The 71813-nt window shown below is 40.1% G+C and overlaps 3 protein-coding genes and 1 long non-coding RNA gene across 4 annotated transcripts; all 4 read right to left on the reverse strand.

Moving 5' to 3' along the window:
- Positions 1–7033: 7033 nt before the first annotated feature.
- Positions 7034–14815, reverse strand: VGLL1 (vestigial like family member 1). Its single transcript, XM_053955779.1, has 6 exons — positions 14708–14815; positions 12130–12193; positions 11069–11274; positions 10038–10454; positions 7895–7954; positions 7034–7277 (listed from the first exon to the last, which is right to left on the reverse strand). The coding sequence occupies exons 3-6, from the start codon at positions 11253–11255 to the stop codon at positions 7237–7239; spliced, it is 705 nt and encodes a 234-aa protein (XP_053811754.1). The 5' UTR covers positions 11256–11274; positions 12130–12193; positions 14708–14815; the 3' UTR covers positions 7034–7236.
- A 1699-nt stretch (positions 14816–16514) lies between these two features.
- Positions 16515–31017, reverse strand: HTATSF1 (HIV-1 Tat specific factor 1). Its single transcript, XM_053955876.1, has 9 exons — positions 30717–31017; positions 26985–27189; positions 26629–26676; positions 25334–25488; positions 24156–24319; positions 22475–22574; positions 21874–21963; positions 21260–21397; positions 16515–20891 (listed from the first exon to the last, which is right to left on the reverse strand). Exons 1-9 carry the CDS (start codon positions 30885–30887, stop codon positions 20607–20609), a joined length of 1356 nt encoding a protein of 451 aa, XP_053811851.1. The 5' UTR covers positions 30888–31017; the 3' UTR covers positions 16515–20606.
- A 2520-nt stretch (positions 31018–33537) lies between these two features.
- BRS3 (bombesin receptor subtype 3) lies at positions 33538–41274 on the reverse strand. Its single transcript, XM_053955758.1, has 3 exons — positions 40776–41274; positions 37771–38122; positions 33538–37175 (listed from the first exon to the last, which is right to left on the reverse strand). Exons 1-3 carry the CDS (start codon positions 41204–41206, stop codon positions 36768–36770), a joined length of 1191 nt encoding a protein of 396 aa, XP_053811733.1. The 5' UTR covers positions 41207–41274; the 3' UTR covers positions 33538–36767.
- Positions 41275–49608: 8334 nt separating this feature from the next.
- LOC128795193 (uncharacterized) lies at positions 49609–53976 on the reverse strand. Its single transcript, XR_008433430.1, has 4 exons — positions 53807–53976; positions 53116–53217; positions 51587–51745; positions 49609–50858 (listed from the first exon to the last, which is right to left on the reverse strand). It is a non-coding gene; the product is annotated as an uncharacterized LOC128795193 (long non-coding RNA).
- Between the last annotated feature and the right edge of the window lie 17837 nt (positions 53977–71813).

Consider the following 71813-nt stretch of genomic DNA (forward strand, 5'->3'; position numbering starts at 1 on the left):
GTTGCAGAAAAAATACATATATAACAGGATGAGATCAAGCAACCTTCCTGACTAAGCCATACTGACACAGCTGGACTTCCCAAGTTAGGAGGAGATGCTCATCCTCTGACTTTGCTGCCCACACACCAGCAGCACCCAAGCACAACACAGAATCCCAGCAACCCCTGGAGTGTCACTGCAGAATAAATGATCGCAGACAGCACAATCACCAATACTATTACTTTTTCCAAAGAGATCAGCTAGGAATACATTAAATATTTTGAAGAGAGATTTAGGGAGGTCCAAGCTCTGAAAACAAACAAAAAATAATGGATCACATTTATCCCTGAATATTCAGTTACACAGCAGCACTGAGCATTCAGATAAAATGCAAGACCAGACTAATTTCCTAAATGAGCAATAACAGTATCTTCTTTCATGGCATAAAGACTACACGTTCTCAGTATTTTTCCTGTACGCTAGATGAATGAAATAGAGCTACTTGATTTTAGAGCCACCAAGGAATTAGACTGAAGTGAGTGAAGCCATTGCTTCCAAAGGGCTCTAAGAGAAGTCCAGAAACAATCCAGATCTGAATGCAGGCTAGCAAGAAGGGCTCTTAGTTTTACATCCAACCACATTTGGTCAGTGAAAACCCAAAAACTGGTTGTTACCTGCAAACCTACTTCTGAATAATCATAAATCACCAAAGGAGCTGTCAGCCGAACACACATCAAGAGCGAATGTAACAGCTTTAAAAAATCCTGCAAATGCTTAGAATGGTTTGTCTCATTTAATTGCTTAAATCAAGTCAAAATCCAGTTTAATGACACCCTTACAGAATATGTCACAAATGATGCATCAACAGAAATATGTTTTACACAAAGAAGTAAAACTGGTTCTCTGGCAGATGCTCATTTACATATGCATTGATTTAATTATAGATTTCTCTCCCTCCTTTCAAGATTGCTAAAAAAGAGGAACACAATCCCAGAACTGCACAAACTGAGCCAGAGAGACTAGGGACAATAATTTCTTCCTTTGATCATGCCTACAGAGATGTGCAACATTCCTGCTCTTATTGACTTAAAGTCAGAGGCATGGGCAGGACTGCCACAGCTGCAGCTCCTGATGCTCTGCTGCATCTGAGGGAGCCTCTGTCTGCCTTCATAAGCATAAAAAGCAGAATCAGACCAGGAAATCCTGGGCTTTTCAGTTTGTCTTAAAGCAGATTTTTGTGCCTGCTGCAGCTGTGTGTATGAGAGACCAGGGGGTGGATTTGCACAGGGGTGTAAATCTGGCTCTTGTGCTCCCCCAGTTTGTAAACCCACAGAAAGCATTTTGCCAAGGCAAGGAGGAGCAATAGAGAAGGCTTTTATTTCCCTGAAACCCCTCCCTTCCCAGCCTTCCTCATAGACACAGGCAGCCGTTCTCATTAGTCACCGTTACACGGTTGTTTTGTGCCCTGCAGCCTGTCAGTGTGGGAAAACTGCCTGGAATCCGAGCAGGCTGGCAGCCTGTTGCAGCATCAGCACCCTGTAGGATGATCCAAGAGTTGCTTCCCAAACTGTCATTTCTCAACAGTAGTTTCAGGCTGTTTTCCTGTGAAGCAAGGAAAAAAAAAAAAAAAAAAAGCAAACCCCAAACAACTGCGACTGCTTTTTGGGATACCTCTACACAGTCTGTGGGCAGACAATAGGTTTCTGTGCAGGCAGGGGGTTCTTGTTTGTGCCTGTGCCAGGAAGATGATGCCCAGGATGCCTTGCAGGGATGAGACACATCCCTGATTTGCTGTCTGCCCATGTCTGTGAGCTCCACTGTGACTTTGCCTCCTGATCTTCCCCATTGTCCCACCATCCCACTCGTATTCCTATGAGACAAGCTCCACAACAGCGTGTTTTGAAAGGCAGACCTAGAAGCCTCCTCTTCAGACCCAGCTCATCCTCCAGCCCTGTCCTGACTCATGCCCTATCAGCAGCTCAGCCCTGGCCAGGGCGGCGGGGGGAAGGAGTCCCACAGACCAACTCTGTTCAATGCACCACCTTAGAAGTGATACATGTGGATTTAATGCCTTAAATCCATCTAATAAAGCGAATTCTCTGTAATCATTTTTTTGCAGGAAACAGTGGTGCAAGCTATGATCTTGGTCCTACAGATTTGAACAAACCCAGAAAAACACTCCCAATTGTCCAGGGCAGGTGCTGGGCAACCATTTCATGCTCTGTTTGCAAATGTAGGTGTCAGCAAGAGGGTGCTTAAATCCTGCATGGAACAGAGTGGAAACAGGCCCCGCCTCTCCTTCCCCGTCTCTTTTACTCAGAATAAAACACTCACCTTTGTGCTATACAGCAAACTCGGTTGTTGGGCATCCACAAGTGGCACAATCCTTAATGCTGTTTTTCTAGTATAGTCCCTTTGTCATTTGCATGCAAAATAATGCCTGATTGTTCTTGCACACTTACAGTCAGCAGTCATTAGTGCAACCTTGGAAAGGAGGGGAAAAAAGAGTGTTTTCATGCTAATATTTTCTTAAAATGTGGCACAAATCCAGCACCAACAAACAACGTGGGGTGGAACTGTGATAGTATCACATGCCTCAAATATCTATGTTATGTGACAGCTTAACTAAAGCCAGATAGTTTTCCTTAGAATCTACTTAGTCTACCTTGGAAAGAAAAAACAAGCAACTTTATGCATCCAAAAGTCCGGCTGGAAGACTTTCCTTATTGCCCATCACTTTTAATTAGCTGATGTGTTTTCCCCTGGAGTGGGTTGAGCACAGCACCCAGACTGCACACGTTGTTTCTTGGCTGGGGAGCTGCACATGGCAACTTCTCTTATATATCATTTATCCTACACATGCTTGAGACTTGATGATGTTTGGGCAGTTCACATGGAGCCCGTGGAGCATGGGTGCTTCTGCACTGCTTACGAGGCTCAAGGTGACAGTGTCCAACAGACAGCTGGTTCAGGATTATTTTAGGCTGTGCTCAGTCACCAGAGATGCCCTTTGGGTGTTCAGTACCTTCAGTTTCCTTCCATCCACTCAATTTGTTTTTCTGTTTGGCAGCGGGATCTATCTAAAGTGACATCTCACTCTGGGAAAACATGGTATTGGGAGCTAATTGATTGCTTTATAATTCTGAGCATAGAAAGTTTTTATTTTTGTGTGGGAAAGAGCTGTTATTTTATCCCCATCTTAGGTAGAAAGGTCATAAGCAGGAGCTGTAACACTGCTGCATTCCAAAATGAAACACTTCTTGATAATATTTTTACAAGCCTATGCTGATTCTAGCATTAACCTTTTAGAGAAAGACAGATGGGGAAAACACAAATGTCCCTGGTCAGACACAAATCCAGAGCTTGCAACTTCTGGGCTGGGGCAATGGAAGGAGATGGGAGTGAGGATGAAGGTTAGGGAACCAGCCACTTTTCTCAGGGCTTTGCTGCACCCAACTTAACCCCCACCTAGAAACCAGGCTGGGGGACAACATGAATCAGCAGTGAATTCCTGGCATTGGGCTCAGCCAGGTTCACAGTGGCTCACAGGGGACCCTAGGCACTCCTGCTGGACCCTGTTTTGGGGAACACCGCATATGAGTTGGCTCACATTGGCTCAGCCAGCTCCATTATGGCTCCAGGCACCTGAAAGCATCCTCTGTGCTGTCCTGGAGAGCACAGCTGCTGCCTGCCCAGCACTCAGCTAGTTTTGTACCTCCTCAGTAAATAAGTTGTGATCTGTAGCATATGACCACAGTGCAGCTGCTTGTGCAGCAATATTGTCAGACCTGTAACATACAGCCCTCTGGCCTGTGATACTGAAACCCCTCCCAGATACCAAGGCACCAAAACTACCTGTTTGCACCAGTTTTCTGCCGAAATCCTCCAAGTGTAATGATATATGTTAGCTCACAGGAGTACCAAACCAAACTCTCAGTGGGTCAGCAGCTAAGTGGAATAGAGCCCTGAGTCCAAAACATGCAATGTTTTAAACCAGGTACTGCAGGAAAACAGAACACAGAACAAAGTGGCGCAATCACACTTTTACCCTGGACCAGGATTGCTGTGCTTGGTAAAGCCTGCCAGAAAAGGGGATTAAAAACCACAAGACTGAAAAAAATTCCAGCAATGAGTGAGTGTTTACCAAAGGCTACATGCCACATGGGTACATGAGGTGTCACTTGCTTACCTGAGATGAGACAAATTAATTGATACCTGAACAGAAATGAAAGCAAATGAAAGCTTGTGTTCCCTTTGAAAGGGATGAAAGGGATGAGCATTCTTTTTTATAACACTTTAGGTTTTTCTTTCACAGCAAAAAGAATCTCTCTTGTTTGTCACAGCAGTCTGGGGCTATTTTTAACACTGCTAATGAGTGACTAAAGCAGGGTGGAGTAGCTAAGCCAGCTTGCTGCTCCCAGCCACCCACAAGGCTTTTCTAACCATCAGAGGTGGACCTGGACCAGAACCAGCTCATGTGAGGAGTCAAAGCAAGGTGCCTGCAAAGTGTCTGTGTCCTGGGACAGACATGGTGGAAAAAATGCACACCCATTCCTGCAGCTGAGTAAAAAAAGTCCTAGACTCCACACAGGGCAGGTATGTCCAGTGCTTGACATCAATCTCTGAGACTAATGCATCTCAGAAACACATTAATCTCTGACCAGAGCTCATAAAGTATGTAGTTGGCATCTCATCTGCCCATCAGAAAAGCCATCTGTGCAAACAAGTTACTCCTGGACTAGAGGACACCCAATTAAATGCAAGTAGTGGTTTCTCACAGGGTCAGTAAATTAATAGAAAATAATAAAATCATTATGGGTTGGAAAGACCTCCCAGATCATCAAATCCAACCATTAACCCAGCACTGTGTTCACCATTAAACCACAGCCCCAAGAGCCCCATCCACACACTTTTTGAACACTTACAGGTATGTAACACCTGGCCCCAGTCTACCCTTTGGAATGGTCTCTGCAGAGGTCCATTGGCATTCAGGGGATCAGAAGCTGTTGAAAGGGGAACATCCAGCATTCCTTCTCCCATCACCTCCAAGATTGCTGGATTCAGAGGAGGGACCAAAGATAACTGGAAAGTACCAGATGGCAGTTGCTGGATGCAGCATCCCAGTTGCCAAGTCCTTGCCAGCAAGGAGAGTACACGCTGAATGGGAGTGAAGACAGTCACTGGAGCATGACAGCAGCAGGGCAGCACAGGAACACAGCAACATCCTGGGTTGGAAAGCAAGAAACACTCCACTCCAGACAAACAATATTCTAAAGAAACCAATATGTATATCTGTATTGTTTTAATCTATGCATATGTAAAGAAAAGCCTACCTGATGTAGAAAACTGCTGTGAAATGTTCAATACTCTCTTATATTAAATCATTAAAGGCAAATTGTAGTGATGGGTTAATTATGTTTATTGCAGAAGAGCAGTGAGATGCCATAAACCTGGGCACACTCTGGTGCATGGTGCTGTGGTGGTGTAAGACAAAATGCCAAAGTAGCACAGCCTCTGTGCCACAGCCCTCTATTCCATCCTCATTCCTCTAAAAGCCACGTTCTTGCAATAAGGGACACACATTTAAAAACAAGGTTTTTTTTTTTTTTTCCCCACCCACACTGCCTAACACCACTTGTCTGATTCACCAGAACCAAGGGTTTTATAAGTCATCTTGAATATTCCCAGCCTCCCAAGGGAAGCATTACATTTAAGAGCATTTAAATAGACTGTCTTTTCAGACCTTGCAGAGAAATTATATAAGCATTTTCCTTTGGAAGGGATGGAAGAGGAAGGAAAAAAAAATTCAATAATTTTAAGCGATAGAATTATAATTCACTAGAGTTGTAGCACATACTAAGACAGATGTACACAATACAGGTTGGAAATCTTTGCTTTGGCCTGTTGATGAAGTCAGATTATATTACCATTTAGCCTTAAAAATCAGGTAATTAGTGACTTGGGATAACAAGACAAAACTACTTGGAGAGCTATTTGTAAACTTAGAAGAAAGGGATTTTTGTAGAAATATTAAAAAGGAGTGGGTTTTTTTTTCAGTGCTCATCTATAGCAAGACAGGACATTGGTGTATCTTTTATTAGTTTAGCTAAAACAGCTCCCCCTGTGATCTCAGATTGATGTAGAACATGTAACTACTGGAGCAAACTTGTAAAATTAAAAAAAAATAATTCCTTTAAAAATTTCAGTTTGTAAATTAGTACCATAAACACCTGATGTTGCTAAACTCATATTATTTATAAAATTACACAAGGTGTTATAACTGGAGCTGTGGCAGCAGAGATATCTGATGTAAGTCATAACCATTTATACCAGCTCAGGATTTGTTCTATAAAAATCACAATCTCTGCCATCTCAAAGGTCAAATTGCCTTCAGCAACTACATAGAGCTGTCAGGAAAAGCTAATCATGCTGTATTATATTAATTCATAACCAATGGAGAAGGAAAAAAATAAACCCACAGAGCTTATTTACAAAAAGAATCTCTTACCTCTGCAGAGAGGCTGGGAAAAAAAGAGCACTCCTACCTGCAGACTTTGCTGAATGGTATTTTAATTGCACCCAATGAGAATCAACGTTTCCTCTCAGAGCTACTGTGAATTCACTGCTTTCTAGAGGATGATGATACATTAGTGAGAGGGCAAAACAGAGCCTTCAGACATAAGTATATTATATACCTTCTGAAGAGTATCCCTAGGAATTGCAAGAATGGTCATAAATTGCAGCACTTTCAAATCATAAATAATATGCTTTGCTGGCCTGTGGTTGTAGTCTCTTGCCAGTGGCCTAAGACTGTTTTAAACAATATGGAGATATCAAATCAAGCTAAGAAGTTGAAGCATTGAATTTATGCTAACTTACTGGTTTATGCACTTACAGGTTATCAGCTGCACTGATAAGAATTGTACTTCTTATCAGGAGGTGGTAAATTAATAAACACAGAAAGCTTAAAAAGGGCAGGAGTAATTTCAAGAGGGCTACATGAAAAGCCTTAAATAGACAATATATCGCCACAACAAACATACTGCCAGGTTAATACCACAAACATAAGAAATTGTTTACTGTATAGAAAAGGATTGTTTTGTCATTCCCCAAACAGTAACTAGTACATGTATTCTTCCAGCTGAGAGAAAAAACACAGGACAGCTGCAGTTCATTTCTTCTTGATTCACAGTCGTAAATAATAAAAGTTCACAGAAATAATTTTCTCTTTCAGAACAAAGTAGAAACATTCAGTTGCTAGAAGTACAAATCTCGTCTTCTGTCATGAATCTGAATACCTGAAAGACACAGCAGCATCAGGACAGTCAAACAGCACAGTCCTTGCAATCTCTTAAGATGTTGTGCAAACGAAATTGCACCTTTGGGTTTGGTGCAAAAGAATCCTTACTAGAATAACCTCTTCAAAGTATCCCCAAAGCATTGCACATCAAAGAACCAACAACGGGGTATGACCAGTATCAAGAGACTAATAAAAATAAGGAAGTCTAAATGCTTTGGGAATAATTTCTTAGAACAACCCAGCAGTATAGTGGGTTTGCTGGTGCAAACTGCAGCAATGCTACCACATGCGTGCTTGAGGTACAAAGCAAAGGCTGTTCTATCTTTCTGGGATCTGAAACTTGGACAGTGAGTGCAAAACAGGCATTGTGAAATGGCAGCCTGAAGGTATAAGCACAAAAGCTAAGGTAGATGGGGTAAAAAAAACCCATGTCATTTTAATATAGTGTAGTGGTTTTTTTCTTCTTTGTTAATGTAGTTATGGGAAGTGGTGGTTCTGTCTGGGGAAAAAATGAGCTTTTGAAATACAAAAGCAAACAAGGAAAATCTTTAATACTACATGCATAAGCAAGGCTGCTGTTTGATTTGTTCTAAATCTGCTGGTTTCTTTACTCACCTGCAGTGGCATGGCTTACACTGGGATTTTCTGAACCTTGGTAAGAGCTTGCTTTCCTCTCTTAAAAAAAAAAAATCAAAAATACTGGGGATGAGCAGAGATTCAGCACAGAGCTAAAAGTAGACATTAGTTAGTAAAGAAACCTTGTGCTTTTGCAGCCCAGCCTATAGCACAGGTGCTGAGGAGCTCTGTCTGGCACAGCAATATACACTTCCATAAATATAAATATCAGCTGTTCTTAAACATGGCACAGATCAAGAAGAAGTATATTTAACAAATAGAGCCAGGAAACAAGGACTCCAACAGCGGAACTAAATGTACACATCCTAGGGATTTGCCAAAGACTCCCTGTGAACATGGATCAGCCATTTCTTATTGATCCTTGTTGGGTTGTTTGATAATCACAAGGATGGTGTACATGTGTGGTGCTCTAGAGGCTCCCAAATATTCAGAAAGACCCTGTATACATCCTGAAAGAAATAGCTTTAATTGGTAATGGCTGGGGAATACTGGACTGTTTAATTTCCTTTTCATTTTTTTCCCCACTCATTTTTTTTCTAAATTTTGGGGGAAAAAAAGTCCACTGCTGTTAGCAGTACTTCCCTGTTATCAACACAAGACTAATCTAATGAAATAGCTCTTTTTCTGAAGGAGTCTGTTCCTGGGGTTCCCAAGTCTTGATAGGTTCACATTGCCCCCTTGGGGGAAGAGGGCACCTTACCTTGTTCTTAAATGAGATCCCAGTTCAGACAGTGTCTTTAAAGAAATTAAACTCTCATCCATTACCTACACAAAGTCGAGGGTGCCTATGCAATACATACAGAAAACCTCTGCTCATCTACCATGAGCAGAACATTTGCATTCCAGCTGAAGATACAGACACTCTCCCTTTAACATGAAAAGACACAGACAGGCATTAGACATTCTAGCAGTAATGAGTTAGCAAAACACGTACAGTCAGGGTCCTCATAACAACATAGATCTGTTGTATCCTCAAAAGAGGAACTGTAGATAAACTCCTGCTTGTCTCTGCAGGCAGTCTTTAGCCCACATTCTGGCAAATTCCTGCAGATGCAGTTTCAAAACTTGGTAAACAGGAGGTATTTCACAGCTGCTTATTTTTCAAAACCTAAGCCTCAGGATTGCTTCTTCACATGCCCAATGTTTTTTGTTTAGAAGTACCAGGAAGAACGCACTGTATTTTTCCAGAAGACTCCCTAAACAATTTCACAACCCTTTTCCTTGTAGACCAGTGTCAAGCTGCCTGACTGGGGAATGCCCAGGAACAGCATGCAGGTGTACCGGAATGGGCATCAGCGCTTTGGCCAGGAAGCCTGACCCCAGAGACCTTATCAAAGGCAGAATTACTCACAAGAGAACAATTTTATCCAGTAGATCTAGATGCTGTGGGGACATAAATGAACTTCAGGCATCTTTCTGCTGTGCACTGGTAGTACCTAGGATTGGGATTCCTAGTAATTGAGGATAATAAGCAACAATCATCACCGTGTGAATTGCTTTAGCTCTGGGAAATCTGCAAGGAGCAGACATAGCCTTCAGGAGGCAGGGCAGCAGCACCTCATGGCAGGGAGCTCTTAGCCAGGAGACAAGGCAAGGTTGGTCCACTGGACCCTGTACCCTCACCATTCCAGCTACAGACAGACTGGGAGGGAGAAAAAACCCTGGCCATGCTGGTAAGGGCTGCAGTTTCCCACCCTGTACTCAGAACATAATTAACAGCCTGCACAGTAAGAGAGGCTGCTCAGGGATCTTTCCTGGCCACCCCTTTCTGGTCCCAATGAGGGAGCATCTGGTATACACCACACCTCATACCCATGCGTATTAGAGATTAAGATAGCACTATGAATAATGCTTATAGCCCCTTTAAATGTCTTCCCAATGTAAGCCAGAAGGCGAAATATTGTGTGAGTAGGCACAATTTTTTGCACATTTTTTGATTAACCCATCCTATATGACTAATTGATTCCAAGTACCACAGTACATATCAGGGTTACGTACTGTAAAAGATTTCTGTGAGTTTGCCAGAAGTTGGATCCGGCTTGAAAAGCTTAGGAACAGATGGCATTATTCTGTCACTTTGCATCAGATGTCACCAAAGAATAAAGTGATAGTATTTTCTTACCTCCGCCAGAAGCTGAACTTTGACTCATATTTTGTAACCTCGCAGATCCAGTCATACAAGAAGAACTTGAGTGTTGCTTCATGGTGCATTCTTGCATGGATGTTAAGCATCTTTCCTGTTGCAGAAGGCCAAGAAGAGAACTGTATTTCCTGTCAGAGATCAGCTCATCGGCAGCATGCAGGTCAGGGAGGGTGTGAGGATACACTGAACCGGTGACACTGGGAGTCCCAGCTGGAGGGAAGGGCCATAAGTCTGCAGGCTGAGCTGGACGACTCCGCAGAGATGATGGCTGGCACTGGCCTACCACACCAGCAGCAGAAAAATTCAGAGCAGAATTTGCCATGCTTGTTGAAGAAGATGATGGATATGGTTTGTAACAATGCGAAGAGAAATTCCACTGATGCGGAGACATGCTGTCTACTTAAAAAGAGAAAAAAACATCTGAAGTCTCATCAATTCTGACTTTTTTCCCAAGGCAAATTCCAGTGGACTTCTAAGGGAATGCTACCAGATTGCATATTCATTTTTACAGAAATACAAAATCACTTTAGTGCTATTTATCTTAAAAATCAACCACAAATTCATAATAAAAGCAGATTAAACCATCACCAGTCTTTCTACTAAGTATTTATACTGTAGTATGTGTACTACACAACCACTAACTTAGGCAGGTTTTTGACACCTGCAAGCTTAGACAAATATGTTTTTGTGAAGATGATAACTTCAGTCATAATGCACTTATTGCATGCAGCAATGATGGGGACACTTGGCTGGAAAATGATGACCTGGTCCTGCCAACAGGTCCATGGAAAGCTTAGGAATCACTCCAGCAATCAAAGGGATTTACCCAGGAATTCCCAGCTATATAGCCTAGGTCTTTACAAGTATGATTCTCTTGCTTTCTATTTGCAAACAATTTCAAATTTAAGCTCAAGGGATCTTAAATTCCTTAGTAAAAGCCAGTCATCCTCATCCAACACCAGGCTCACATGTGGAAAGGAGCTCACAGTTTTTCAGGACAACAGTCTCACCCTTGTGTTTTGTGCTCAGATCTTGGGGGTTCTTGGCATTGCTGAGAGCTCTAGAAAAATGTTCATCTACCATGCTGTTAATGTCCCCTTGGAAATATGTGAACACCACACTCTGAGATCCCCATTCTGTTTTCACAGGATCTTTGCTTTTACTCAGCTTTGGGGAAAGCTTTTTTGTTTCTTCCATTTTCACAGACGAACAGTCTCTGCAAAACAAAAAAGAAAAAAAAAAGAAAAAAAAAAAGAAAAAAAAGGAAAAAAAAGAAAAAAAAAAGAAAAAAAAGAAAAAAAGAAAAATATGAAAAAAAGAAAAAAAAAGAAAAAAGAAAAAAAAAAAAAAAGAAAAAAGAAAAAAGAAAAAAGAAAAAAAAAAAAAAAAGAAAAAAAAAAGAAAAAAAGAAAAAAAAAAAAGAAAAAAAGAAAAAAAGAAAAAAGAAAAAAAAGAAAGAAAAAAAAAACCACCAAAAACCAAACCAACAAAAAAAAAAAAAAAAACCACAGGGAAAAAACCAAAACCAAACAAACAAACAGAACCAAAAAAAAACAGACAGGTCAAAGAGACAATATTTAACTTCAAGTGCCTAGTGAGTGGTGAGCCCAGCTTCCTCCCAAAAATGGTAGGGGCCAGAAGAACACTTATTGGTAGGATTAGATTATCTGTTTTTCTGATTTTTCCATGCATGTCTTCTTTACTGATTTCCTTATTAGACACTTCTAAAATGAAATACTTGGACAGAATGGGCACATCTACCCACCAGCTTTCATTTCTCACCCTGACTTTAAGTCTGGGTTTAGGATGTAGTTCTCTGCGAATGTGCCCTCTGGAAGAACTGAAATATTTAAAAAAATAATTCAGAGGTGGCACTATCCCTGAATAAAGTTCAGGGTGAACTTATCAAAATGCTTTGTCCAATTTAGGTTTTTGTGTTGTTCAAAAAACAATGACAGAGTGAAAAACAAACAAACAAACAAACAAAACAAGAGCAACAAAACTCCCAAACCCCAATATACTACATTAGAGCTGAAAATAATAGTTTTAGATAAGGTAAAGTCTGAAGTACCTTAATCACTGTCAGCACAGGTCTCCAAAACAAAAAGAGTTGTAAGAATAATTAGTTGCTTTGCCTGTTGGAAAAAGACATTCAGATTAAATTATTGGAAATTCAAATCATGGCAAATTCAAGTGAAAAAAACACTACAAAACAACAACAAAAGAAATAACCTTTTCTTGTTTGAAACAACTTACCTAGGAACATGGTGGTTCTGCCAGCTGCTTAAAACTTTGAAGCAAGACTGCTAAAACACACACTGTGGGTTGACCAGAACTTACAGGTATAAGGCAGGAGCTACACTAAAATAGTTTGCAGGAAGTCAACAGAAGACTCCTTTTTGTTCTCTTTAAAAATCTCTGCTGCCAGGTGTGGTAAGAGTAGGACAAGGAGTGTCACTGCTTGCCCTGGAGAAGCATCATTTTCATGCATTTGTACAGTTTCTGGCCAAAGGGAGCAAGTTCCCAGCCAGAGCTCACAAGCCCTGCTCTAATCAAAATCATATTTAGCAAGGCTCAGGCTACAAATGCAATGAAGTGCCTGCTGGTTTTATTCAATTTTCCAGGCTCATTGTCAGCTCACAATACTGCATAGTATAATTGATTTACCTTGGTAGCAAAAGGAAGGCTGTTATTTTTCAGACATCAGGGCAACCTTTGGCCAATAGCCAGCTGTACCACATAAAACCTCATGAATCATTAGATTTGTGTTTCCATCGAACTAACTCTGCAATACACACCACTACTTAACCCAGTTCAATACATTCATCTGATTTCTTTCGTAGTCATACATCCCCTAATCCTCAGAAACTTCCCAATAAACACTGCACTCATCTGTGTCTCAAAGGATACCCTGAAGTGCCTGTGAAGTCTGCCTTCAAATAGTTTCTCAGAATTTTCTTGCACATGAAAAAAAGTGCTCAGGCTGCAAGACAAGTATTCAGAAAGTATTAGGAAACATGAGGATTAAAGTTGTCAAGCCATAATCTATCCCCATTGTAATGCTTAAGCCTTCACCTAAAAACTTCTTCTCCATGTTTATTATTTGCTTCCATATTTAGTTTTGCTTGTTTGCCTCCATCTCCCAGCACCATGTGCTCTGTTCAGTTCTCCCTGACTCATGGTCACTTGCTCAGCCAGCCCTAGTCTCCTGTCACCAACTGCTAACTCATGGCCAAATTCAGGAGCTCCTTAGTCCTTATTTTAGAATTTCTATCGCTTTGCACCATCCTCCTAGATTCACCTAAACACAGCAGTGAGAGCAGGACTGCAAAGTCACACTGATTCGGAAGACAGTCTTTCACAACTTTAAAATTGACCCAGCTTTCCCAGACATAGAAAACTTAAAGAAACACTTCCTCCCAATTTACAGGCACCTTTCCAAGGTCCATGAGGGGAAGCAGGAACTAGCACAACCTGGCCACACAACTGGAAGGACTTCGAGCACAGGAAGAGATGCTGGTTTTTCTCAGTCTTGTTTTAGGAAAGCATCCTGTGATTTGGGTTAGGGAACTTTATGATTGCTCAGCCGGGGGCCAGCACTTGCCATCGAAAATTCCAATCCAAGAAGTGAAAGCTTGGCAAAGACATGAGCAACCAGATGGCCTGAGAAAGGACAAGGAGTCATCTTGACAGAAGAAGCAAAGCAGCTTTTCCTACTCTGTGCCAGCACTACACATCAACATACAATTTAGGAAGCATTAGCGCTGGCCCAGAGGATCAGTTTTCCCATTCTTCACTCAGTACAAGCCATTACATCTTTGTACCACTTTATTAACATGCTTAAGTAGCTCCTGGCATTAATTCTGGGCTCCTTTAGCATCCTTTATTTGTGTGCAGCAGCTTGTGTGACTGCGACCATTTAAAGTGCTGAAAAAATAATATATTTTAAAGAAAAAAAGGTCACTTATCTCTTTTTTTCCAGTGTTTCCCTTAAAAATCTCTTGTGATTTCCAACAAGTAGGCAGAGGAAGGCTGAGTATAATCTAGGTTACATCTCAGTCCTCTCAATGATCATATGGGCATAAGAATTCTAATGTCCCAGGAGACGGGACCTGAATTTGCAGCACTGTAGTCTTCATTACCTGAACTTCCTTATTCCATCACCCAGCACAAGGTCTGCAAAAGGCAGAAATCCTTCTAACTTGTGTCTGACACAAACCACTGTCAAAATAGAGTAGAAGTGGAGCTCGGGATGAAATGGACTCAGCTCATATCTCACTACTCTTAGAATGGGTTAATAATGGCAAAATAGTGCAAGTATTTGTCCAAGTTATTTCTCCTTCAAGTGAACAAGGACCCATGGTCAACACAGGCTTAAGAGTGGTGGCTGTTGACAGCTCACCACAAGACCTAATACTTTACAATATTTTTCACAATCCCCACACTTGCCAGCAGTATTAATTTACCAGCATGGGAGCATCTGACAGGGAACTCTTCATTCTTGATTTCATATTGCTCAAACCAGTTTGAAAAACAAAAGAACTCTCACTTCTCAAGTATTAAACCACAATTTAACAAGTCGGCATTCCCTCTCATCAAGTTATTCATCTAGTAAGGGAACATTTGAGGAAGTCAGTGAATTCTCCTACCTTAACTCACTGTCAGCAGCAGCGTCACACCAGTCAGATTTTCCAGATGTGGGACACTCATACTGTGTCCAGCAGGTCGGGATCCTTCCTGGGTCTGGCCAGCTCTGCATGCACTGAAGCGACTGCAGCAGAAGACAAGCCACGTTCATGAACTCCCCACACTTTCTAGCCTCCAGCTGCGCAGAACAAGGCGTTTCCTTCAGCCTATCTGCTAAGAATGCATGAAATGTACTCCAACAAGTCAACCAGGTTAGGAGGTTTCAGGAATGAGGAAAATAGGATTGTAAATAGGTTTAGGTTTGTTTGGTTTTTTTTTTATGACAATGTGTACACAATAAAGAAGATACTGTGGACTTTGGAAAAATTTGGAGTAAGATGATAAACAAGATATGGCAGTGAACCAAACTCGCGCAGGATGATAAAGGACTTTTCCTATGTTACAGAATATTCACTCTTAAATTAGTAACAACAAACAACTATAAGAAAAACATCTGTTTCCAACCCAGATAAACTGAATAATCAATTTTTTCACTTTTCTTTGCTGGATCTGTTTTAGTAACTACAGGAGGGGAAAAAAAAAAAAATCATTCTTGTTCTGTAAGGGCTGCAGAGGAAAGAGTTCAGGTTTTTTTATAGCAAGTTTACCAAAATTAGCAAATTGCAGCCATTCCAGAAAACCTGAAACGGTCAAACTTGCCAGTCTCAGCTGGAAAAAACACACTGGGGAACTAGTCACCAAACTGGTGACATTATGTCTTTTATAGAGTAGCTTAGGAGTTTGTTTATTCACCCAGAAAGCTGGAGAGCACAATCCAATTCCCTCTGCCTAAATACGTATGAATCCACCCTCTGCCCTTCCCAGAACAACTTAACTACCAGGCTGGGAGAGTTCCTGTGACAGTGCTTAGTCTTTTATTGACACACTGTTTGCGTAAACACGTTTTCATTGTGAGACAGACTGGATTCCAGTCCACCAGCAGGGCAAGAGTCTTCAACATCTCCATTCCTCCTTCTCTGACTCCCTTTTCTAAACTGTCTCATACAGCAGAGATTTCCTCTGCTAAAGCTTTTCAAGACCTTATTTGAGATCTTCCTCTCATGCTGACAGTTAAAGCACTCCTCAGGTTAAGATGGCATCAGTTTAAAGCTCCTAGAAAGGACTACAGGGTAAAATGGGATTCAGGAATTGAATGACTGATTTCAGGTGCTTTTAAAGCATCCAAAGTGTCAAAACTTTGAAGAAAAAAAAATTTAAAAACCTTTGAGAATAAAAATTAAAATTCTACTTGTCCTTATTAAAAACATCTTCACAATCTCAATTTTAACTATGGTATCTGCAGTGATCCCTCCTGCTCCTCTTCTCTCCATGCAGGTCCATAAACACCCCAAGCCAGGAAGAAGGTTGAGACCAAATCCATAAATAGGGAACAAATACCACGCTCCCACTTACAGTTCCAGCAACGTGCCTAACGGGTCCAGCTGGAAGGTCTGTCATGTTAACACATGTGGTTTATAAACTGAAGCCCCTGTGCACCACATGCTATGGTATGTTTTACTGAGGAAAAAAAGACAAATGCGTTACCTTGAAACTAATCAGCAGAGACTTGTTCTGTTCATGAGTTTGTTTATTAAAAAGGTAGTATAAAACACAACCCCTTTAAGAAACAAATCGAAGACAAACAAAGGGTATTCTCAGATGCTGTCACAAGTCTAGACATTATTCAAATAGCATTTGCTTTGTAATGTTTTTCTAAAGGATAAATGAAAATGATTAATTTATTGAAAGAAAATCACCTGTCTGAAAAAATTTCCAAGTCTACTTACTGAAAAGTTTAATCTAACAATATACTTTTCATATTACAGAATGAGCAAAAAACCAGTTTGCTGCAAAAGATTTCATAATTCTATAAATATTTTACAGAACTTTCAGAGTATTCTGACAGTAAGATGTCAAGCTATAAAGAGCACTACAATATACACAAGTCAAATCAACACAAATACACAACTCACAGAATTCATTTACCATACTGCAGTATGTTTTCTCAAATGCAGAAATAAAAATAAGAATTTAAAATCCAACTAAAATCTATAAAAATGTATTTTTAAATTTTTTTCTCAAATTTGGTTTGGTTTAGTTTCAAGAATTCCAGGTATGAATATTGATGAAAGGCAAGTTTGGGTTTCTATGAAGCATCCAACACCTTCAAGTTTTCTTAAGTGAATTAAGCTAATTATTTGTAACTGTTAATAGGTTAACCTTAACTGAATAATGAGTAGGATATGTTTTAGCTAAAATGCACTGCATTTAACATACTAAAGATTTTAAGTGAATTGCAATCCTTATACAAAACCTAAGCTGTACGAGGGACTGAAATTCAATTTTAAAAATTTTAAAAAGCCAGCAGGAAAAGCAGATACACATTTTGATGCAAAATGAAACTAATTCTCTCTTTACACCGGTATACAAACATTTGAGAACACACAAAAAAAGAGAAAACCTTCTAAAAAGCCTTTTATTTTGAGGCTTTTTGTCTCCAGGTGTCTACCTTGGCCATGCTCCTCCAGCCACGTAATGTCTGGTGAATACCTGTAACTCCATAAAAACTCCTTCCCAGCAAACCACTGAATAGCATTTGAGTCTAAAGCAAACTACCAATTTATCCTGAAGCTAAGCAATTATTTTGGATGGTTCAGAAAGTGATTCTGCCAAATTACGCTGAAGGATCAGTTAATAATCTGTTGTGTTGTATTTAAGTGGCTTTACATCCATTTTATTACACTGAAAATTGGTAGAAATAACTATTTCTCTAGTTCAAAACTGAGCAAAAATAATCATCCACAAATTGTTTCAGCCTGCTGCTAGTTATTGTTTTCATCATATACAGAGGAAAGAAGACAGAGTCTCTTAAAATGAACCTCTCACCAAAAGCATAGGGATGGAGGAACATTCAGTATACTTGAACACTGTAATGGGACCTAAAAAAACCCTAGAAACTGAGCAAAAAGGTTGTTTTTTCACTTCTAATGAGCAAGGAAAGTAATTAGAAAACACTTTTAATTAAAGAAAAAATAAAGTGAGAATTCCTTTAGGGTTTTAATTTCTTACCAATTTGTGTATGCTGTTGATCACAAAGAAAAATACGTAAGTTTAAAAAGCAACTTTGCTTGTTCAGATTTGTTAAAATGTCTCAAACATTACTGCTCTATACTATAAGAATTCCATAATCATACTTCAAAATAGCAATTTTAACTTCTGTGAAAATTCTTGATTTCTGTTCAGATTTATAGACATTTCATAAATTCAAAATAATTTCATAAATAATTTCAAAAAGGAAATATCTAAAGAATTTGTTTTTAATGAAAATCTGCTGGAAAGTCACAGCTGCATTAACCTCTCCTTGGACTACTAAATGTATCAATAACTCAATGAATAGTTTATAAAAATATATTTTGACATTCTACTGGGGAAAATGGAGGTAGACAAAAGGAAAATACAAGTTTGAGTGTAATTCCACACTTGCACATTTGCATGGAAAAAGAGCTGTTATTACTTAAGATCCTAGTTAATAGGAAAGCCAGTAAAGCATTTGGTCTCAGTCTTTTTTGGTGCTCTACTTTAGTGTGATGTCTAAAGAAGGTGAAAAGACTAAGAGCACATTGAACTTCCGCACCAAGCCAGTCAAATTTGCACATGAATTGGAGAGAGGAAAGTTTACTGCACATACAGCAATTCCTTGTTTTTCAAAGTCTTATTTCAAACACTAACACTAACCTTGTTCTCCATATCTGATACCATGATAAGACTTGATAGAACTTTACAAGTTTTTCACATTTTCACAAGTTTCCCTGTATCAGTTGTAATTCCTCTGTAAAACAGGTGATTTAACTGTGTAGTGTTACACAACTGGGCTCCCTTAAAAAAAAAAAAAAAAAAAAAAAAGGAAACAAAAGACAAGAGATCTATAGCCTAGAGTCTAGAAGCTGGAAGAAAAAAAGGAGCACTGAAAGCAATATTCACCACACTAAACTACACTCCTCATATGCAAACACTTCCAGCTCTTAAAGGTCTGTGGTGCTTCTTACCAATAAAATAACTAAGGCAGAATCAACACAACCCAGAAATGTGTCTGAATACACCACTACATGCAGCTACTAACCAGGCAGTGTTCCAGATTCCCTGAATTCTTCAAACACCTGCTTTACTGAAACACACAATCCACACACTTGGAAAGATGAGAAATTTGCCTTTTTTTTAGCTGGCAAGAGCTACATCTCTTCTTTATAATGCAACTCAAACTGGGAAATTTGTCATATCAGGGTATTATGAGCCCCCAGACTTTTAACCCCTGAATTCAATTATGACAGCTATTTTTGTCACAAAAGAAGTAATTTATAACCACAATGGCAAGTGTTAACTTAGATGCTCTCACTGGCATAGCCACCCACACATATTGACTATATATTAAAAAAACCCCAACAAAATAAACTTAGACAACCATATAGAATTCAGGAAAAAAAATCTGTATGGCAATCTCAGAGCACAAGGTTTGAAAATAATATTTTCAGAGTATTCTGATTACCTCATGATGGAAACACAGCATCTATAGTTTCTTGCAATCCAATATGAAAAAATTAAAAGGATCCTCCTTGCAAATGTATAATGGTAACCATCCATATAAACAGCATGCAATGAATTTTTAATCGTTTAGTGCCTAAATCCATGTTCTTCTATCCTCACTTTACAACACAGTGCAATTCTAAATTAAGAATGACTATGCCCAAAACAGCTCCCCCCAGTTATTTTTGAAAGCCTGCCACTTATTAAGATATCTTAAGTTACAATATCTCCTAAGTCCTTGCTTTTGGAAATATTTTGAAGAGGCTAGCATTTGCTTTTTCAATATAAGAGCATTATTTAAAAGCATATTTTAAAGTATTCAACTCTTGCACAACAAACTGCAGTTTGAGCTGCCAAAAGCATTTAAATTTCATGAAATATGGAAGATCCTCCCCACTGTGAAGAGCACACAGAGCTAAACAAAAATGTTGAGAACTCACACTCATCATGCTAACAGAGTTAACAAAAAACCCTTACTCTAATATAAAAGCAAGAACTAATAAAGCCACCAAAAAAAATCAAAAGCCTATTTTGATACTTACTGCATACAGACCATGAGAGTGTAAAACCAATGTTATTGTGGCCTAGAATACACGTGTTCATGCACTTCTAGTCTCCTTGAGATAATTCCAGCTTCTAACATCAACAGAAGGGGAAGGAAAACTTCATTTGCTGAATGCTGTGATTTAATAACCCCTTTTCACTCAGTTTGCCTTAGGGTTGCTACAGCAACACTGTCTGCCACTTTCTTTAAGCTTGTGACCTGATACTACTCATCAGCCACCTAATACATAGCAACAAATCCAATGCATTCACCCTATCTGGATCACAGCAGATGTTCCATAAAATGATCCAACATACCAGGACACAAATTACTGAAATACTGAGTTCCGAGGGAACTTGACAGGAAAATTAACAGTACAATCCACAAATCTTGTAAAAGCTTTGCATTACATAAGTTACATATAGTTACATCAACTTAAGGGTTGAAACATATTTCACACTCACATCATGAAACGCTGACAAGCATAGTTAGAACAGAAGAAGCCTGATGAGTTTTACTGTGTTCTTGAAAACTTGAGTTACTTCACGTGAACAGCCAATTAATACAAACTTTTTGAACCCCATTAAATGCTGCTTTTAATGAAAACTTCAAACCACACAGTTGATGACATTCTAATACACCTACATTCATATGAATATTGCCTGCAGTCACTCTGAAGAAAGGGATACACTCGAACATCACCCTAAAAATCATGCTTTCATAAAGCATTAAAGATGTTATATATCAGCTTCACCATCACTGCCTGCAAGGCTGCTGTCTGTGGATGGAGCTCCATCTTCATGAATACCCTCACCATTTTTCTCCCTCTTATGAGTTTCATCATTTGCCTCCTCTTTAGGTGTCTCATTAACCTCTGGAGGTTGATTCCCTTCGGGCAGTTTAACATTACTTGATGCAGAACCCGAATCAGATGTAGTTTGCTGCTCCTTTGCATCAGGATCCCCTAAAAATGACTCCCACACCTTGAGCCTTTCTTCCCTTTCTCTTGCAGTCTCCTCCACCTGTTAAAGAAGTATTTATACACATCATTAGAGTCAGTCATACTTGTCAAAATGAGTATTTACTCAGATGAAACTAAACAAATATTTACATTTTATATATATATACAGAAATCTCAATGCTGTGAACTAATGATCTGTATATCCAGCGGCTAATCCTCTAAGTTGACACTTTCAGTACTCAAACAGGTCCTCTAATTTTTTTCTAAGTTGAATAATTGAGAATTATTTTTAGAGACATTCTACAACTTTTGAAGAGAAGCAAGATAACACAGGCATAGTCAGGGGAAGGAATGCCAAGGACTCCTAGAAATCAAGGAGATTTACTGTTTGGAAGACATATTGGATAAAATAGAACCACAAAAAGCTACCTGATAATCTGTTACACCATCCCATGTTTCAGCACTGAGCTGACGGCCACCAAACCACCTTCCATTTAGAGTCAGCTTGCACAGATCAGCTTCTGTTGCTTCTTTAAATGACACAGAAGCGACGCCATCAGGGTGCCTCTGTAAGGACAGGCAACTCACATTTAATAACATTCTAAATAATGCATTCATTCCAATAGCCTTTATACTGTCTTATAAAATCAATCAGGATATAGCTCCATTCTGATCATACATAATCATGTTTTAAAAGTTCAGTTTTCAAGTTTCCATACATTGTTCTATTGGCACACACAACACAATTTTTGAACACAAAACAAAAACTATTTCAGCTAGCTTAGCTACAAATAATGTATACATACAGTTTCAAACTTGTAACATATATCCAAGCTCCTGGGAAGAGTTAGTTGTCTTTACATGGGCTGAAGTATACCAGTGCTAAGACAATAAGTTCCAAAAGTTTTAAAGTACTGAAAGATTAAGTCAAGTTTCCATGAAGTAAACACACCCAAATGAATGCTCCACTCAGAGCAGCCTAAATGTTTTGCACCTTTGCGCATTACATCAATTCTGCCAACACAACATATAAAAATACATACATCAAATACGAGAACCTTCTTTACTTGACCAAACTTTTCACATTCTGTCCGCAGATCTTCTCTTATCTCATTTAGCACTAGAGGGTCCTCCTAAAAAGCAATTACACAGCTTTAATTAAACACAAGCACTCACTTCTCTCAGCTCTATTTTAGCACCATCAGCAGTGGTACACATCTGTCAATCTGTTAAAAGTACATAAATTAAGTGCTGTTATGTTGCATTTTCAAAGCACCTGGGAGTTGGCAGACAGTTCTTATTTGAATTTAATAAATACTACTTGTTAATAAAGCTATTTTGTGCTCATTTCTCCATTCTAACTACTACTGTTGTTTATCCTCTTTCCATCCCAAAAAAGAGTATTGTCAGATATATAGGTTTTTCAGGCAGTGAAAAACCTTGACTTGAAAAATACTTTCTTGGTTTTGGAGAGAGATGAATGAATTTAAAGCAGATGTTTGGCACAGGAGAACACCATTCCCAAACAGCAAGTTTAGTTTTGTTTTCATCTGCTTGGCATTTTGCTACAATTTGTATGGCAGAAAGCTGAGACATGTTAACTTCTAACAGCAGAATCTACAGAAGCAAACTGCATTTTCCTACCTCGAAGTCCTTGGGGTGAAACATATTCCTGATAATAACGATGCGTTCATGCCGCATTCGAGTTGCCCCATCTTTCTTCTCCGGCCTCCAATCCAGCTGTCTAATGAAATGAAGCAACAGTAAGAAGATATTGTTGCGGCTGTCTTCAGTTTCTACAAGTATTTGTTGAAAAAAAAAATCATTAATTCTGCATTTCTCGCAATACATTAACATGTATTTTGACACAAAGAGTTATGTTATTCTTCTAAAAAAACACAGTAATTACCCAGGTTTCCTACTGCTACAACGCATTTGAGGTTTTAAGGTACTTAAAGGCTCATAGAGGGAATATAAATAATTTTTCAAAGTAAAGTATTTTTTAAAACACTGACAAAATATTTATGAAATATTAATTCCTTCCTAATAGCAACTCAGATACAGGAACCAGCTGTTTTCAAGTGCAATTCAAGCGTCAATATCTGGAAAAAAGGAGATCCACTATTCCCCTAGGTAAAATTTAACTGCTTTTATTTAAAAGAACATGCAAGGACACATTGACTCTTACACAGTTATTACTACAAGATGTATTTTGTTCCCCAGTGTAGAGCCACTAACACAAACTAGTCAGATAACCCAGCACATCTATTCTAGGACTTTGCCTTCTCACAGCAAATCTTACTTCTCATAGAAATGCCTACTTCATATCCTATTACAAAAACCCTCACATGTTTACTTACACTTTTAAATCTCAAGATCATATACTGGGGTGGGGAAATCTTAAGTTTCTTCTTGTACCTGCTACTTTATCTGAAGAAAACTTGGATTTCCAATAAAAGTAGTTATACCAGTAAATTATGCTCTTCAACTCAAAAGGAACACAGTCCTTTTATTCACACAAATTGCTGTCAAATGCAATTTCATAATTTTCATATACCCGCCTACACACTGGAGACTTCTTACAGTAAGAACTATCAGTGTATTTTTGGGGCAGACATATTTCTGGCTTTAATTGATAAGATATCAAGTAGCCTTGCTCCCCTTAACTATGGGAAAACATTTCTGCACTACTATTTACAATGCTTCGTGAATGTTGCTTTCACTGAAGTATCAAAAATATTCCAACTTTTTTCTTCTTTAATCTACGTCTTCTTGGTTCCAAAAAGCAGAAGAACAATTTTTAAGAGACAAAATGAATCGAGGTACAACTCAAAGCCCACTATATTTTATAGCAGAGAGAGAGATGTCTGGGGGAATCTGCAGAGATAATTTAGTATTTGCTCCTGACAGCAAGCATTTCTTGCCCTTTGCAAGGGCAACTAGTGCAGTATGGCACTAAATATATGTGAGCAGCCACAGTGTTATGACCTTCCAACAGCCCAGATATTGTGACAGGACTTGCACGCCCACATCCACTGAAGAGGAAGAAAATCTTTTATTTCCCCAGAGTTGTAATATTTTCTTCTACATCTGAAGGCACCATTGCTCCCTGTGTATTGATTTAATGTGTGAATGACAAAGAAGTTAATCATATAAACACTTAAGTTCGGAGTTAGCCCCCTTCAAACGTGCAATAGTTAAGCTATTGCACGTCAGGTAAGACTTTAACCTTTGCAAAATTTAGTACTGTATTTGAAAGAAAGCACCGCTTTACTAATAGCACTTAGAATTCAAGCAATATTTTACTGAAATAAAAAATACCAACTTCTGCTGTTGCGACAATTTCTTCTTGTAGTCTTTACATTTCTTCTTCTTTTTGCTTGCATCATACTCCCCCTTCAGCTGGAACTTTGCAACTTCTACATGCAATTTATAGCCTCGGATTTCTGCTTCATCCAGAAGCCTCAAAGCAAGTTGAACTGATTCTCTCTATTTGAAGATAAAACACAGCACAAACTTTAAAGCACATGGCAAAATCAAATTGTATTCCAATAACATGCCATTAAGTATACTGTTCTAAGAATCAAGTCCCTGAAAACCATAATGTCATCTTCTGACACACAGCTGGCACTGTTTTCTTGATGAAAACTCAGTATTTCTTCCCTCCTGTTGTAATTGATTAATACTTCCAAAAGCAGCTGCATATATTTCATTCAAATATGTCACAGACACTAATCTGCAATATCTAAGCAAGCTAATGAACTTAAAAGCAAGAATAAAAAGGTTTCAGGGGACTGATTTCGTGTAAAACTTGTATCACTTTTCCAAGAACAGCAGATGTTGAGACTCTTAAGTAATTTTTCATGTTTTCCTAAAAGTCCTTTAGAGTGAGGACCGTGTTTACGCTTGTGTACTCCACCGTCCTAACTACTACAATTACAAAACTAGCACAGACTACAAGCCATTTGATTTAGTACTGCCTGGTGCTTCTTGCAGAACTAAAGCCGGCTGCACTTCCAATCACCAACTTTCCAAATGATTCACAAGTGCAACACATAAGGAAATAGTACTGCAGCCTAAATTTTTATGGCTTAATAAAGAATGAAAGCAGAATTCTGAACCAAACCAGTTCTCAATTAAAAGCTGTAAATACAGGACTACAGTATGTTTCTTCCTGGCTCATTATTTCTCTATTTTTGGTTACACAGAAGTGCATTGTCAAAGCAAAAGGTGAGAATCTTCCCATTTCAGCCCATCATCTCTGGCACCCACGATGACAGTACATAGAGACATGTTCAGCAGGTATTATGGCCATTTGCAGGCTGAGGTTGGATAAGAGGAAACAAACGAGTTAAGTGGGCATTTCTGTGTGAAACTTTAAAACGGACACCCATATTCCAAATTGTGCTTTAGATTTTCAAGAATCTTCTGAACGTGATTCTGAAACAATGGCCATATGTGCCTTCAGTGGGATGGAAAACAGCATTTCAGTGCACCACTGACCTTCAGATAACAACAGAGGCCATCTCCTTTAAGATTTCCTTCCTTATCTTTATACAGTTTGATCTTGTGTTCTTCTGTCTGAGGATCTCGCATGATGATACCACATTTTGACATGACTTGTACAAATTCATCTTTCGTAATGTCTGGAGGTAAACCTGCAAAATAAATTCAAACAGAAGGCTTAAATATAGTCTATTTTTTAAAAAGCCTCATTAGAACAAATCTTCCCATAGCCTTTATTTAAACTAAAGATATCAAAAAGGACAACAATTTACATACACTGCAAGAAACCACTGCCCTTTGGCATTACCTTCTAAGCATTACTTCATACCAGCATTTTGAAAATCCTTGTACTTTGTAATAGGTGTAACGCACAGAAAAATTTCTGTGTTCCCTAATATGCACACCTAGAGATTTATTGTCACACATCATCAACACTGCAGTGGACACAAAGGCCTCTGCAAACATAACTCTCCTGCCCAAGCTTCAAGTTCCACTGCACTTCTAGGTATCAGAGACAAAAAAAAAACCCCATAAGAACACAACCTATAAACAGACAACTGTTTTCTCCACTCTCAAATTCAATAAAAGAGTAACTGATAATGTATAGATATTTTAAGAACTGAACTCCGAATTGAGAATAAGAAAAAAACCAAAATGGATGAGAAAATTATGTGTATGTCCCATGCTAGTTTGGCCTGCATGAAGATTTTTGAAAATGATTGTGAAAATGTAAGTATGTGCACTCCTGCGACTGCTCACAACCACCAAGTGTACCCAAGTATATGTATCTAAAAATAGCACCCCACCATCCAAAAGAGGTAGAAAAACACAATAAATAAGTACACAGATAATTTCATTTGAACTTTCATATTACTTTCCCACTCTTTTCCCAACTTTTTTTTTACTGTTTCCTCCTTCTTACCTAATAATTTTATTAGAACAAACGAAAATTATAGATTAAGTGACGCATATAGTTGATCCACTGTCTCATCATAAACTTGTCATTATCCTACCCCTTAAAAGCCTGCAGAAACTGTTGCTCTTATAAAAGAATAAATTAGTGACTTGGCTGACACAGCTCACAGAATATCCCATTTAACAGATACAAGCATGGAATACATCCATTCTACTTCTTTCCCACATCTGCAATTTAAAGGTCACAAAGACATTACTCAGTCAAGAATATAACATTAAGAGCTTGCAAGTGACAGACTGAATAGATAATATTAGAGACATATGAGTCTCTTTTACCATGTTTAGCTCGAAGTAGATAAATAAACACTATTACTTACCTGTCACATAAACATTTGTGTTCCTGTCTTCTTCAACATGAAACCACCCTAAATACAAAAGGTTTAATTCAGTTATGATAATACATTAAATATAGGAGCATAAGCATTTATATTCCATCAGATTTATAAGAATATTTGCTTGCTCACAGAGAAGTTCTGAACATGCCTTGCTTTCTTTCCTTTTGTATACAGATTCAGGAGGATACCTATGAAGCACCACACAGTTTTAGAACTATTCTGCAAATTACCAGCATAACCTTATCTTTGCTATACCAGGCAGCAACAATCAACTACCAGTTTTCCCTCAGTACAATACAGGTTACGGCCTACACAGAGGAAAGTGCTTTGTCACTTACCTGGCTCTAGCTTCCTTTTTTCCAATTTTTGTTTTGGATCCATTTGTTTTTGTCCTGTCTCATCTGTTGATGCTTGTGTTCCTGATTTCTTAGAACTTACTGGTTGCTTACTTTCAGTGGCTGTACCAGAAGCAGATGAAGTATCTGTCTCATGTGGATGGAAGCCATAGTTGGCATGATAGGTTGCCAGGAAATCTTCTGTTATCTGAAAAGAAATTAAGAAAATTAATATAAAATTTCAAAGAAGTATAAATATAGGTTTGTATTTCAAAGTTAGTTAGGTGACGGTCATTTTCTGATCTGGCAACACAGAAAATAATATTTTAAAGCTTTTTAAATTATCTTTGCAAAGCCATACACACAACAAGAACAATCAGTTCAGGCACTACCTGAACTAGACCAAAACACAAATTCCATACGTATGCATATGTAGTTTTTATACAAATGTTTCACAAGTTCTGCGATTTTTCAAACAAAGCTTTCTGCTTTCCATGCAAGTTGGATCTGCCTGAAGGACAGAAACCAAAAGCTCCTGGCCGTGGCAAAGTGTTAAAGTGATACTGATGGTAAGCCAACAACTTATCCACAGATGATGAATGACTGACATTTACAGGCATCTGCCTTTTCATGGAATCATTTCCAGAGATGACATATATTTGTGCTGACAGGCAGTAAATATTGCACTTAATTGGAGATGTATTTTAACACATTGCTTCTAAGGCAATAGGCTTTACTTTATATCCTACAAATAGACAGAGACTGACTATATTTGGATAAAATATAAGATTGGCCAATGCCTATTGGCCTATGCTTTAGAGATCAAAAGAAAAAAAAACCACAAATTGCACACAGTACTTCCAGCCACTGGCAATCGCAGGCAAAGAGATACGTCACAGCTGCTTTTTTCAAAGCAAAAATCCCTGCATTATGAAGTAATTTCTGAAGTTGCACACTCTGAAATATTTTTTTCTCAAAACTGTGCTTTAACCTTTGAAAATCTTATCTGACTCTGACCTTTGCTGCACTTGCTTCACTTGTATTCAAAAGGGAACAAAACTTCATGCCATTAAGCTATTGTAAGAGTGCAATTTCAAGTGTCAGTGATGAAAATGTAATCTCTTATCTTTCATAATGATTTGAAGCTTGATGTTTCAACTCTAAAATTTCATTATGACAAATCAGAAATGCAAAACTGACAGTAACAGGCTTGTCAGGAATAACGCAAGATGCCATGGAGTCCAATAACTTTAAAGGTTAGCATAAAATAGCTCTTAGGCTAAACAAGATTTGCCACACACCTCAATGAAGAATGTAAATGGCTGCTCTTACAGGTATGATGTAACACAGCATCAAGACAAAGTACAAAGTACATTTAGTGGAAAAAAGAAGACTCTGCTCTAATCAGATTCATTATCTTTGACATTAGCCATCTTAGCAAATCCTTAGCGCCACAGCTGATGAGATCCAGAGAATTAAGAAGCTTCTGCACTTGCTGGTGAACAGCATTATTAATGTTCATCAGAGAATCTACTGGTAAATTAGTGATTAAACCTGCAAAAGCATTACTTTTCAGCTTCCAGGGGAATTGCACTGTGTGTAAACTTCCATTTATTCTTAGCAAGTTATCTACCACAGACTAGCAAATTTTGCCACTCCGTAACAAAGATGTTTTTTGCATAAAATGTTATCATCCTACCACATAACCACTACCACTACTTCACCTTAAAATGTCTTTTTACAAGCACAGAGGAGTTTATATACATATAAAGGCTTTTATTGGAACTTCTGTCATACCTGATGGCACTAAAAATAAGTAGTCACAGAACTATTTACTGGGGACTTCAATCCAGTTCTGGTGGAGAATATCACAGAGATCAGTACTACATACGCACCCACACAGTCACGCAGTTTGGGGTGATTAAGCTTATAGAAAAAGAAACACAATACTAGAGGACATGTGAGCATGTAATTAACTGCTGGTGCCACTGAAACGGAAAGGCATAGAATAACCAAATGAAGAACAGATATCCTGTGCTTGCAGATGACAGCCAGTGTCTGTATTTTCACAGCAAGTGATGCAAGCAGTAGATGAATTCCATGTTATTTTGTGCTATGTCTGTGAAACGCTAAAAAAGTTGGTATTCATCAATACAGTACCATTGAAATAAAAATAACTAAATAATAAACAACACTGCAATTGCTTCTATTAAATATTTTACTGTCTCCAAATTTTTCTGGGGAATGCTGGAAGATAATATCATTCACTTTTTGCACTGCTTTGAAATATGCTTTAGTGGAAGTTCAGCAGAGCAGCAGTGCAATCCCAGTCAATAGGTAACAATTACTTAGACCAGTCAGAATACTTTCTTTTGTCAAGAAACAGAGATTAAAAATTTCATTACTGCCCAAGGAGAAAGAAGTACAGCTTCTGGTTACAACAGTCTCCTCAGTTTATCTGGATAAAATTTCTGTTATTAATCAGCACAAGAATTCTATGGTGTCCAGCTGGGTAAAGAATCTTTGCACAGCACTGTGGGTCATAGATAGGTCACCAACTTCTATTACACATCATATTCACTAATGAACTTTTCTGCTCCTATTTAACCTGCCCAACCCTTAATGCTATCTCCTCTCCAAGACAGAACAGATAAGAAAAGCACTTAGGAAAGATAAATGCTACTGACAAGAGACACATTTCCCCTTCTTCAGAAGAAAGGGAAGAAATGGGAGCAAAACAAGAATCCTCTTACAAATTACTATACTTACTAGATATAGCATCCCACAAGGAGACAGTAATGCTCATTTCTCCACTGCTCCGCTTTCTGAGTCTGGATTTTTCACATTTTTGCCCCTCCATAAGCCATCTGCTCCACAGACACCTGCCTAGGTTTACACGCATTCAAACCTGGCACTACAGGCTTCACTCTGCCTCAGATTCTTTGGATTACAATGAATTCAGTCACAAACTAGAATTGGCACATTACATCCATCAAGTAGATGCCATAAAATGTCTTAATATTAAATTAAGTAATTGCCCTCATTCATTGCTATACGAAAAGAAAGCTACTATTTCACTCACAAATCAGTAGATTGGCTCGACGTATTAAATTTATGTTCATTCGCCCCTTGAGGAACCATGTTATTATAGCAAGATCATATTTTATAGTTAAAACATTTAACCAACTTAAATAAACCTAAAAACTGTAACATATTTCCATGCCGTGGAATGCCACTAAGACAAATACCGTTATTGTTCAAGTGCACTTCTAAGACTGAACGAGATGGAACAACACATCTCTTATTTGACATAATCTTCAGATAACAATAAAAGAGGCATAATACTACTCTTTTTTCATCTAGACTTCGTAACATACTAATTCATTTCTACACTGCCCACAAAGAGATCACCACAACTACTGTGACAGAGACCTAAGCACATCCCAGGCACCTCCGATCAACATCCACAAGCATAACCGTGACTTCACCCCAGGTCCGAGGAACTCTACAGATTCTCCGCCCAGGAGAATAGCCAATGCGCAGCTCCTCACGACAGCGCAGCCAGTCAAGGACGGAGACGACAACGTAATTTAAAAAGGTGTGGTTTGGTGCTGCTGAGACTCGCAGCAGACACGATGTGTCTGATGTGGGTGAATGAGGACACCTGCGTACCGACGAGATCCGGCATCAACTGCTCCTTCTTCTCTCCCTTCCTAGGGGCTTCCCCGTACCTACCTTGGGGAACCAGGCTTTCTTCTCCAGGTCCCACTCGTAGGCAGCCCCGTCCGCCGGGTCCACGTAGGTAAAGGGGTCGGACTCGCCCTCGCCCTCGGCTGGCTTGGCCCCGTACTGCTGCTGGAGCTGCAGCTGCCGGTAGAACTCCTCGTTTCCATCCTCGCCGCTCATCCTGCCCCGTTCACTGAGCCTAGGGCACCAGCGGTCCTACCGCCGCCGTCTGAGGCACGCCCGCCCTGCCCCTCTCGGTGGCGGGAGCCCGCGCGGACAGCCCCACACCTCACGCCGCGGCCACCGTCACCGTCCCGGGCCCCGACGCGCGCACAAGACCGGAAATACTCCACGCGCCGCCGTACCTTCCGCCCGCCCCGCCCCTTTACCCCGAGCTATAGCCAATGAGACGAGCGGCATTGGGGCATGCGGGGAGCGGCGGAGCCAATGGGGAGCGGGAAGCGGGGGAAGAAAGCCCTTCCTGGGGAGGGCGGACGCAGGGGGCGGGCTCTGAGGTCAGTGGGTCCGTCGTGGGACAGGGGCTGTCGCCGCAGCGGCCCTGCCTCTTTTTTCTTGCCGAGTTTTTTTTTCCTTTCTCTTCACCCTCAGACTGCAGCACTATTTCAGCACAGGCAGGGGCTCTGCATGAGGGCAGCTGCCTCTGGCGCACCAGGCTGCTTTGGGCAAGAAGCTGTATCTTGATCGGCCTTGCATGGGAACTACTGCAGCTTTACTTACATGAGAAATAAAAGTTTAGGGCACAGAAAGTCCTCCCTGCTGCATGCTTTTGCCTGTTGCGCCTACGACAACACTGGACAGTGAAGCGGCTTGCTGCCAGTGGTGCTGTGCAAGGCTGGCTGCCGTTCAGCACTGGAAGTGCGCGCATGTCCTAGTAGAGGCAAAGGTAGAACCAAAAATAGAAAAATGAGATTGAAATGGCACTCTAAAAGTCAAGATATCACATTGCTTCTCTCTGCCCTCTTGGCTGAGGGTGTCCAGCGGTTGTGTTTACGTAGGAAAGGGTTGGTACGTCATATTAGTGGGATGAAGCTCAGCTTCAAAACACTCAATTCCTTTTGCAAACCTCAACCTAGAGTTATAAAACCGCGTGTATCAGTGTGCATGTTATAAATAAAAATTTAGCTGAACAGCCCCAACAAAGCTGGCAGTGGCTGGTTTCCAGGGGCAAAACAATCTTTCCACTCAGAAATAAAAATTATAAAAAGAATTTTTCTGCAAATCAGTATACCAGGAACTAATGGAATGATAATAAAATCAAAGACGTGTGATTGTGAAGCCCTTGCAGGGAGAGATGAACATCAGCTCCCTGCTTGGGCACCAGCTTGTCAGACAAAATTGCTGAGGATATAGAATTCTAGTAACCTTTGCTGTTGCACAGGGAACGTACAGCCTAGTTAATGACATCTTTGATGCTTCAAGAATTTTCTCTAGGCAGGTCTATTACAGTAGTTGTCCAAAGATTGCTTTGTGATCCCTTATAAACTTACCACCTAAGGGACATTTGTCTTCACTTTCAAACAGTTATTGGATTTTGGAGTGGAGCATGAGAGGCTTGATATAAACTGTACTTGCTTATAAAATTTGGAATTGGATATATATTTGGAAATCAGGTAATGACAGTCCTGAACTTTGTAAGAGAAATATAATTTAAGTCTTAAACTGCTTGTTTTATTTTTGCAGGGTTTTTAATGTTTATTACCTGAGTGTTTGCAGTAAGGTCTGTACAGCTTTTCCTGCTGTGTAGATCTGCATACAGCAAGGCACTGGGTTAGTCCTGGGGAGCAGGAAATCCATTCTCAATCCAATGGGAGTGAGAGAGTGCTTCTTGTGCAGCAGGGTTAATGCTCAATAAATCTGCTCTGCACACTTTGATGTAGTTATGAGGACAAACTGCCTCGAGTTCCCTCACACTTCCTTTGCATAACAGAACGTGTGACAGCAGCTGCTGCAGCACAACCTCCAATGATATCACTGCCATCTGTTCCCTCCTCCTTGGTAAAGACACAGTGAACAGCCCAGGGACACGACTCAGCTGGAAACTCATCATTTTGTGGGGTCAAGACAACTTTCCTCTCAATCTCACCCTTGAAATTACATAGATCATGGCTGCACAAGCACTGCTGCTGCAAGCTGCATCTTCTGAGGAGGGTGCCAAGAGCTCAAGCATTCCACAGCTCAGATCAGTCCAAGCTGTCAAGAAACGATGTTTTAAATTCTGGCAAAATGTCTCAAAGTAAATATTAAAAGGACGAATTAGCATGATGATTCTGTATCTGTGTCTGTGTGACACGAGCCAATTTTGGCTCATCAGAGCTGATTGATGTTCTAAAGCTACAACCTGAATGTTGTTCTAGAGGGACCACCTACCAAAAATACAGATAAATTGGTTTTTCTGAAGTGTTTTGCTCCCTTTAATAGGGGAACCAGCAATTTACTGGCTAATCCTTAATTAGGTAGACACTATTTTCCTGAGCTGTTTTGTTAAGTCAAGGCAGTAACTAATGACTAAGTACAGACAGGCTACTCCTCTTTGAGCTTTTCAGGGATCTGGAGCCTGTAGCTGTTACATAGATTACTGAGAGTGATGAGGAGTCTTCATGGTAAGAAAAATTACAGAACCAGTACAGATGTACTAAAAATTCAATATTGTGTCCCATACATGGAAATTCCACGTCACAGTTCACCTTGCACTGAGGGGACCATCTGTGGCAGACCCAACAATTAAATGCTGATTAAAGCCCATATTACATTTTTAAAGTAACACTGATAAAATGTGTAAGTGCTGTAGCTGTGTGTAGTTTTGGGTTATTCTTTAATTGTAATATTCTCGGCAAAAACACAGGAGCGTCAACAGGCAACCCATGTAAAATAAAACAAAACAATTTTTATGGGAACAGGAGCAGGAGCTTTGAAATGGCTATAATTGTGTAACTAACTTTTATACCCCAGTCACTCTCACTTTAGCAGTGTTTCACATAGGCTTCTTAGTTTTTGTGGATTTTGGGGGGCGATTAACTAACTACAGATATTGAAACTGTTGCTAATGTGCACATGAAATGTGTACATCTCATTCACAAAACAAATGAAAAAAAAAGTACATCCTAGAAATTGTATTTACTTTCTCAGTATGACTCCGTATGGACAGAACCTTTGAGGGAGTCAGCCTTTCAGCACTTTGTGCCTTTTTTTCTACCTAGTCTTATGCTGTGGACGTAAATAGGGAACCCCTAATTATTCATCCCTTTTATTTGCGAGATAATACTCAGTACTTATGTAAATAGATGATATTCCCATACGCTCTTATAGAATCACACTTGTATTACTTAGGTGTGAAATAATCTGATTTTGGAATGCCAAGAAAAGATTGCAAAGGAAACAACCCTTTTCCCTTAAATCCACTTATGGTAATGTGGGGAGTAGATGTAATAAATAATGATGTTTGTGGGGAGTAGATGTAATAAATAATATCACATTGGTTAGATAAAAATATATGTTGACCCATATATCACTCCAATACATCATGCCATGAAGATTTGAATATACAGAATTATCAATTCATAAAGTACACAGAATAATTAAATTGTGTCTTGAAATATTGCCAGTCTTTAAAAAGAAAATGTGCAGAATATAGCAAAAACATCAGTTCTGGAACAGAATATATTCACACTAGAAAGACAATCCAGTTAGAGGAGGAGTTACACAAGCAAAAAGTAGCTGCATGCAAAGGAAGAAAAATGGTGATTTAGGAAACTGGGTTTTAAGGGTTAGCCAAAGATTTTGCAGTGGGAAATTTGGTCTCTGACAGAGACAAATTGTGAAGTCCAGAAACATGTAGATCTGTTTCCCAAAGGCATTACTAAGCTAGAATAAAAAATGCTGTAAGCAATGGTATTGTTGGTGGATATTTCTTTTGTTTAGAATTCCCTGTAGTAAGATCCAGGAAGATAAACGTAGGTTCATATGTGTGTAGGCTTATCTACTTATTTCAGTCTCACCCTGCAGCTCCATGAAGGAAAGAGAGAAGAAGAAAATAGCAGTGCAACAAGTTCATATTTGTACAAGGTTCTCTTCCAGGCAATGTGTTTCATTGAGACAAAGAGAGTAAAATAAGGTCTCTGGAGTCCGCTATTTCTATACTATTGTATTTCCATTTCTTTCAGTGATCCTATCCTGGTGTGCAACTGGTACAATAAAAGGAGGAATCTATTGGAAAACTAGTGCTTGCAGCCTTGCAGCTTGTAACATGAGGACCATAGTAAAACAAGGCCAGGTCTGATGGGATTAAACTGGTCCGTCATTAACTGGTTTACGATGATGACAGAGGTTGTTTTGCAATGCCCCTGGGATTTATGGTTTGGCTTTATTTTTCTGATTAGAGCAGGCAACAGAAAGAGTCTGTAAATACATTTTCTCATCTTATAATCAACTTAGTTAATGACACATGAGTGGATGGATTTCTAGCCATATGTTACTAAGGGGCTCTGTGCAGTTGAAGGGGGGCTATACCTTCAAGGGTTAGTTAAAATTGAAGTTTCTGTGACTGACAGAATTATTTTAGTTCATATGTTGCAACTTCTGTTCTATATTTTAACGCACAAATTCTTTCTTGGAATAAAAGTCCCTTAGTTTAAACAATAGAAAATCTATTTGTTTTCTATTACCAGCTTCCACAGACAAAATTCTAGTTCAGGGAACATAACATTCATAAAAATAAATGTCACTCAAATATTTTGTAACATGAGGTAGGAAGACTTGTCTCCAGTACTTCCTGATGGGAAGGCAGTCCCTGTCAGCAGTGCTGCTGAGCATGGACATGCTGTCCTGGTTTGCTTCTGCAAGCCCAGTCATAAAATCAGTGGATTTGAGATTAGAAGGCCTATGGCATTAAGACAGCCTATCCTAATGTTAAAAAGGGATGCAACTTGAAGAATAGAAAATTAGTATAGTAGAAAAAATACAGCTCTCCCAGTGTGCTTGAGTATCTGTAGGCCACTTAGATACAACCACATACACTACAGCAGGAGTGGATCTGTGCAGGTAAAGGGGTCAGTCTGACTCTCCACACTGTACATTTTTCGCTTCAAACTCACTCTAGCCTGGTTTGGTGGATTGGACACACAGTTCCATCTTAGAGAAATCCAGGCTGTGCACTCAAGACCACTTTGGGATATAAAGCAAGGCAGGAATGGATGTTTGAGCACTTCAAAAGTGCATCATAAATCCCAAATAGAACTCTTGATACAGATCCACCCCAATTTATTGTTATTAAGTCACTGTAACAATAAAAAACTCTGCACTATTGAGATGTTTTACCCATATATCACAAAGAATTTTACAAGTGTGATTAAAGGTGATTATACCTTTCTCAGAGAAATGATCACCTGCTCATTCCCTTGACTTCTTTAGGAACATCCATCTCACTACAAGGCAGTCAGCTCTTACCCAGAATTTCTAAGTCACTGACAGAGCAACAGCTACTATGGATCTGGCCCATAATGCTTTTTCTTTTTTTATTTCACAGTGCTACAAACCTTAGCCTTTCATTTTAGCATTATTTTTCATGTATTTACCCATTTTTAACATTCAGGACAAGAAAATAAATAAATCAAAAATGTGCCTGGTTGATCGTGTTATGACCAAGTGGCTTTGCTTGCTTGCTGTGGATGCAAGGAGTTGTCAGAGGGAGCTCTCAGTCATGACTCAAAGAGCAGGTCACCAAGAACAAAACTATCCTTACAGACATTTCTTGCACCAAGTCTGCTAAGTCCTCTCCTGCCCAGTCCAGGAATTCCAGCTAGGAATCAGTGCTCATGCCTGGGAACGTGAGTAATCCCTTTGAGCTTATGCTGGAAAGTTCAGCTGTTGCTGCTTCTTCCCCCACACAATTTGATTTTTTTATTATATATTTTGAAAAATGAGGAACTCACTGATGAACACACTTTCACAGACAGGGCAAGCCATGGCACCTCTTTCCAGGATACCAGTAGCAGTGACTTGATAGCAATGACTCCGTTTCTGTCCTTCTTCTTCCCACACGGACTAAACACTTTCCTCTTCTTTCGTGATGCTATAATCTGTTAGCAGTGTAACACTGATTTCTGAGCCATGCATGCTGCCTGTGACTGACAGGGCTCTGGTAGGAGAACTGCTCTGGGGAGCACTGGAAGGCTTTGCACAGAATGCTGCCTTGCAGCATGAGACTTGCTTTTTAAAATGTTGGCGGAAACTTTTACTCATCCAATAAAGAGCAAAAGGATTGACGCAGGAATTACTGAAGGCCAAGGTGCGGGAAAAAATAGTTGCTATCAGATGAAAGGTGGAAGCATTGACAGAAGTGTGGTATGTGAAAGAGCGGTACAGGTAGAGGATGTGGTTGGGCAGCCAGCAGAAGGCAAACAGAGCCACAAGCACCAGCACTGTCTTTGCAACTCTCTTGCGGGATTCAATCTACAAGAAGGAAATGCATAGCTGGCATTAATAGCAATTAGTAAAAAGTTTGTGTTGTTGGTGCTGATTTGCAAAGCAGTGTAAAAGTCTAAATGCTGGAGTAACCAAAAAAGCAATAAGTAAAAATAAAATTAACAAACAAATAAAACCCCAAACCAGAAGATCTAAACTGGAAAATAAATCCACTTCACAATTTTTTAACAAAGCATTCCCAGTGAAAAGCACATTTATTTTCCATTGTAAATCATATGACACTCTCATCTAGACTAGGACTTAAAAATACAGTAATTAATATGTCAGTTCACATGGATGAGGTCCCAGTGTTAAAATCCAATGTTTTAACTCTTCAGCTTACAGGGTCATGATAAAGCACGACATACCCGTCTCTCTTTAGGAAAGAGTGGGCACTCACAAATGATGAGTCATGAGCAGGCGCCTAAGTGCACAGATAAGTTTGGATTCAAATTTGGTATGGCCTAAATTTGTGGAACTTTTTACTCCATTATCAGGTAAAGTTTTGTACTTAAGAATTAGTATTTAATCAGCACAATAGACTTTGGAAAATTGGAGAGTTTAGTGCTTGATCAGAGCTTACCTGCTTATGGGCATGAGAGTGTTCTTCTGCTGGCATGTTGGATGTACTTTTATATAAAGTTCTGGCGATAAGAAAGTAGTAGACAGAAATGACAGCTAAGGGCACAATATAGAACACTAAGAAGCAAACCAGGGAGTGAGCTTCCTGCAGAATCTTCTCAGATACAGGATAGGGGGCACACGCCTCAAAAGTTACATTTTTCTCAGGATTGCTGAAAGAATACAAATCTGAAAAAACAGCCTCTGGGATAGAAAATATCATGGAAACAATCCAAACACAGCCTGCTTTACAGCAGGTCTTCAGGAGCGCATCTGAAGTTTGCAGTTCCAAGGGTTTAACGATGGCTCTGTACCTAAAATGACCAACATCGCTGTCAGAATAAACACAGAAATAATGTGAGCACAGACTGCAAAATTCTTAAGACTAAAGCCATTACTGTTCTTGCTAAACAAAGGGTGCTGGAATTCTCTTGGAAATGAAAGCAGACACTAGCTCTTTGGAATCAAAATGCTAAAATTCATTTCAGGCATGAATTTTAATGGATTGACAGGCAGGAGTTGCCATTAAAACTTTCCTATGTAAAGATGACTTCTAAAGTTTGGATTGGGATCACTAAGGACAATCATCACTCCTAATTTTATGATTCTGCCTTGAAAGATAAATGATGGAATTAGTATGCAACACCAATGAAGCTATGAAACAGGTTAACTATTTTATAAATAGATGAAACCAAGCATGTTCACCCCTCCTTTCTTCTGTCTTCCTGAGACCCCTGCTGAATGCAGTGATGTGACTCAAACTAATGCTCCAGGATTCAATCTTATTTATAAAGCAGGAGAGGGCACCACTGTTGATTCATGCCTTTGATTCTGTAGTATATGGACTGAGTCAGGCATACAAGAAGAATCTGGATTAATCTATGGGTGTGTGATGATCTGTGTGGAAGTGGGACATGGAAAAAGGCCAACTTCCATGAAGGCGGATGAAGCACAGGAAACAACATACCCTGCTCCTAAAGGACCAGGGAGTCTTGGTAATGCAGAAAGAAGCAACCCCTCCAGGGAAGCACAAGGCTGGCATGAAAAGGTGGTGAAAAAGGACCCAGAGGATAAGAAAGTTTAGTTGTACTATTTTGCACAAGCTGAGGATCTGGTCTTTTTCTCCTCTAGGCAAATTTAAATGGAAAGCTGGAAGCTGGCTTGATATTTATCAAACAAATAACATTTTTATTGACTTTGAGCTCTTCTAGTATATTGGAACACAACAGTCTGGCATTAAGCCCGTGACTGATCTGAGCTTGTTCTGTAAGTTTACAATGTAATTACTCTGTGAGAATGTAGTGCAGAGTATTTATGTAACAGCTACCATGAAGAATTAAATACAGAAGCAAGTGTCTAAACCATAGAATCAGAGGAGAGTTGGGGTTGGAAGGGATCTTTAAAGGTCATCTAGTCATGGTGAATACTTAATTGACATCCTACAGGACCAAGACCTTGGAGCTACAATAGGTTGTTAAGTGTAAACATTAGCTTCTCTTCAGCAGTAGTTAAAAAATCCTAAAATAAACCCAAACTAAAACAGCAACAAAAAAGCAAAATGTTAGGTAGTATTAGAAAAAAATGGAGAGCAAAAGAGACAATTGTGCAATTACCTGTATCCCTGATTAATGCAACTTTTGATTATCATGTGCTGCTCTGCACACCTTAACTAAAAGAAACACAACCTAAGGATGGATTAAAACATGAATAGCCTGGAGACATGAATAGGGATCACTGTCTCTTCCGACACAAGAGCCAGCACCATCAAATGAAACCGTGTGCAGTGCAGAAATAAAAGGAGTTATTTTGTACAGGCAGTGACAGTCAGTACTAAGCAAGTTCAAGAAAAACTGAACAAGTATCCAAAAGAGAAATCCTTTGAGGTTATTAAATAGACAGAAACAACATCTGTTCAGTTTCATCTGAAGGCATAGGGTTAAAAATGTAGTTGGATAGAGGTTTTTATTCTTCCTATGTGTCTTTTCTTGTCCTTATACTACCACTGCTGGAGGCTGGTATTGCTCTACATGGATCCTTGATTTGACCCTATGCGGTCATTCCTGTGCTGGCTGATTATTTTGGAGTACAGTTACAGTACCACTGGTAAAATTCTGGACACATTAACAATTTGCTATTACATACAATGCACAATTGCTGGCAGACAAGATGATTTTTTTTCTCTCTTAATACTAAATTTCTTTTTTTTTTTCCTATTCCTCAGTGCTCCTGCTGATTGAACTGAAATCTCCTTAGTTTTGTTCATTTGAGAAAGAAGTACACAGAAAACAGATTCAGCACTTCCTGACAGCAGTCAGAACACTGATCCCTCCTAGCAAGGCTGTCATTACAACCTGAGTTTAATTTCAAGGCCCCTGGGCTAAAATATTTCTGTAAAAGATAGAAGAACTACAAGAGAAAAAAAAAAAAATATATATATATGTGTTCTCAAGGTGAAAATTACATTAGCCATCAAATCATGAGAGTCATTCCTTTGTCCCCTAGTTCTGTTCTGTGTTTTCTTTTGGCTTTTTATCCCATGTCAGTCTTTTATGTTCTAGGATTTTAAAGCTTCCCTGAGTGCATAGGTTAAAGAATTTTCACTCATAATCAGTTCTACTTCTTATCTTCCTTGACTACTTCAGTATACCACTAGATAGCACCAATATACTGTCTTTTTCTTCACTTAAGCCATCTCCTTTGTGCAGTTGAGAAAAACCCTTGTACTGTACCTCAAACTAATAAAAGGTCAGAAGAGTGAAAGAGTTTTCCTCGCCTCACTCCCTTAAAAAAAGTGCTACAATTTTACTAACATGCAATTTTAAATTACATGGGAGACTGATAGTTTGTGATTTTTAGTCTATTACAATGTGCCATTTAAGACTGTGCAAAATGATAATATCTGCTATTTTATTAATTTCTAACTTCAAACCTGCAGCATCTCCTGGCAAATCAGTTGCACAGACCCACCTGTCAGCGCTGAGAACAGTCAGGGTAAACACTGATACTCCAACTGATGTTAACTGGATAAAAGACAGCAGCTTGCACCCAATTCTTCCGAAGAGCCAGGTATCCACAATGTAGCGCGTTGCATCTATAGGCACACACGTTAACAAAAGCAGCAGGTCTCCGAATGCCAGGCTGGTGATGAAGATGTTGGGAACCGTCTGCATTGATTTAATCTTGAAAAAAACTTTGATGAGTATTGCATTTCCAAGGAGCCCCACTGAAATGATCACAGCATATGTAACATAAATGGTGCACAATATTTCTAATCCTGGAAAGGAGTCTTCAGTCCATTTTTCATTTGTGGTTTCATTATCAGAGCTTGATTTCAGTTCTGTACCAGCCACAGATGCACACAAAGTCTGATTAGCTGATTGCAAGTATAATTGAGACATTTCTTTAACTGTTTCTTCTCCCCAGGCTGGACTTCAATTGATAAAAAAAATGTTTAATATTTAGCTTGCAGCATGTCAGCAGGGTCAATGGAAAGGTACAGGTTTGTGTCTGAAACTCAGATTCCTGTTGCACATTAACTACTTTCACCCCCTTCTGGATCTCAAAACATGCCTAGGAGAAATGCACATAGATCTTGTTCTGAACTGGAGAGGAGGAGAATTTTTTTATTGGCTTTTCAGCTAGTGGAACAGAGAGGGAGGAGGAAAAGAGAAACGGAGTTCCTTTAAATACATTAGCTGAAATGAGGTGGGATTTTTACTGGAGATATCTGGCAAGTAAAAATCATATTGTATCAGAACTGTAACATTAGGGTTTGTATATTACATAGCAAACCTTTATTGCTGTTTTTCAAAATTTTCTAAAATGAGAATATAATGAAAACCTGAACTAGTTTTCTCAATAGTAGGGGTAAGCAGAGAATATACTATATTAACACAAAACTCTTCGGTACACATTAATGGCAGATATAATATATCAGAATATAGTTAGTATTTTCTGACAAAGCTATAGAAATGGACTATGCTCTTGTCGCAGCGTGGCAGGGTGGTAGAAATGCTGCAACCTTCTTTGAAATGTCTCCTTCAGAAGCCACTCAGAGTAAGGCCACAAGAACAGCCATTTCAAGTCCATGCACATGCACACACCACAGATAGCTCAGCGGAATAAAGATGGGAGGGGTCTTTGCATGATGTAGTCCAGCAAGGGTTTATTGCATCTACCACACCAAAGGGACCAGAGACAAAAGACAAAACCACGTGGTCTGCACGACTTGAATATGGGGTCAGTGACCAATGACCTGAGGCCACAGAGGTGGGCAAAGGGCAGCAACCCTTTGCCCAGGATGAGGGATGAACAGTTGGGGTGGGCAGTGTCAACTGGCCAATGAGGGAGCAAGCTGATGTAGATTAGCAGTAGTGCTGCAGAGCATCATGAGTTAAGTCTTCTCTATCAGCCTAGGTGGGGAAAACTCTATGATATAGTCTTCCCTGAGGGGGAGGAGTCAGTGGATTCCACATGCTCTGATTAGCCTTTCTATCACAGAAATGCAGTGACCTTCCAAAAGGCAATATAAAACCAAAATTTATGGCCACAGGCCTGGTAACACTTAGGTTTTTTCCCTTGAAACAGTCCCACTGTTTCAATTTATGCCAAACTATGAACAAGTTTATAGGTAGTTGCTGGATAGATGCCTGTTATCTTGCAGTAACCCAGGCACGTATTGGCTTTGAATGGTAGAACTGATGAGTCAAATCTTCTGAATTAAGATTCCTGATTTCCTGATGCTTTCTCAATCGGACATGTTAGTAGTAGTATGGGTTTTCTCATCTTTAGATAAGTCAGCAGTCAAATCTCAAATAATCTCATTGTGTGCTCAAATCGTCTTACTTTGATGAACTCCTGATTAACCTTTCTGTATACTAAGATACAAGAAATGTGGTGCATTGAGCTAAATCTCCTAAAATTAAGCCAAGATCTAATTTCTAAATAGTGGGAGTGGAAAAGGGATCAAAGGACTGAAGCCTTATGCCTTGAAAATTAAGATCAGTCGCTGGAGTATTTTTCCTTCGGATTGTTCTTGAGCTGTGACACAAAGCACCCTGCTCAAATCACAAAAGCAACCTTATAGCTGAGTCCCTTTAGCTGCACGTATGCAGACGCACGAAATCAAGCTTGTTTCATTTACTAAAAAAAAATGTCTCTAAGTACTATGCATGAAAAGCCTTATTTTTCCTCCCCCAGTCCCAATCCTTTCACATATAACCATGCCATACATATCAGGCGGTGAAAGACCAGGTGGTAGAAATTTATATCAAATGGAAGATCTGTGCTGTGGCATGGTGGGAGAAGGAGTCACTGATGGAAAGAGTATTCACGGGTTAAAAATTCCAATTATGTTTTTTGAAAGTGCTTTCAGAAGAGAAGCTCTTGTCATCATCAACCAGAATATGTCCTTTCGTGCAGGCCCAGTATGTAGGTTGCTCACAGATTAAGGTACCTTTGAGGATCCTGATTATGTTGTCCACCCACGCTTGCGTAGTGCCATGAATTATGTTTAATACAGAGTTCAGTAACTGTAGCAGATTGTGACAGCTTAATGTCATATACTTACATAAAATGTTTCATTTTCCTGTATGGGAGATTCAAGGTGTCACCAAACATTGGGAACCACTCAACTTGAGTTGAGTACTCAAGGGTGGCATCTGAATGACGCATCAGGTGTTTAGCTGAAACTGGATTTGAGCTGAAAGAAGCTCATTGCTTGCCTTGACTTGCACTAGATGTTGGTTGATGCACCAAAGCTCAGCCAGCAGCAGAGATCCCAACCAACTCTTACAGTCCCTGAGCTTCCAGAGCTGTCCGAGAGATTCGGGCTGGCAAAATGGACTCTGAGGTTGGGTAGTTCTGTCACTTGAGCATTTTGTATGCTGGGATGAAGGACCTGAACTGATATCCCTCTGTGCAACTCGTAATCCACAGGACTGAATTCCTGAGCTGTGAGTTGCTCCCAGCAGTTGGTTTGGGGGATGATTCAGGTATGAAGGGAAAGCAGACAGATCTCCCAACCTATATCAAAGCCTCTTGAGGACATCAAAGTGTCACAGATGCAAGCAACTCCAGAAAGTGGCAAAAGCTTAACATTCTCTTTATTCCCAGTACTTTGTGTGCTGTTCATCCCAAAGAGTTTGTGTATCTGGACCCGAATGCCCATTCTGATGCTTCACGCTTTAGAACCCCCCACTATCTGGAAACACAGACTCATTTTTCCCTGCTCTCTCTCTCTCTCCACAGTACACATGTGTAACACTGCTCAAAGCAGCATGAAATTCTACTTGATTTTCTCTTTCCACTGAGAGACTGCTTTTCCCCCCTCTTTCTGCCTCCCTGGGGGAATGTGGCAGCAGGAAGTTTCATCATTTCTCACAGTTCTTTCCTCAGTCCTTATATTACTGGAGCTTTTAGGTAGTTGCCCAGCTTCTCTCTTTATGGAAGCTAAAATACTGTCTTAGTGGATCAATAGGAGGTGAAAACCACTATTTTCAAAAAACACACAAAATAACAATGTCTAGACCCAACAAAAATCTGAAGGACAGACAGCAAACTCCATCTGCAATTTGTTTACGATAGCAGAATTTCAGCTATTTCCAATAGATTTCTGTTGTTCAAATCTAGCTGTAAAGGAAGAGAATGGCATTATTATTCCAAACTGTAAAGTACACTAAGGCATTATTTTAGAGTTTTGCCTCCTGGCGTGAAAAGCAATTTAAGTAATTCTGTCTAGTTTTTCAGGTTTCACCTTCACAGAAAAGAAATGCTCATTTTGAACTCCTTGCTGAAAAAAAAAAAATAAAATACTCAAGAATATGTAATTTAGCTGTATTTTTAATGTAAATTTTCTGTTTTAATGCAGTGTGACTACTGACTTAAATCATTGCCATGTGCTGCATAGTCATCACCCACTCAGAAAAATCTTTCAAAACCATTTGTTTTGCCCAAGCCAAAATATGATGAAAACAGCCAAAATCTTAACTCACTCATCAAAGAAAATTATTTTCCAAAATAGTATTTTTTTGTTGTTGTTGTTGCTTATTTTTGGTATTTCAAGGTGCATTGGTCATGCTGCATTGATGGTTATTTATAAAAATATGTAAGAATGCTTTGTAGCTAAAGTGCTAGAAGCACAGAACTGATGATACCTGCTGAACTGCAGCTCTATTAGCCAGCGCCTGGCCAAGATAATTTTATTAAAGGTAAGATAATTTTAACTCACTTTTTTCAGTCGTTATTTGTATAATTTCTGAATAGAACTACTTAGTAGTCTTAATTATTCTTTTACGTTTCAAACTCATTTTAAGCCCTTTGATTGTCTCTCCTAGCAGTTTCACCATCTGTTTATTGCTGGCTGATGCATCCTTCTGTCTCTCCACTGAGTGAACTGACGTTTATGTTTGTCGGGTGTTAACAGTAGAGTGATTCTGAACAGCTTGCCTATCCTAGTTCTGAATTGGGTAGACTCTGTTGTGGCATCTTCTCTTAAAAAAGGCTTTTCTTAGGTTAGGATCTCCCCTACAGATGAGCCTGGTTGCTGTCCATGTGCCCAAACTCTTTAGTACAAAGCTGGACTTTCTGCTGGGACACCACAGGCACATTCCTCCTACTCCTCCCATGAAGGAAGAAACTGATTTAAATCTAGGAATCTGACAGATCAATGTAAATCTGTCCCTTTCAGCAAATCCCAGTAGCCTTCTTTTTAGGTCATGTTTTTCTGACATGAAGGAAAGCTTTTTGCTACTTCATCAAAAAGTCCTGACCTGGAGTCCTTTAACAACTCCAGCTTATGACACAGACTTTGCATTTGTAACTAGAATTTCTGAAATGTATTTTTCTTCCTAGTGTTTTCTGAGCTGCCTTTGCCACCTTTGTTCTGGGAAAAGGAGTCCCTGTTCTAGAGACAACCTTCTCAGGGATGGGTGTGTGTGTGTAATTACCTTGTTTCTGACTTACATCAGTCAGAATGTGTTACAGCTTTAGCGTCTTCTCTTTAAACTGAAATTGCCAATGGCATTACACGTAACGGCAAGATGAGGGGACAAAAAGCCATTTTATGGCTGTGTGACTGTTCCAAATCCATTTTCTAGTTTTCAGGCAGGCAAGTATTAAGTGGAAAAGCCTGAATGCATGCCGGAGTGAGCATCCATGTCAGAGAGAGCAGTCCATGTTCAGAGTAGATTACCAAAACATTCAGGGTTGTGTTCTGTTCTGTTCTGCTCTGTCCTTCTGGGAGAACGGGAATACGTCATTTCCAGGCACCACATCGAGTGTCTCCCAAAACATAGAGAACATCACCTCCCCATCTTGCCATGCATCTATTTCAGAGCGACGAGTCTCAGGCAAAAGGGGAGGAATGTTGCAGAGGGCACTGCCCATGCTGGGTTTCTTCACTTGTGATGACAAGAGCTTGATTTCAGTGTCTGTCAATCTGATCGTTTTCACCACTAAATGGGAACATCTTCTCTATCCTATATTAATTTTTTTTACCATTGCCCAGTCTCCCGAGCAGCTGGAGACAAAGCAACTACTGAGCTATGAAAATGAAAAATGTTTTTAGTACTCTTCAAAGACAATTTCCTCATCTGTGTCACATTCATAACAGAGTGTAACCATTTATTGTAAAAGACTACCTAGTTAGGAGAAAAAAACATTGATTTATTCCTGGGTTTATCTGTGTGGAGTTGATTTTACACCAAGGGCAGAGGGAGCCATGCAGGTACTGAGACTCAGGGCATCAAATCCTGCACCAATGTTTAATTGGAATGATGTCCCTGTTTTTTGAAACTAAGATGAGATACCCAATTAAACTTTCAAATACCACAAGACTCATCAGCATGTCTAGGAGCAAAAATAACGCCATCCCAGCCCTCACTGTTACAAAAGTGAGATGGAAAGTCAGTTTAGGGGAGCTGTCCAAAGGAGCATTCTGTGATGCAGCAACAAGATGGGGTATCTTCTTGGTTAAAATATTAGAAAAGAGTTTCAGATCTTGCTACAATGCCCAAATCCAGACTGTTCGGTGGAGTTAGTGTGATGCAATTTGCCTGCAACAGGATCTCAAATGCTGTCATTAATCTATGGCTCCACATACCTTTTATCCTGTTTTTCCATTATTGCATCCCTTCCAGCCCCCTTTTCCAGGAGTTTCCTCAGCCAGTTTCAGTATGGAAATGGCCAGTGAAATATCGGTGTCATTTCTTAGAAAAGAGAGAAAAATAAACACTGGAACGAAACCCTTGCACTTCTCTAGTTACAGGAGCAATCAGGCAATGAAATAATATAGCAAGGATAATTCTTCTGGGCACCCTTGAAACTCCCCATGATACATTTAATTTGGAACCATTAAAGTGCCATGACATGCTAAATACTTTCTGATACCTAAAAGCAGAGAGCATTGTGCATTAAGGCTCAACAATCATCTTATGCAATAGGCAGTTATCTTCCCGGTATTTTGATTTTTAATCTCAAATAATTTCCCATAATGACATTTCTTTCGCTGTCCCAGTAATAGCTGTCTGCTAAATTTAGAAAGAATCATACATCTTGGGTGTACTGCTACCAATACTGCAGATTCACACAGGCAGGAGGAAGCTTAAACAAGCTGTACTCACCTTTAGCTGTCATCCTATGTAAGATTTATCTGTCCCAGGTTACCAAAGCACTGTACATATGCTGAACTAGAAGACAGCTTTAGCTACTTTAAAAGTCTCCAGGAACCCATGAGTGGGCTGGCTACATCTTGGATCTGCACCCCCTAACCTAGCTAGGATGAACAGTGGTGGAGTTTTGTGCCAGTCTCAATAATAAGGTGGGAGTGGGAAATTTTTTGTTCAATTTACCACAACCACTGCTGTGATTTTACTGTCATTTTTTATTTCTTTTGTATCATCTAACCTATTGTTAACAACCCACTGAGATCTGACTTCAAATAATTCAAATAAATATACTTTCTGAAATCCTTTTATTGCTTTAAAATACAGCACACATTTCCTAGTGTACATATCACTAAAAATAAACAATCTGGGAGCAAATTGAGAACAACTTAGAAATCAAAGTCGCTTTTACATTGAGTCATAGAATCATGAAGTGGTTTGGGTTGAAAGGGACCTTAAGATCATCTCGTTCCAGCCTCCTGCCACGGGCAGAAGTCAACTCATAGAATCCAAACGGGGAGGGGGAGGATGCACTTGTCTTGGTAACACACCGGTCATGGCTCCAGCTAGAGCTGCAGAAGCTGCTCCAATCATTTAAAATTATCAGGATGTGAAACACAAGCACTTTGAAATTGTATTAGATTTGTTTCTGTGCATGTCCTCTCCCTGTTAAAACCATCAATGCACAATTCTGTGACAGAATGTCAGCGCAGATATCCTGGAGAAGAGCAAATGCAACAGTGCTGGTGTGGAAGATATTATTTCAGCCCAAGGAAAATTACACATCTTCATTCCAGCTGACAACCTACACAATGCCATGCTTGAAACATAAATGATACACTGTTTAGCTGGAAAAGCCATTAGGCATGTGAAAGAGAGTGGAAGTGAGCTAACTGCCTTCCCAGAACAAATAGCGCTTTGCATTTTATGTAAGCAACTTGACAGGTTTTTAAAAATTGACTTCCAGATTTTGCTTAAAAAAAAAAAAAAATAGAATCAGCAGGAAGAATGGAGACCTCCATTCTGTGCAGCTTGCCCTTCTTCCCACTGGTACACCTCCAAAGTGTGAAGCATGCTCATGGAAATGGCATTTCCAGACTTTTCTCGGCAGCCTGAGAAGTCTTCCATATTCCAGCACTTTTCTTGCTGCTTGTCCAGCTTTTACCTGAATCTTTGCTGCTCTTCATCCTTCACGAGGGCATGTAGCAAAAACTTTAGAAAATCAAGGTGCATTTCAGCTTTTATCAGGAATGTAAAAAAAATAATTAAAGGATGCAGGAGACAAGGCCAAAGCCAGTCTTATATTGCTCTCATGTTTTGCCCTCTTCTGCTGTCTTTTATTTTAAATTAGAGTCATAGAAAACACATCTGGGAGGACTTGCTCTAAGGCAAAATCAATCTATACTAATTCTGGCAGGTATTTGTCTTACCACCCTGAGTGTTTTTTAAGACCTGCAGTGATGGCAATTCCATGTGCTCTCTAGACCTCTTATTCCTTAAAAATAGAAATTGTTACCTAACGTCTGTTTGAAATGTAAGCCTATTATTTTCTGTCCTCTGAAGTGAATGTAGAAAGAATTACTGCACAAAGGAGAAAGTGTGGGTCAAAGCAGGTTGATGGAGACACATCAAACTGTCCACCCACCTGGTCTTATTGATGTAGTGGAGACAAACTAGTCTCAAAGGGGCTCAGGGGAGGACTAAAACTCCAGTTCCCCCAAAGAACTATACAGCCTCCTTCCTTAGTCTCTCAGGATCCCCCTGGGGTGTGCAGCAGCCAGGTTAGGAGTATAGGGGGGGTTAGGCACAGCTTTAGCACCACAGCACAGTGTGTTGTGCTTCACACTGGAAAGCAGGGAAAGCTTGTATTCAGCAGCAGCTTGTGGAACAAAGTGTTTACTAAAGAAAATAAAAAATACAATAGTTCATGGCCAACATAATGAACTACCTTTGTTATTGAATTTCAATCCCCTTGAAAGCAATTTCAAGTTAGAAAGATGTGGGTACAAGGTGGAACTTGTTTGCATGTTTTTAATGCCAAGATTTCTCCCATAAAGCCAAGGAACTGAAGGGTATCTGTCTGATTTCAAGTAGATTGGCTGTAGGTACTGTACCTTAAAATATTCATCTTTTTCCACTAATTGCTATGTGGGAGTTATTCACTGAAAGAACCTTTTGTATTTTGTATCACACATACCACTTCTAAGATGTCACTTCATTACTTTATTTTACTCCTCTGTCATGGGTACAGCTTAGTGTTCCACTATAGTAACAATAATTTTAAAATCTTTACTTGAGTGATACAGAGAAGGGCATTCAAAACAGAAACTAGGATTTGGCTGAGCAGGCAACTTACAGGTTTGAACACATTTGCTGAAAGAAACCCTCTCCTCAGAAGGTGAGGAAAGTTAAGTCTCTCTTGTGATGTCATGAAATGGAGTTTACATTCTGCGGTATTCACAGTAAAGCAACACTAAAGGGAAAACTTCCTTATTTCCAGCTCCAATGATAGTAGGGGTTTATCTGCTATTTCTCTGTTTGGGTTTGGTTCTGGAGTTTTTTTCAGGAGAGGTAATCTAAAACCTACATCATACATATGGATACCCCTTGAAGGTGAGAATTTCAGTTTTTATTGTTTCCTCATTCCATTTGAAAATACTGGGCAACATTTTCAAACATTTAGACATGCATCTATGTCTCTTTAGGAATCAAAGTACAAGTCACCAAGGACAGCATGTCTGAAAATAACATACAACTGAGAGGAATATCTGGGTCCAATTTCTTCATGTATAAGTTGGTCAAAGTCCATTCCAGAAAAGTAAGGAAAGATACTGATCAAGGACTCTAAATATCCATGCCTGGGACAGTCAGCCAACAGTCTCAAAAATATCACTTGTAACTCAGTGTTACAGGTATTGAATTCTGAGATAAGTATCAGAGGAAGATGGAAACAGAGGGCTATCAGGACAGTGGAAAGTGGGGAAAAAATAGGAGGACGAACTATGAATAGGGCTCAGGATGAGGAGTGTTGCCAATCTCTGTTTAACATGAGGACTAATCTGAGAAACACAGTGGGACCAAATCCTCTTGTGGTCAGTACTGCTACTCCTAATGAAGTCTAAAGTTGAGTCATGGGATGTTTTAGCTCTATAATTGTGTCCAGTGATAACTGTACATTAGAAGTAATTCTTTAGCACTATGTTTGTTTCTACAAGCCTCAAAAGGAACCATCATTAGATAAGCAGAGGAAAACAAATTCAGTATCAGTGTAAAAATCCTACTTTCTGTGGATAGTGCAACCCTGTGTCCATGGATAGTATTCTTTGTGAAAAAGGATGGTTGGTCTCATCATCTTCTGGAGATGCACTGGGGTTGCAATGGACTTCAGCTGTGGGAAAGATTTGGGAACATTTTTGCATTATAATAACTTGGTTTAAGGTGTTTAGAAAGAACCTGCCTATGAAGTTTTAATGTCTTTGGGGAAATAATAGAAATCAGCATTTTTTTTTCAAAAAAACAACTAGGAATGTTTGGTGCTATTCCTTTTTCAGAATACGGCCCTGCAACAATTTCTCCATCTTTGAAGGCAAAACCTTCCGCTGGGATTCTTCTGGTTTAAAAAGGCTCACAACATGACCTGTTTAGCTTTCCGTAATCCCCAACATCTTTGCTCTTTTGGGAATGCAATTCCAGTTAAAGAGCACCATAGTCTATCTCAAGACTACAGTGCTCCCTAGCTGGGAAGAGGTCCCATGTGAGTGTCAGTCGGCTGGCAGAGGGTAGAATATTCCTTAGGCGCCTAAGGTGGCAGCTGAGCAGGGAGCTTCTGTCGTTTTGGAGAAGAGCCATCCCAGGATGGCTCTTATTTTAAGAGCTTATTATTTTTAAGAGCTTATTATTTTAAGAGCTCTTATTTTAAGAGCTTTCTTATTTTCCCTAGTACAGCAAAAGCCATACTGTAACTTTGCCATTAATCCCCAAGCAGAAGCCCGGCACAGACAAAGCAGTGAAAGGTTTCCTCTTTCTTTCCATTAGTTAGGATTTGACTGTCACCATATGGAATTTATTGTGGTACGTATCAATTATAGTCTACGCAGTGTACGCAGTTTTTCTTACCAATCTTAAAATTTGTATCTGGAGAAGTCGTGGGAAGCAAATCTGCATTGAAAGCTGAACTTGTTCCATTAGAATGTAGACTCCACAAGGCCTGGGATGGTGATCTGTGGTTTAAATGCTTTGGCGTAGATCCAGCAGTTGCACCTGACCCACTCCAGTCTGAAATCAGAGAGTGGAAGGTGCAGAAATAAAATTCTGTATAGGTGCCACATCTCAAACTACCAGAGAGAAGAATGGTCTGTGCTTGCTTTCTGTACCATCCTTATTACTGCCTAGCGGCTGGGGGCCTCTGTGCCACACAGTTCCCAATGTTAATTTTTACATTAGCTCTATCATGCTTGTGCAGGTGAGGCTGGATACCAGCAATTCAGTCTTCTATTTCCCCTTGAGGACCCCGTCTAGTAATACTAATTTGATGAGGTCACACAGAAGGAGTCACACGAGGGGTAGGAATTGCAGCCTCATCCTCATTGCATCATACAACACTGAGCTGGCTCCTGCTCAAGGGAGAACAGTCTGCTTGCTAGTGAGGGCACTTGTGCTGAATTCCCCCTCTGCAAATGGAAAGCTGCCTCTTCCTCAGCCACACAAGGTGCACAGGATGCTGGTCACGAGACAAAGGTATTAATACCGGATTTTTAGCCTGGTTTCCTGAAAACCAACTGGTTAAGCTTCTCCTTTGTTATACCCATTCATAACATCATTTCATTTTTATAGACACACAGAGTTATTCAATTCTTCCACATTTCAGTAAAAAAATCAACATCACTGGAGTAGGCCAGAATAAGCCCATGCTATTCCTTGCTGAGCTGGCAAATAGAAGAATCTTAGAAAAATTAAGACTGGAAGGGAACTTTGGAGGTCTTTGTTCCAGCTTCATGCCCAGAGTTGGATCAAGTGGGTCTGGCATCTGTCCAACTAAATTTTGACTCTCCAAGGAGAGGGACTCCCCCCACCCTCTCTCTGGGCCACTGCCACCCAGCTAGAGAAAAAAAAAAAGTGTTTCCTTACAAATAATGTGAATTTCCATGGCTTGGGTCCATTGCCTCTTGTCTTCTTGCTGTGCACCTCTGAAAATCCATCTCTTTTCTGTAACTACCCCTCAGCCAAAGACAGCAAGACATCTCCCTTCTCCTTCCCATGCTGAGCAAATCCAGCTACCGCACATAAAAAATGACAACTTGTATGCCCAGTATTCTGCATAAATTTCAGAATCTCAGCTTTATGAAGACTGGAAAGCCACCAAAAATATGGCTCACATAAGGGAACACCGAATGGCACGTGAGAACAGAATTAAGAGATCGAGATGAAATAGGTTTTGGAAATCCGCAGGTTTTACTGCATGCTATCACCCTGTTATCATATCACGAGCAGTAAATGCAAGAGGATAAAGACCTATTAAAGAACAATTATCCAATGCAATGCAGAAGGGCTGTTGAGAGGAGCCTTATTTCTTAATGCAGAACAAATGTGACACCAGTAGCAGACAAAGATTTATGAGTCAATGAATAAATCCCTTCAGTGCTTACCAGAATAACTACTCAGACGAAATCTTCCCCAGCAGAAGTGTACTCGGCACTGCTTCACTACTTCATCCTTCATTAGGCAGTGAAACACAAAGATAAAGAACCCTAAAGAAGAAAGGAGAGATTCATGAGTTTTCACGTGTGTTCTCCAACCTGCTGCCCCTTTTCTAAACTTCTGTCATGCCTCTGATACCAATGTGTTCTGTGTGGGCAAAGTGTCCCTGGCCCAGCACCAGGATCTTGAAGATCTCTTCCAACCCAAGCCACACTACTATTTTATAATCACGTTGGCCCAGATTTGCACTGACTTCTTCGTGCATATGAAGTGTAATAGGAAGAGTTTTCTGCAGATTTGGTTTAAGAATAATCTGCAAGTCAATGGGGATTCTATCAGCCGTTTTTATGCCCAGATGAAAAGGATCATGCCAGTTCCTGACAAGGTGCATTTACTGGGACCTGTGTTTCCAAGGCATGAATTTATGTCTTTAATAGTCTACCTATCACAGCAACTTATCTAAACGGCACTGTCATCCCACTGCAACAGAGCTTTCCTTTTAAAATAGCTAAAGCCTCTAATACAAAATCAGTATCAGTTCTCCTCTTCCCCCATGCTTCAGTGACATGATATTACAGATGTATTGTTATTTCACATCCCTAAAAGTGTGTTTATAGCACTACTCCATTCAGAAATTACCTTGCAAGGTGTTAAAAATGCTGAAGAGATACAAGAAAAATATCCTCGCTGCTCCCCAGGCAAAAAAGGCAAAGCCCCAAGTTAAGCCCAAAAGAAACATCAGGCTGAAAGCACTTTTGAGATCTTGGAGAACACCCCGTTTCCAGAGTCTGGATGTATTTTGTGTCCTTGTTTTCACAGAGTGAACTTGAAGGAGAACAGTGATGAACATGGCTGTATTCATCAAAAATATTAAGAAGAAATAGGCCACAACAGAGACATAGAACACTGTGTTGTCCTGGATCCAGCAACTGCAAGAAAGGGAGGTATGTATTCAATAAGGAGTTTTGTGAGGGGGAAACTCAGGAAGCCTGGTTCCCCAAATAAGCATACTATATGGTTATCCAACGCCTAGTTAGGGGCATTCCCTAGCACTCGTTATTTCTCCCCAGTGAGGACATTCATAGAACGCCTGCACTTGCCCTTTTTTATGGATGTTATGGAAATTTGGTAACTTCAAGACATGGATATTTCTGGCAAATTCAGGTAAACCTGATGATTGTTTCACAACTTAATAATGTATAAACACAAAGACACGCTGCCTTAGGAAAACCAAGTTGAATATGACTTATCTAGGGGTCTAAGTAATAGCATGCCACTGGTTAGCTTTTCCTTAGGCATAAATTAGTGAATTTTACTTCTTTTTTTCTTTGTGTCTTTTTGTTAAAGATTGGAAACAACTTTCCCTCTGAGGGGAAAGCTGTGACACATGTGACACTCTGAGGTGTCACATGTGTGTGTAGCCTCTCTGATGGGAGAAAATTCAAATACTCCAGGTAATCTTCACCAACAAGTGATTGTGCCAAACAAGAAGCAGGTGAAGAAATGGAAGCATTCTTTGCTATAAAAGCATTTTAGAAAAGGATGAAAGAAGGCAGTGTTTTCCCACTGGAAAAGAGAAGAGGTTGAGACGATTGAAATAAAACTACTTGAAATTATGATGAGACAGCGATGTGAATTGACATTAAAAAAAAAAAAAAAAGCACAGAAGGAAATGTACAAAATACTGGAGCAATTATTGTGCCTTTAGATTTTACCAGAAACCCAGAACATGCAGAAGCACATACAAATATCCCATTAGACTGCATTAATGCAACAAAAGCAATTCACAGAAACAACAAATGCAGTTGACTGGCAGAAACCCTCCCTGTCCTCAAGCCAAGTTCAAATTACTCCATGTAGTAGCCATGCATTCAAAATGTTCCTATGAACCAAACCACTGAAAGGAGAGGGTAAAGATGAGGGAGAAGAGACAAAAGTGAGTTATTTCTAGTTATTCCTTGTATTTTTCAGATACTCTGGTGGCCATCAAAAAGCTTAAAGTATTATACTTACAAATTGCTGTAAGGATGGCTCTTGGAGAGTGACCCATTGCCATAGAAGTCCTTATTTATAAGGAGCACAAGAATAATTACAATAGCTGGTATTCCTAATGTGGAAAGCAAAAGAAAAATAAATAGTTTGATTCAAAAGAAAAAATTAAGAATATGGAAAGATGTCAGTTAATCTCTGATACGTAATTACAGGAGACGTGTGCATCTTCAGATCAAACTCTACCCCCAGAGCTCCTTGTGAAACAACTGTAATTAAATGTGTAGCATAGCAGGTTTAATCTCCTTATTTATGCAAATTACAAATGAGTAGGCATAAAAATATCTGTGTTTGCAAAATGTTTCTGTGTCTTCAAACATCTCCAGAAGGGATCCAATCTGGTAAAATAAAACCAACTGATTATTACAAAAGCTGAGTGTCAAAGGATAAGCAGACCACAGCATTTTAAGAGCTCATAGAGACAGATGTTTCCCAGGCAGTGCTTTATCAGCCTTCCCTTTCACAAATTTCCCAGATTTTTTTTCAGTTCTGGCTTTTCTGTAGAGAACAGCTGCTGCCAACAGCACCATCAAGGATGGCTGCCCCTGAGAACAATTGTCTGGGACATCAGATCTGAGTATAGGGATGATAATATGCTGCACTCTATTCAAGAGAAAAAAAAAAAAACAAAACAAAAAGAAAAAAAAAAAAAACAAACCCTTAAAACAGTATCTAATGGTGACCCAAATAATACAGCCCAACTTCCACTCTAGGTCAGTGCCTCTGATAACACCTTTTCTACAGGTGAACTGGAATTTGGGTTCTTTTTGGTATGTTTCACCCAAACAAGTCTCCGATACTTGTCAAGGGAAGTCCTTGGGAGAGTAATGAATGAAAGCCAAATCCACTCTGTGCATGGGAATCGGGATGAGAATGCCAAAAATGTACACAAGGCCCAGAGAAGGAGTTAAAATCACCTTTGAGCATCCCTACATAGGGGTGAAGGCTGTGGGCAGCATTACTGACACAGTCACACCCACTCATGCGAGGTACCCTGATAAATCATCCTGTAAAGAGAAGAGGGGTAAGAAAGCAGTGCCTTGCACACACTTTCAGTTGGATATGACCGTGCAGGGACCAACAAGCACTCTCTGCTAATGTCTCTCGAGACAGAAGAGATTTAAGCTGCACAGCCTAGGGGAAGAGATCCATCCTTACAGTGCAGGGTGTGCACGTCTCATTTTTGCTAGCTCAGTGTCTTCACTTATTTCTGTAAAAATGCCCCAATCTTAGAGAAGCTGACAAGCACAGAAGTGGGGACGAAATCAGTCCCCTTACCCCAGCCAGCAATGCAGCATTTTAGGATGTACTTTGGGACATAAACATTGAAAACTTTGACAAGAGCCAAATAAAAGTGAACAGACTCCAGGCACATCCACGTGAATGCTGCAAGAAGGAAATAGTGGAGGAGCATGGCCACAGTGATGCAGAGGCCTGGCTGGTTGAACGAGGTCAGCCAGGAATTGGTGAGGAAGACAATGTTCAGCAGCAGCAGCGCAGCACAAAGGTTGAGCAGGATTTTTGAGGGGTTATCTCTCCGCACCTTCCTAAAAAGAAGGGGAAAGTCCACAAGGTTATCACTGCATCATCCAATTTACAGCCTATTTACTCCCTACAGGAAGGGGTGTGCAGCCTAACCCTATACACAGGAATATTCCAGATTCTTGACATAATATCTCATCCGTGTCAGGGGTAAATTTTTTAAATGATAGAAATTTTTACTCTTTACAGACATTTTACTGTGACAGTGGTGAGGCCCTGGCACAGGTTGCCCAGAGAAGCTGTGGCTTCCCCATCCTTGGAAGTGTTCAAGGCCAGGTTGGATGGGGCTTGGAGCAATGTGGTCTAGTGGAAAGTGTCCCTGCCAATGGCAGGGTGCTGGAACTAGAGGACATTTTAGTAATCCCTTCCAATCCAAAGCATTCAATGATTTTGTGAAATTTAGGAACATAAAAATTGCTGAACAGTTCAGACAGGTGCTTTTATTGAGGCAGGAGTATTCAAATCTCTCTAAGTGTGCAGCAGTCAGACATCAAAATAAAGCAATATTTATACTGTCAGCTTTCAGTCTTCCCTTTTATGCATCACAGCATCAAATACTAGTAAACATTCTAGTAATTGCTGCAAATTCCTTATTGCCTAAATATTGAAATCAGTGTAAGGAAAAGGATCATACTTACTCAAGGGTTAGGTATATTGTGAGCGTTATTCCCAAAAAAAGGGAAGAAGCACCACATCCTGCATAGCTTATCAGAGTTAATATATGATCGTGTGTGACATCTATTTCTGTCCGGGCCAAATCCTATGTTACAAGATAAAGAAACAGCTGTTTGCCAAGACAGATTTAGAAAATTCCTTTCACATTGTGAATTACTGTTCTGCTTACTGCTACTTTTGGAGATTTTCCATTCATATATTTATGTGTTTCTTATTGAATAGGTCCACAGAATATCCAAACTAGTAAATGGTAAATTAACCCACGGTATTTAAAGTATCCAGCAATAAGTTGTGAAGCTAGAAAAGCTGTTCTTCAGAAACCACAAATTGAACATGGATTCCAGGATCTTATCAAAACTATTCCACCAGGAGCTCGCTTTGTAGGAGAAACTACTTGGTTTCAGTGGCAGCTGCCGTGCTTGGGAATTGCACAAACATGCTAAATGTCTTGGAGCGTGGTAGAACCTCCCTGTCCAGAAAGAACCACTGCAAAATCAGACAGGAAGCTGGGCCCTGCTTCTCCACAGCTGCTGCCAGGAGGAACATTGAGAGGATTTTGTTGTTCCCTGACACAGCTTCTCTTCTATTTTGTGAAACTTTGAACCTCAGACTAGTAACCTACATCTCTGATGTCCCATGGACAATGCAGCTGAAGACCTGTAGCTGTGCTGATTACCAAAGTGACAGTGAGAGGTGTGCTCTAAAAATCAGACTTAATTCTTCTTGCTTGAACAAAAACTTGAACAAGTGTCTGGAATGTGAACCATCTCAATTCCTTTCTGTAAGGCCACTATTTTACTCCCAGGAGAGCTTTTGCCTCTGGAGCAGGGTCATGCTGACCTCTAGGGGGAGCATCCAAAGGCAAAGGTGGGGGGCCTCACCCCATCCCGTGGGCTGTGTCCTACCAGGAATAGACAATTTAATCTACTTGATTTGCTTAGAACCCACCTGTTTCTTTGCCTTTTGTGCAGCCCATTCTCAGGCAGTTGTCCCAGCTTTTGACATTTTGCTTTTAGAGGCAGTTTTCTCTGTATTGCAGAGAAATAAGAGGTACTAGATAATGACATCTCCCATATCTATACTAAACTTCACTTTCTGATGGAGCATAGATAGAACTTTCAAGAAGGTGTAATGTCATTAGTTGTCGCTGGCACTTAATAAATTTAACACAGTACTTCCAACGCATACCAAGGTTGATTAAGTTACACTGCAAAGTACTAACTACATCTGTAAAACAAAACTGCCTCGAAGCAAGTGACATTTAAAGGACTTTACATCATTAAGTTATTATAACTGTTTTCTTTGTTATTGCTGATTTTGGCAACATTGCAGATATCTAAGAGCTTGTATAGATACAAATCTCCCATGTCTTTTCCAAAGCTAGCGATGACTTTGTTTAGCGCCACGGGACTTTCTGGGAGATGATTCATGGAGTACTCACCAGTAGGACTCCAAAATGGGTAAGATGGTTACAGAAACAGATTGTATAATTCGTATCTGTATATTCCATTCCACATCCCGATGTATTCCAACCACCCAGTCCATCTGTGTAATAAAGAAAAAGGATTTTTAAGCAGAGTTAGTCATCCTCCATCATTTATAGCTCTGCAGCATGCAGGGTGTGTGAAGATGAGCTCAAGTTAGTACAGATTGGAGGGTCATTTAGCAGCACACAAGTGAGATTTCACACTGAAACACATCTTCTGTAGTTGCCTGAGAACCTGAAAATTTGGATGAAAGCTTTTAGTGGAATGAAGAAATATTTAAAGTCATTTACATATCTGCACACATAGAAAGAAGATAAAAAACCTAGTGCTGGGTGAGATTGTGCTGGAGGATGTGGAAACAGAAGATGAGAAGCACGCACAGGGCAGAGGGTTTGTTTAGGCAGAGTGCAGCACTGAAACAGCCAGCTCTTCCCTGGTAAGACTGAATGTTATGACCCTATTTATGTGGTCTGCGTCACATATTCAGAAGCTAAGATTCTGATCAAAAAGAAGCAAATCATTTCTACTCCTAGTAATTACAGAGGAAACCTCTCCCACATGCTCTGAGTTAACCCAATTCACAGTTATCTCTCTCTGGTGACGGTCTGAGCCATTTTAAAGACCTGAACCCAGCAAACCCCCTGCTGTATTCAGTGAAGCCATGGTAAGAGTTCATCTGACATTTCATTGCATTTCTACCTTTTTTTTTGGCAAAGTCTTCTTATTCATGCAGATGCAGCACTGCACAATGCCATACCCATGTCCCTGGGAATAACACTGAGTAATGAGGTGTTAAAATCAACACGAAGCAGCAGCACAAACTCAGGTTTCAAGGTGCAATGTCAAGAAACCAAAGCCATGGTTTGATGCTGGGGACAGAGCCAGCTCAGCAAGTAACACTTACTGTTTTTCCTGAAGTCCCAAAAGACACAGTGCACTGCTGCCTTGCCCTGGCAATAGAAGAAAGGAGGCTGTGACATTTCTTCAGGACATATGCACTCCATTTGCACTTGCAGATGGTGGATCTCACCTTGAATTGGGGTCCATAACCAAGGCACTTGGATTTGATTACCCCTGCACTGCTTGGCAGCAAAGCCCACTTTGAGTGTCTGTGATTATTTGTGTGTGGTGCTGCAGGGAGTATGTGGGTGAGTGGAAACACCACGAGGTACGGGACAGCCGGACACTTGGGCTTGGGGAGCCAGCCAGGATATTGGCCATCTCACCCATGGCACTAAACTAGCAGAGACCAACTTTCTGCCTTCCCCTTTATCAAGGAAAATCCTGTGAGTCAGTGATTTTCCCAGTTTTACGTGTATCTTTCAATACCTTGTAGTTTTTTAAGGACAGCAGCAAATCTGACAAATCGTTCATCTTAGACCAATTCCCGTGTCTAATCTCATTGGGTTCATGTGGTGCCTGAGATGTCACACCAAATTACTGGTGAAATTTGAAAGTTATGACTAAGACCTGCAATAACAACCTGAGATTTTATACATTTGAAAAAAAAAAAAAAAAAAACCGCTACAAGAAAAAACCTTTACTTTATAATTTCAGCAATTTCCCCTCTCTGAAACCAGGCAGGGAAGACAAGTGAGAGCTGAACAGATGTAAATGGATATTCAATGCAATGATTTATCTTGGGGACATTCTAGTTTGTTACTCATAATGCTGCAGCAAACTTTTCCAAGGCACAGATTCATTTACTTTTATTATTATTACATCATTAATAATGTTTAAAAATGCACAGAGTTTTCAGGAAGCCAGCCTAACAGATAAGCTGTTAAGATATGTGATTTGTAGGCTGTCAAATATAATTAGGCACAGAGGCGAAGGTGTAGGTTTGGATGATAACTCATTAAATATTTAATTAAGATAATTTTAAAAGGTCAAGGAAAAAATCTGAAAGGTGCCAGATGGCCTGGTAGAGTAAAAATGACAGAAGAGAGGGGATACCTGGGTGAAATTTCTGGGTATATGTTTGATGAATGGAAAGAGCATTTTGCCATGAAAGCAGCAATTACAAGTCCTCATTAACTCAAACTTTAAACTAAGTTCATCTTATTGAATAATGTTCTTCTGCCTCGGGTTTGTAATATAGTCATGTGGAGGCTGGACCTTAAACATTGGCAGCACAAAAATGCTAAAGAGGAATTCAGTCAAGAAGTTTAGACTTCTAAATTCTAAAATACACTTTAACTTAAAGTCTATTTAGACTTTAAGACTATTTAGACTTTAAACTAAGTTTAGACTTAAAGTCTAAACTCAAATTTAAAATAGACTTAAACAAAACAAAGCAATTTGATTTTGAATATATCTTTGCAAGGTTTTGGTTTTTTTTAAAGTTCCTCTCTTTTGGTGGCTTGACCTACTTTCATAATTCACATCAAGGATAAATAATTTCAGTCCAATCCAAACCCCACTATTTTCTGTCAAATAAACTATTCTTTGAAAAAAAATGCCTAGATCAGAACAAGGAAACAATAAGAATGTCCCTTGTTGCTAAGTATGGATTTAGAGTGGAGACACAAGCTTTAGTGACCTGCAGGAATTATTATACACTGAGATCTGCGTGGTCAGTCAATGTTTGGGTCCATGTATCATGGAGAGGTCAGGAAGCAAGGTGTTTTAAGTTTATTTGTCCCATTCCCAGTTTATTGAAAGGGTAAGTGAAGTCAGCTTTGCCTCACCGCATCCCTGATGAAATGAACACATCCTACCCTGTTCTGGTGTATGTGGTGGAGAGTGACAGTCACAGGCTCGTTAAGGTTCTGAACTGATGCATTTTCAATGCTGGCACTCACAACGTAAGTGTTCAACCTCTCCATCGTTAAACTGTCATCCTGCAGGGGGAAAGCACACATATGCAAAATGAATCCAAACTGCCCTGCTCTCATTTTTTATTTTTTTTTTTTACTGTATTCCTAGGATATGGTGATCAGCTAAACTCCATGGGATGACCAATGTAATTTAGCTACTTGCTATGTCACTAAAAAACATAGTTAGCTGCAGCTCAGGGACAGTGTCCACATCAGCTGAAGCGAAACTGAGTTTCAGATGCACCAGTTGGATTGAGAAAGCATGTAATCGTTTCAGTACATTTAAACACTTGGTTGTACATCACTAAGCTCATTAGACAGGAGACACAACTGTGAATGCTCCTTCATTGTGCAAAGCATTGTTCAGCACACTGTACGAGCCATCATTTCAAAGAAATGTCTCCCTTTCTAAATTATACCCACCTGTCCTTAAGAAAAGTAAGTGCTAGAATAGTCATAAATCCTGCACATCATGCTGCTACATTATTTTAATAGAGACATAAGTCTTGAAATTATTTTTGTGATGTTTGGCACATGCTACACGTCATCCTTACTATCAGAGAAGGTTAGGGCATGTTCTTTTCCTGCAGAACAGGAGGAACTAGAATAACATCAGCTACAGAAAATGAGAAAAAGTCTAAGGTCTACAGGCTCTCTCAGAGCATCCTTGCCTCAGAGAAGGTTTTGCCGCCTGACTACATTTTGCCTGCACATCCCTCCATCAGTCTGATGCTAATGTGCCCGTAACAGATGATGCTGTTGGGATTTCTTTTGTAGACACTGAGAACAGCTGAGCCCATTCCTGCTGTGTTAGGGTTTGCTGGGAGTCATAGTTACCAGAAAAAGTGAAGTAGTGCCAAAAAACTTGAACTGGATCTTTGAACGCATGACTGGGTCAGAGTACTCAATGCCTAGGAAGTTCTTCAGGGATTTTGGCAAAAACACAGAGGCCAAAGCCTTTCTGAAAGGGTTTTCTTGTACACTGATCTGCAGGAGAGAGATGATATTCTCAGAGGTGCCATCCTCAGGTCAAATTCAAAATTAGGCAAAAGACTGGGAGAATTGTCTGGTTTAGTCAGTGGTCTCTGAGGTGATACTTTGCTCTCACCTTGAGATCCACACCTCTGTTGTAGGAAGCAATGCCAAAGGCCAGTCCTCTAAACAGGCTGGGATCTGGACGCAGCACCATGAGGGCCAAGGACGTGGTTACGACTGACATATTTCTCTCTGTGTAGGCAACCTTATAGCCCATCTCCTCAGTCATCTTCAGGATACTTCAACAAGAGCAACAGAATGAAAAAAAAAAATTACAACTCTTGAAATGTTCTGCTGGTTTCATAATGCACACCCAAGAGACTAAAAGCCTTTGCTCTGATTTATGATCACAAGGAGCAAGCACTAGAGCAGAATGGGTCCATTTTGGGGTAGATGGCGCTTTGTCTACACAGGCTCAGGTGATGGTAAGCAGTTGAGTTGGCATGATTCAGTGGCCTCTGGCAGGTGGAAGATACCCTCCCTGCAGGGACCACAGAAGGAGGTTCTGAGAAGACCTGAGTCAAAATCCACATCCAGTCAAAAATTGCACTTCATCTGGAAAGCAGTAACTTGTAAAATCTGCTAATTGGATTTTTTTCAATCATCTAATTGTACCAGGAGATGAAATATCAGAACCAGAACAATTTAGTCTGGTAGGAACCTCTGGAAGTCCATCCTCCAACTCCTCACCACCTCAGGCAGGATATGCTCTGAAGGCAAAGCTATTGCTCAGGGGCTTGTCCAGCAAAGCTCCAAATGGGCAAACTCTGTGTCCTTGCATTTGTCCTTGTCAAGGTCAGCTGCACTGCTCTGGGCAGTGCTTTGCTCAGACATTCAAAACCAGGTAGCTGAGTTCCCTTTAAGACCTCAAAGGAGAGAGGTGTTTTAAAAGCTAAGAACCTCGATTTTAGCATGTGTGAGAATCACATCATGGATGCAGCATCCTAAATATAGATTTTGAAGACTAATATTGAATAGCCATGTTTAAAAAGTCTTTATCAGCAAGGGTAGAGGGTGGAATAGAGTTGTGTTTCCAGGCTGACCTGCCCACAGCCCTCACTGCTGAGCCACAAAGATCCTTGCAAGAGGAGATGGCAGCTGAACAGTCCCTGGGCTGCCTCCAGGTTGGGATGCCCACAGGGAACAACAGTGGAATGGGGACTTCTGTAGAACGGGCTCTGCCAAAGGCACCTTTGACAGCACAATAACCAATTTCTGCTGGTAAAAGCCTCAAATATGTTTAAGATTGGAGTACAGAAATTGCTAGCTCTGGTGATGATATTTCAATAGACTGAATAAATTACACCGCGGTACCATTTCAGCCTAGGAAGCATCTTCTGGGCAAGTTATCTTACTTACCTATTGGTTATTTTTCTAAAGTTCTCATCTTCTATTTCTTGCAGCAGAATATAGTCTAGTATAGACAATACACTCTCTGCAAGTGTCACATTCACATCTGCAAGCTCTACAATATCAGAAATTTTACTTGCAATGATTTCTAGCTCTTCCGCATGCAGTGTTGCATCAGGCAAGAGGTAAAAAATATGCTGTACAACATCTTGAGCATTCTCTGTAAAAACAAGGAAGTGCGCATGATTTATGTGGCATAGCTATCTGTCTGGCCATAGGGCTACGTGTCTCTCTCGAATGCTCCTGATCTGTTGCAAGCTTATGTCCTAAGAATAAGACAAAAAGCCCTCAACATGTCGATGAGACCGGCAAGAATTTCTAAGTAAAATCTGCATATCCCAGATTGTATTTTAAAGGAAGAAAATAATGTACTCTTCAAAAGAATACAGTCACCTGCCTTTGGATTTATAAAGACTATCTGCAAATAATATTTAGTTCTAACTTTGGTTGTTTACAAGAAAATTTCTTGTGAGCTACAAATTACAGAAGATCCGTCCCTAATGCTGCTTACCTGGTACAGCATCAAAAGCAAATTCTGAATGGCATTTTGTATTTGTCATTCATCATCTCATCATCCTTCTATAATTTTTTTATAGAAGCAGATTTTACACCCTGGGAGTCAGACAGACTGTGTGCAAACACATATATCTTTCTATGACCTATTATTTGATGTACTGCTGAGGATAAAGTTAATTGGTATTGGGTTTGTTCACCAACTACTCATACTGTTTGGCATAGCTTAAAAAAAGTATAAACAGGTGGTAGAGTTCATCTCATAGCTTACGTTACAGCACCAACTTTTCAACTCCAGACACTGATTTGTGCTTCTTTCCATGACATACGGTGAACTGCTTTGATGTGCTAACAGACAAAACCTGCCACATTATTCACCAGTTACTTACCCAACTATAAATCTAAGTGTAGACTTTGAGAATAGATGATTCAATAGAAAATTTGGAAGCTCCTGTAAAATTCATCAACAATAAAAACCTTTAAGATGACCAGATGCGCAGGATGCACAAAAACAACCTTATCGCTTCTTCAGATGTGCAACCTGAGCATTATCTAACTACAACTATTTTTACTGTGATTCACTGTGTCACTGAAGTATCTGGTGCCATACCTTCTGTTAGCTTGATATCTTGGAGGTCTAGGATATTATTTGGAAGTTTTTCCAGTAATTTGCATTTAGTTACGTTTGGTTTCTTCCAAAAAGTTTGCTCAAGTTCAATACAAATTTCACTGAAAAATGAAAACAATGCACATTGTTACAAGAAAAAATATATACTCATGATGTTCCTCATATATCCCACTCAGGTAGCTAAGAATGCAATTTATTAACCCAACTTATAATGGACTTTCAAGTCAGAGCTGATTTACCACTCACCCAGCAGAGTAGGGGCAGAGCCCAAATGCCAGAGCCATGTGAAACACACTTTGAGGTTTTGAAGAGAATGCACAAAATGCTAAGGGGCAAGGTTTCCCCTTCCTGCCCAAGCAGAAAGTCAGGTCCCTGCGGTAACAGCAAGTTCTGCCTGCAGGTGATGGGAATGATGCCACACCCTTTTCCTGCAGCCCATGCAGGACCAGCCCTGGATTTCTTTGCATTTTCCTTGGCATGGCACTGCTGTGTGCTATGGCAGACCGCCATCTGATTTGCCATTACAAAACCTGCTGCTCCCTCCTGTTTTCCATGGAAGAATCAATACAAGACGTCTTGTCACTCACCAGCTCCTCTGAGCAGACTGCAGAGGGTTTCTCCTGCAGCTGACCACTGTCTCAGAGGCTGGATTTTTTACAGGCCGGGAATAATTCCCCTTGTACCTCATGAAGAAAAAGCTTTCTGGACAACCCACTAGCGCTGAGGAATAAATAAATAAATAAAAGCTCTTTACAAAGACTCAATAGCCAAAAACAAGGCACTGCCCCCCTCCCCCCCCGCCACCAGGTGGGCCAGCTGTCCTGTGGACCTGGTCTCCTGATAGAAATGAGTTCTAATTTGCAGACCGGGTAAGAGCATTTTACATGTTTACTGTCTGTATGAAAACATATTGTTTAAATATTTAATCTCTTCTACAATTTTTTTCTCCTTTGTTTAACAAGCTCAGTTCTCAGGTAGAGAGTTTCCAGCATCACAAACGGTATTCAATGACAAAACACCCTCCAGGCTTCTCTAATCTATCAGAAAGTGCTTTACATTCCCCCTTTTTAACCCATCAATGTCTTTCCTCCAGGCTTGTTTTATCATCTGTATCTGACGTCTTGCAAATGATTGCTATAAAGAGGGGTTTGAATCTCAGGTATAGTCTGTTTGCTCTTATCTCTGGCTTGCTCCTGGTTTTTAAGGAAGAACAGAGACCGTAACCAACTTATTGGCATAACTTATTCACCGTAACTTATTTGCCATCTGAGAATTGGTCCAATGTGCAGAGGCATTGAGAAAATGCTGGCAGGTAGATTTGGTTTGGTTGTTTGGTTTCAGTCTCCCTGGGGTACTTGCCACTACCAGGAGCTCCTGGATCTGTAGCTGCATCAGCTTTACTCTGCCTTCATTGCAAAGGTGTTCAGACCTGCCTGGGCTCTGGGACTCATGTTTGAACTGTCTCCATTCGTCTGGAACCCAAGTTTTTGATATCAGTGTCACTGCATGATGTTCCACAGATTGTACATCACATGAGGTCAGTCTGGTTACTTGTAAGGATGTTTTCTAGCCTAACCTCTCCACAGAATATAAATTTGACAAAAAACACTTATAGACAGAATTATAAAGTAAGTTATTTCCAATGACGTTTCAGTGAAGTTTTACCTATCGACTTCAAAGCCACATCTTCAGGTTTCACATACAGGGAAAATGGTCCTTCTTTGTAAGTGTCATTCAACAACTCTTTGATCTTGAGACTCGGGACTTCTTGTATTTCCAGTGATGTGGCCTTTACAGTGGCCTTACAGACATAGCTACAAAGAGAATACACAAACAAGGCCACCATGTTGGTAACATTTCACAAATATAAAGGGCTACAAAATTAAGGAGTAATCCATATAATTACACTGAATTGGATAATGTATGTATTTTTCTCACCATAAGTGCAGCACTGAGGAAATGCTTTCTAAAGTAGAAAATATTGGGAATACAGGTACAAGAATCTCTCTATAGTTTCACAGTATATGCCTCTAAAGGTTTCCTAATAACATTATCTCAGCAAAGGAATATCCCTGTCACACGTAAGGGTTTTTCAGCACTTAAAGTTCAGAGAGAGCCAGTCATAAAATAGTGAGGTGCTTGTGACCCTGTGACTCCAGGGCTCTCTGGAAAACAATGATTTAACCAACCACTTTCAGTATCTCTGGTGGATTCCACTTCTCCTCAGAACAGCTTTTGCTCTAAGTAATTACGCTCCTCGACTCTGGAAGGTTTGGAAAGACTATATCTCCTTGACAGGCACATCAGAAAAATGCAAGAAACCCATGGATGGACCTGTAATTTAACTGAGGGCTAACGAGTGAGACTTCCTTAGGGCTGGGATATTTCAAGCTTTTTCAATTCACACAGTTGTCCACCACTCGTCATGGTCTTTCTAAACCATTCACAGCCCCTTGGAGGTGATGGGAATTCACCTCCTCCTTCTCCTGGCCTGGAGTCAGAAGGCAATTAGGATTTCCTACAGAAGAGGTGCAGTATCCCTCTTGGGCACTGTCCACTCACTGGTTCTGGCCCTAGCGAAGGCCCCTGCTTAGGGCCAGCTCTTACAGGGAAGTATAAACCTCACAGCTTGCCATGGAAGCATTGTGAATCTCCCAAGATCTGGGGTGTGAGAAGGAAACCTTGGATGCCCAAACATATTTCTCCCAAGTCAAACATTCCTGTGGTTCTGACCTCCAGGTGCACTTTTCTGGTCACTCTGAAACTCAAAGAGCCATGGACGGATATAATTCCTCCTCCCCCTAGAAATGAAATCAGTACAAACTGTGTAAATCCAGTTCATAACCCTGGGTCTTACCTTTGTGATATCTGCTTTACCTTCCCCTTCAGTTCGCATGGAAGGACATAGAAACTGGTTAGAATCAACAGGCACGAATAGTTTTTTAAGGAAAGCAATTAGCAGAAACTCAGTGTGCTCTTTAAAACAGAGCCTGTTGCTTCAAGTCTTGAAGCAAGTGCTCCTCCCTGACACCCGGGAGGAGCCTTTGTTTCACAGTACTGTGTCATCAGGATAATTAAATAATTTCAACAAAACACAATAGCATTGACATTTAGACCCTTCAACTACTATATTCTCTGTGCAGAGGTAAGAAAAATATAGCTGTCTATAAGAGGTATCAGAAAATAACTAATTCCATACGTGAGTCCTCTTATAGGCACCATGGTGTGGATAATTATCCCTGAAAACAAAAGAGAACAGAACAATTATTTCACAGTAAGCATGTAACTGTAACATGCCCAATTCTGTTACCGCCTAAAAAAAATCTTGTGACCACAATAAGCCAGACTTTACAGCTCAAAAGTCATCTTGAATTCAGCATAGGTATATCTACAGAAGTCACCAGGACCAAATGCTATAATGGATATGCATGCCGACAAAAAACATTTCTTCCAAAATGGGAAGAACCTCCCCTTAATGTTCTACGGATTGGATTCATCCCATGTGAACAGTGCAGCGTGCTACTGTATTGTCATCTATAAAACAAGCAGTACCTGTGGAAGTCAGAGAAGAAAGTAGGAAGTCAAAATAAAATGACAAAATTCTGCATCTGCACATGTGACATGTTTACAAATTGCTAAAATACCCCTCTCCGCTGCTCACAGTTTGGATGTGAATACAGGTGGATTGGGCTAAAAGGAACAAAACTGGGGAATCTGCTGCAGGAAGCAATTGTTTCTAGCAGTGTTTTCAAACTATAACATCCTTTCATTAGATGCTGCCACACAAGAGCCAGTGTGATCCTAGCCAGTCCCCGGGATCTGTGAGCTTTGTTCCCCTCTGTGACCTCCAAACAGACCGGTCAGTTGGGAAATGGGTATCTGGAACTTGACTGCTCAAAGCACAGAGGGTTAAGGTGACACTACCACACAGCCAGAACCTTACCTGGCTTTAAAATTTGTCACAACAAATCCTTCTCCAGTAAGTATGACATTAAACTGGAATGAAAACAGTAACATTTTTATTAACATGATATATCAATACTTTTTCTAGACCTGCTTGTAAATTAGAATTGTCATAAAAATCCTAAATCCTACTGAAAGTGGCTAAGAATTTTTGCAAAAATTGTTATGCTTTTCCCTTCCTTCAGAATTTCGTTTTGTCCTGTTATACATTGAATAACATACCTCTGGAACACCAGAACTGTTACATGGATGCACATTTCTGTGTTGTCCCAACAGTTTGCATCCTGTACACTGGGTGTGGGACTAAGTGACCTATAGAGGTTTCCCTTCCAACCCAAAGTATTCTATGATCCTACCAGCTGTCCTCATGTGATACTTACTAGAAACATGTGAGAATGAGAAAAGCAAGCTACTCACCCAGTGTTCAAGAAGCGTCCTTGCATCATAGCAATCAGGTGCTCTCTCCATTTTGTAGAGAAGAGAGAAGTTCACGTGAACATTAAAGAATCCGACTGTAAGGAGAGGACAGAGGTGAGAAACATCCTGTAGCTTGTGCAGAACGTGCCTGCTCCTCTTCCCATCTCCTCACTCTCCTGTAGAACCACAGTTGTGTTCCCATTCCCACACCACCGAGGCTCTTTGGGAAACCCCAGACCGCAGCGTCCGAGTCTACGTTACGGCTGCATCGATAGCAATTTTATTAAAGACTTCAAGGGCCCAAACAGACAGTTACATTATCACACCTCAACAACAAAGCTGTGGTTCATACCTGAGGTGAACTGTGTCAGTTTTTACTGCCTGCTGAGAATGCATAGGCAGAGACAGGAGGATTTGCTGACATGGGACACCTTGCTAAGCATCTGACTTCACTTGTCACATCTACGGTGTTAGTTAGTGTCAATGACAAGCACGATAACATTTAAAATGGCCCCCTGAGCACTTACATGGCATGGTACCATTGGTACTGGCTGGAGGTACCAGGGACAGCGTGAGGGCCCTTGTTGAGGATGCTTGACTGAAGGCCGCTGTAAAGAACCATAAAAGGCCTGAGAATTCACACTGGCAAAAGCGTGAGGGAAAGCACGGTTCAGGGTGAGAGAAAGGTTTGACTACTTCCACGAAGGTCATTGTTACAAGGACCTGCTGTGGTTCCACAGACCTCAGCAGGGTGAAGGCAGAGGGCAAAATACACCCACGCAGGGTTTTCTTCTTTATAGAGAGGTCAACACAGCATAACAAGGAAGAAAACGGGATCTAGATCACAGGGAAAACCAGAGCTTATGCACCTTAATCGTTTTTCATGTCTTGTATTGGCAGACAGTTATCCGTGTTCCCTTCTCACCCGTGTAAGCTGTGCCAGCCTTCAGGGAAAGGCATTTGTAATGCCTGTGAAACCTGGCATAAGGATTCCCATTTTAAATGCTGGCCATCCTGCCTGTTGTTTTCAAAGTAAACAATTCCGGGCATTCATTCATAGCTAATTTTCCTTGAAGCAAATCACCTTGTCAAAACAGATATGACTTTTGCATTTCGCATGCAATCTGCCACATCACCAGGCAGACAGGGACGAAATGGATGAGGTTTGTCACCTGTGAAAGGAATGAGTGTGTCTTTACAAACAGACTGTTTGAGCCTGCTTGTAGGTAAGACCAGAGACTGATAGATAAGATAGTAACAGAAAGGAACCATAAAATTCAAAGGAATGGTACTAATTGACAAGGAATGTTGCTCAATCAAAGCCACATAAAATGGCCAAAGCCATAAAATTCCAGAATTTAAAGAACAGAGATACAATGGGGGGGGGGGGGGGGGGGCGGATGCGCATATTAGGGGGGGTCATGTAGCAGGTGATTCGGGAAGTCTGTACCTCTCAAGTACCTCAGCCAATGGGGAAAGAGAGAGGACGATGTGGCCAGGAAAATAGGATTAAAAGGACACTGTATTCTCCAACGATTTGAGAGACCCCGAGGGAAATGCCCCATGGCCTCTCACTTTATTTGAATAAACTTACAGGCCCCCTCTGTCTCCTTTTTGGATGCAAATCTCTGGCATTGTGAATATTTCTGCACACATGTACAAAAGAAAATTGCAGTGAACTGAATCACCCTGTTGCATTACAGGCCTGGGTGCTGAAAGAAAAGCAGGATCACAACATTTTGCCTCAGAAGTGCCATTTCCTTGTGAGGATGGTAATTGGTGTTTTTTACTTCACACTCTGACATGACTGTCAGAGACTTGATGTTTCAGCTCTGACTATGAGAAATAAATTCAACATATGAATACAAAGCCAAATGGCTATGAATAAGGAGTGTGGTCAGAAAGAAGCAGGATGAGACCATGCTTCATACGTAAAACATTGTTCTCTCTACTGTAGTTCAAGTTAAGGAGACTCACCCATGCTCAAAATACAACAGTCCAACTCACTCAAATCAATGACAATTCATCCATAACAGACAATAACAGAAACAGGGGCTGGTAATAACTTGAAGTCTCCTATTTATATCCTAAATGACTTCAAATTGTCT

Source organism: Vidua chalybeata, chromosome 14 (assembly GCF_026979565.1).
Source record: "Vidua chalybeata isolate OUT-0048 chromosome 14, bVidCha1 merged haplotype, whole genome shotgun sequence".
Taxonomy (NCBI): Eukaryota; Metazoa; Chordata; class Aves; order Passeriformes; family Viduidae; genus Vidua; species Vidua chalybeata.

Coding starts and splice junctions, on each gene's coding strand:
- BRS3 (XM_053955758.1), bottom strand. CDS start 41,206: ATGTCTCAATTATACTTGCAATCAGCTAATCAGACTTTGTGTGCATCT. Junction 38,123..40,775: donor ACTGTTCTCAGCGCTGACAG/GTGGGTCTGTGC, acceptor TGGTCATTTTAG/GTACAGAGCCATCGTTAAAC. Junction 37,176..37,770: donor ACTCTCATGCCCATAAGCAG/GTAAGCTCTGAT, acceptor TCCTTCTTGTAG/ATTGAATCCCGCAAGAGAGT.
- VGLL1 (XM_053955779.1), bottom strand. CDS start 11,255: ATGGAAGAAACAAAAAAGCTTTCCCCAAAGCTGAGTAAAAGCAAAGAT. Junction 10,455..11,068: donor TCTGAGCACAAAACACAAGG/GTGAGACTGTTG, acceptor CTTTTTAAGTAG/ACAGCATGTCTCCGCATCAG. Junction 7,955..10,037: donor AAGTTCAGCTTCTGGCGGAG/GTAAGAAAATAC, acceptor TTTTTTTTTAAG/AGAGGAAAGCAAGCTCTTAC.
- HTATSF1 (XM_053955876.1), bottom strand. CDS start 30,887: ATGAGCGGCGAGGATGGAAACGAGGAGTTCTACCGGCAGCTGCAGCTC. Junction 27,190..30,716: donor AGAAAGCCTGGTTCCCCAAG/GTAGGTACGGGG, acceptor ATTTCTTTTCAG/ATAACAGAAGATTTCCTGGC. Junction 24,320..25,333: donor GCCTCTGTTGTTATCTGAAG/GTCAGTGGTGCA, acceptor ATCTTCAAATAG/AGAGAATCAGTTCAACTTGC.